Source organism: Telmatherina bonti (assembly GCF_933228915.1).
Source record: "Telmatherina bonti genome assembly, chromosome: 18".
NCBI classification, from domain to species: domain Eukaryota; kingdom Metazoa; phylum Chordata; class Actinopteri; order Atheriniformes; family Telmatherinidae; genus Telmatherina; species Telmatherina bonti.
In genome coordinates this window covers 14,103,350-14,175,438 of record NC_136616.1, presented here as the reverse complement: position 1 = coordinate 14,175,438, position 72,089 = coordinate 14,103,350, and the positions used below count along the sequence as shown (strand labels likewise).

At 39.8% G+C, this 72,089-nt stretch overlaps 4 protein-coding genes across 4 annotated transcripts in view; 3 read left to right on the top strand and 1 right to left on the bottom strand.

Annotated features, from left to right (window-relative positions):
- Positions 1 to 15,561: 15,561 nt before the first annotated feature.
- LOC306769028 (uncharacterized protein) lies at positions 15,562 to 22,505 on the top strand (the record flags this gene model as incomplete). The annotated part of the gene is made up of 7 exons (XM_079257528.1): positions 15,562 to 16,131; positions 18,048 to 18,143; positions 18,502 to 18,735; positions 18,962 to 19,109; positions 19,419 to 19,445; positions 20,146 to 20,321; positions 22,128 to 22,505. 7 exons carry the CDS (start codon positions 15,562 to 15,564, stop codon positions 22,503 to 22,505), a joined length of 1,629 nt encoding a protein of 542 aa, XP_079113654.1.
- Positions 22,506 to 29,566: 7,061 nt separating this feature from the next.
- Positions 29,567 to 39,192, top strand: vbp1 (von Hippel-Lindau binding protein 1). Its single transcript, XM_079257428.1, has 6 exons — positions 29,567 to 29,678; positions 31,779 to 31,903; positions 33,299 to 33,365; positions 33,652 to 33,750; positions 36,745 to 36,883; positions 38,381 to 39,192. Exons 1-6 carry the CDS (start codon positions 29,598 to 29,600, stop codon positions 38,455 to 38,457), a joined length of 588 nt encoding a protein of 195 aa, XP_079113554.1. The 5' UTR covers positions 29,567 to 29,597; the 3' UTR covers positions 38,458 to 39,192.
- A 14,090-nt stretch (positions 39,193 to 53,282) lies between these two features.
- rab39bb (RAB39B, member RAS oncogene family b) lies at positions 53,283 to 57,460 on the bottom strand (the record flags this gene model as incomplete). Its single annotated transcript, XM_079257968.1, has 3 exons — positions 53,283 to 53,528; positions 54,615 to 54,795; positions 57,246 to 57,460. 3 exons carry the CDS (start codon positions 57,458 to 57,460, stop codon positions 53,283 to 53,285), a joined length of 642 nt encoding a protein of 213 aa, XP_079114094.1.
- Positions 57,461 to 66,333: 8,873 nt separating this feature from the next.
- LOC306769027 (ras-related protein Rab-38) overlaps positions 66,334 to 72,089 on the top strand; it is a gene marked incomplete at its 3' end in the record, with an annotated part of 19,069 nt that continues 13,313 nt past the window's right edge. The window contains exon 1 of the mRNA XM_079257527.1: positions 66,334 to 66,565. Coding sequence (XP_079113653.1) covers positions 66,373 to 66,565 — 193 coding nt within the window. The 5' untranslated portion in view covers positions 66,334 to 66,372. The remainder of the gene's footprint in view (positions 66,566 to 72,089) is intronic.

The window sequence follows — 72,089 nt, the reverse complement described above, 5'->3', positions numbered from 1 at the left end:
GCTAAACTGAAGCTCATTGGGCGTTTCCGACTGTCGCCATCTTGACAGCGTCACGTGTCATATTTCCCGGAAAATATAAAAATGGGCAAAGAGGTAGAGCTGAGAGGGGGGCTGTGAGTGTGGAGGTGGATGATTTACATCTAGTGAACTCCAACCTGCCTGTAGCTAAAAGCTATCCAAGCAAACCCGGAGCTAACAGGAGCTAAAGCGGGCTAAAGCTAAGTCACGTTGTTAACCGGCTAAAAACCGTTGCTGTTCTACGTTCTTCTTACTTGAAGTGGGATATCGGGTACCTGCCAATCAAAAGGACACGCCCCTAAGTATGCCAAATTTAGAAATTAAATTACTTCTAAACGGGTGAGTTAGAAAAAAATTCACTCCCCCACAGTTGTCATGAAGGTAAACCTGACCTATTAAACCTAAAATGGATTTTTGTACCAGGCAATAAACATGTTTATATCTGCTGTGATGGTGGTCTTTTTAACATGGGAGTCTATGGGGATTTGCTCTGTTTTCAGCCCCTAGTGGATGAAGGCAGAACTGCAGTTTTTAGCACTTCTGCATATGCTTCACTTTTCAATGCCAGAAGTTGCTGCTTGCTTAAGACAACTGAGTAGAACACAGGTGTCAAACTCCAGTCCTTGAGGGCCAGTACCCCACAGGTTTTCATTGTCTCCATGCTCCAACACACTTGACCAAATTTAATACACAGGCACAAGAAGCGGCTGCATCCATTTCATTTGAATCAGGTGTGTTGGTAGAGGGAAACAACAAAAGTCTACTGGATTCTGGCCCTTGAGGACTGGACTTTGACATGCCTGGAGCAGAAAGACAGGCATAGTGATTAGTAATGAGCTGCCAGTACGGCCAGTAAAAGTTACAGGACTGAATGAAAGGAATTGGCTATATGCAAAGTTATGAACTAATATGGCCATAATAATGAACACTTTTAAACAAAATCAGACACTATGAAAAGAAAAACAACAACAAAAGACTTCTGTCTGAGTCTGGCTGTAGAGCAAACGTCACACGGACATATAAATATTCTTAAATCGTTTCTGCTGATCGGTTTCTAACAGTTTTATAAAAGAGAGCAGCACCTACAATGACCACAACACCGGCAACAACTCTCAGAGAGTTTTTTGAGAGAAATGTCACGACACACTTGAAGATGTTGAGGATGGATTGTTGTCTCTCCCAGTTTTCCAGCATCTTCATGGTGTAGCAGCCTCCTCTCTGATCCACCACCATCTTCTCTATCATATCCAGTAACTTTGACACCTGGATGTGGTTGTTCCTGTTTTCATTCTGCTGGCTGTGATTCCAGTATTTATTGTCAAAAACGAGACAGCGGCCGCTGCAACTCTCCACCAGAGCTTTCAGCTGCTTATTTTGCTTGACAAAAGCCTCAATTTCCATTTCTTCAGATAACTGGCTGCCGAATGTGAAAACTATTGTGGAATATTTTAAAGCCTCTTCTGAGAAATATTCTTGCATTTGTTTGATTACTTGTGACTCCTGTTCGGTGAATTTTTCCACTTTAAGCACAATGAGAAAAGCATGAGGCCCAGGAGCGACCATGGAGATGCTCTTCACTATCTCTCGCTTCAGCTCCGGCTCAGATACTCCCGGATAAAAGAAACCAGGAGTGTCGACCAGAGTTAGATGTTTTCCATGAACATTTCCAGACTCTGCCTGACAAAAACTTGGTTCCGAGCTGGAAAAATGTTTGACTCTGAAAATATCCTTTCCAAGTATGGTGTTTGCCAAGCTGCTCTTCCCAGATCCAGTTTTCCCCAACAGGACAAGCTTCAGTCTGTTTGGCACTAAGAGAAGGAAGAGGAGAAAATATTTAGTATGCAAAGTAGATTCATTCAGTATTTACAAGATTATTTTTTTCCAACAATCTATTGTAGCCGGATGGAGAAGCAGTTTTACATTTCAGCCACCAGGTGGCTCCGTAAATCGCCCCGTGCCCAGATAGTGACTCGGCGGAAATGACATTGGAAAAACCGAAACGGAAAGCATTCTTTTGGGATTCAACGTTAAGATGTCGAGTTTCCGCCGTGTGTTGGAGTCCATGGGGATTTGCTCTGTTTTGGCACCCCAACTGGATGAGAAGTGAACTCATCCACTAGAATGAGTTCCTATGCGGAAGTGCCAAAATTGTGGCATATATACATGTTACCACAATTATAAAAGAAATACATTTAAAAAATGAAAACTTGATTTGAAACAAATATCTCTTCCCGGAAGGTGAAGCACCATAATACCCCCCATCACAGTATCCTGTCTGGCACTAAAGCAAGTATGGCATCTGTCAACATTATTATGTTTCAATTAATTGATTAAAGGGACCGATATCTTACTAGTGAACTGCTGAAAAATGCATATATTTTAGTCTTTTATGAAGCTACATTGGCTAGAATTCCTTTCTTATTGCTTTGTAGTAAAGTTACATATTTATTCAATGAAGGATGAAATGCCTGAAATTACATGTTATGTTATTATGACACAATTATATTGCATTTTATGCGAAGGACGATGCTGTTAGAAATATGGCTGAAAAGTAATTATAAAAAGGTAACACTTTGATTAACTCAGTTAACACCTAGCTGATTAGAAACTGTGATCACCTGACTGAACCATTAGGAGAAGTTAAGATGGCTGCCATGCAACAGGCTTAAATAAACATGAACTTCCACTAAATGGGTTGAACAGCATGCTAAACCGTTAAAAAAATAATTCCACAGTATTAAAAGTTTTCAAAAGTTTAATTTAGACAGTTCACCTCTGAATTACTCTTTAATGAACTTTTGTTTCTGAGACACATTTCCACATTCTTTGATCAGATAAGAGTAAATTACTGTTTTAAGCTTGAAGTTTAGTATAATATATAAAGAAAGAAAATGTAACTTACCATCCATAATGAAGAGAAAAAAATGAAGATTGTTCGGGTATTATCTGCTACTGTATCCTCAGTCTGTTTCCCCTGCTGCAGTATGACTACACTGGTCTCACATTTTAGTTTCACTTTCATCTTGACTGCACTCCAAGTACATTTCCACCAATAGGAACAGGAAGCAGACAGGGTGTGTTTAAATGCTGCTTGTTGCCAGGCAGCAAGAACAAAATTCAGATAATCTTATACGTTCCAAGGAGAAAATAATAGTCTGAAATAAGAGATTTTCTTTGAATAGTCTAAAAAAGAAAGATTTAAATTGTGTTGTTTTATGTAACTGTGAAAGCCTCATAATTGGTTAAAGGGTACATTTTCCTCATCTTTTAAGAACAGTCTAAATCAATATAATGCGAGAGATTACAATGAAGACTGAGTGTAATTAGTGTTTAAAAAGCAAGAGTCCTGTTCAGCTGTGGGAGGGAAGGAGTTGACAGAACACCCTGAAAGTAGCGATAAAAAATTTCCCTTAATGGTCCCATTTATGCTCTGAAGACAGACAAATAGCAACTGGGCAACCGGCAGCCATCCCCCAAGCGCAAACCCAACCGCCCCACCCCGGAGCCAGCCATGCACCCACCCAGGAGGTGGCAGGAGGGGGGGTCGCACCCAGAGTCCCCCACTATCAAGGGGAACAGGCCCCAGTGGGGCCTATACCAGCAAGGGCCAGCCCCACAGGGCAGCAGTCACCCTGGGCAGACAGAGGCCCCACGGCCCCAAAAGCCCGAAGGCAACCCCCCACCCCAGCAGGCAGAGGGCTCAGCCCACGCCAACGGAGGGCCAGAATCCCCAGACCGCCGCAAAGCGGCAGCCAGGCCGCGCCCCAGTACACCAGCCGGCTCCCTGAGCACCACGACCCCCCCTAAACACACACACACACACATACTCACACACACACACACACACACTCCCTCCTTAAACACACCCTACCCACCCAATCTCACACTCGCTCCAACTCACACTCCCCTACCCTCATGCCCCCACTCACATACATACCACATTACACCCCCCCGACACATGCAAGCTCCCCCTAAATACACCTCAACATGCACCCCCCCTACTAAACCCCCATTCACACACTCCCTTCTTTATACACACACACACCCCATCACACACACATCCTCACTCCCTCTCATTCACCCACTCTTCCCTACAGACATACCCCAACCCATCCCTCCATCTCCACTCATACACTGCCTCCTATACGTGTTCACACCTCCCACCCAATCCCTCCACCTCTACCCACTCACACACACTCCATCAAACAACCCCCTGACACACCCCAACTAATATACTCCCCCTTTATTCACGCACACGCCCCATCACACACTCCCCCATCCCACCTCCTCTTTACACACACACACACACACACACACACACACACACACACACACACACACACACACACACCTCCCTACACCCCTTCCATCCACATTCACACTTCTCCTTATACACAAGCACACTCCAACATACCCACACCCACCCCATCACGCCCCCCTACTACCAAGATACCCCCCACATACACACCCCCACCCATCTGCATACACCCCTCCTCTGATCTGATGCAGCTCCACATTTAGCTATAACGCATCATCATCTGAAGTCATTCTGCATTATTCCCCTTGTTGATTCCCAAACTATGGGTAGGGACCACCATTGGACCCAATGTAATTTCAACATCATTTCAAAATGTCCCAATAATTACAGGACTTAAAATTTGTATATATATGTATGGATTTGTATATAATGTCTTTTAGCTGGACATCATATTCTTGTCCTTCAGCTCCATCTTGAGGTGAAAGCGATAAGTCAACACTGGTTTATAAGTCAGTTTACTTATCCTATGGCTATGACTGAAGGCGATTAACTAATATGGTCCTGAGAGGTGATAAAGCAAAATCCAGCAAGAACTAAACAATTGTCAAATTGTTTGTCATAACCTTTACTTCATAATAAAATCCACACAAACAACTTATTGAATTCCAGTTCAGCACTCAAAAGTCCTAAACTGGAAATAATTTATTTAATTACCTGCATCCTGTTCAGTATCTACCAGGTCAGGGAGAAGTTTCAAGGAAATTGGTAAAATATTTTAGAGAAGCAGCCAAACTGCTTTCTTACATTGTTTTGTGACAAATGTTTTGATGTTTTTGTTTGTCTGTATGAGAAATCAGAATAAAGGTGAAAAAAAAAACAAAAAACAAAAAACACCTTGAAGAACACTGGAGCCAATTTAAATACATAAATATATCAATTAAAATAAATTATAATAATGATAAATTAAAATTTAAACACACAAATATATAAAATAAAATAAAAATAAAATTAATTAAAATAATACTAATAAAAAATTAAAATAAAATTAAAATACATGAAATACATGAATACATAAAATAAAATAATATACAAGTAAATTGTATTATTAAAAAGTACAGTGGCTCTGAGGCGTGATGCAACTAAAACTGAGGGAGGACTTGACGGCTGTGAACCCAGAGCCTATTAAACATCTGCATAATAGGGGCTGGGACTCAGTCTCCTTCCTTTTGTCAGTACCTGCCTCAGTTGGGACTTCTTGGGGATGATTATGTGAGAATATATTAGCTCTTTACAAGTCAATCTATGTTCCTAAACAGATCCTACATACATGAGAGCTAATTAATGAATCAATACTGTGTGCTCAGAGAGACAACTCAGTCCTCATTTTCTAATTTTATGTACTTAACATTTTGTCTGTCCTGACGCAGATGTGGTGGATACTGGTGTATCTTTACTGTCTCACAATTAGTTGTACCAATAAGTCCGCTCAAGTGCTCTCCATCCTATAAATATTCAATTGCTATGCTTATTTTCCATGAAGAGGGAAACCCTCCTGAGCTATAGCCCATGGACTCTACCTAGAAACAAGCCAGATAGTCAAGAGATGTAATGAACTCTGATTTAATGAAGGCAGTTGTGCAACATTGGCATTAGTTTAAAAACAATCATGAGGCTGATGCATGTGTCTTCAGTTTGTTTAAATTCGGAGTGGACTCTTTGAGGGTCTCATCAAAAAGGGTCACATTGAAAAAAAAAAAATTACATAGCTGGAGCAGAAGAAACTGGAAGATAACAAGAAGTTAATTCAGTGATTATGGCTTATTTCTCTTTAGGCACGATGAAACGTTTAGGTGTGTAGACGGTTTAGGAGGTCAAACTGAAGCACTTTTCAGATCTTCACAGCACAAGATTAAAATGCAAACATTTTTATTGATTTAAAGTGTTTGAATGAAGGTAAAAGGTGTGCTTTTTCTCAGGAACAGGAGAAAAGAAACTGAAGTGGTATCTGAAACAGTAACTCAGCCAAATATAATACAAAACAGAAAGACTTTGCTGTTTGACCCTATGAGAGCTGCAAGCCAGCAGATTCCAACATACCTGACTCTGACTCGTCACAATGAGTCATTCTGCAGGATTTAATAGGCTGTCTGGTCCTTTTAATAGAATTCAGGTGTGTCCAAGCAGGACTACGCTCACAAACCTACCCTGTTGTGCCTCTCATGGCCAAACTAAGTAACTCTGCTGCAGGGTAATTAAGGGTAATTATAGTCCACAACATCATGCAGAGGTGTGCCACACACAAAGGCTTCTTTCTTTCTGCATGGCAATGTACAAAACATGAAAAGGTAATTTTGCATGCCTTATTGGTCACACTGAGCCCCCTGACGCAGATGAACCTGACTTTAATGTTCCCAAATGTTTTACAGGGTGTTCTGGGATGGGCAGGACATTTCCAAATACCTTAAAACTTAAATTTTCTCTCCTCCGAAGCAAAGCAATGTTTCACATTTGCTCTACACAAAAGTGCAAGCAAATACTTCCCACCAGCAATAAAATGGCTCATGACAGAATTATCTGTCACGTGATTTTTGAACTAAAACTGACCTGCACAATACAGCTGGTTAGCTTTGACATGCTACCTGATCGGCACAATCGGTGCATAACTATATGGCATGATCAATAATATCCACTATGCATGAATGCAGTTTTCCTTTTTGTCAAGCTTTCAAGACTAATGCATTTAACAATGTAATGAACTGCTGCATTGTTTGGGATCGTATGCTGTCTAAAACAGGTACTTCAGGTGTATTGCAAGTGGAAAATATTAACCATTGACCTCAAATACCACTCCCATGAGGCAAACACACTCCCTTCCTGTGTGAGGGCTATCGTAAAGTATTTCCATGATCACATATACATGCACACAAATGCGTACAAAGTTTGTGCCACAGCATGCAAGCTCAGTAATCTCACTGCAGTAACTAATGGTGGTTTGTGCTGAGAATACTGTTATTTTAAGATTAGTTGGTTTCAGCAAAGCAGACAGAGAAACCAGTATAAGTGGCATAGGAAAGGGAGGGTTGGGTTTATGAATAACTGTGTTGACGTTACACTTCCCTGTGTGACAGCTAGACCTGTCATGTATTCATACTAATCCATACAGCAGAAATCACCTGCTCTGCCATCAGACAGGACTCCACTTCAACTGAGAGATGTAAGTATGATCAATATGCAGGATAAACCAAAAAAATATATTATTTATATCATAGTTTTGGCATTGTTCGTGATTTACTCTAGCACCACATGGCAGCACCTGTAACTGGACTGGTAATGATGTCTCCTACTGTTTGCTTGTGTTGTTCTCATTCTCAGATGTTAGTCGGTTTGGGGAAAAGCATCTGCTAAACGACTGTAGTAGTAGTATAGTAGTTAAGTGAAATGAATTAGTTTGGGTAGGTCTGACACAGATAGCTAAAAAGAGAAATATTAGCACAATCAATCATTTCTGCAGATCGTAAAAACATTCAACATTAAAGGTTCTCTTTATTTCAATAGGCTTATTTTATGCTACTTTGAATTAATAAAGATGAGCCTATTCCCCTTGATTGTGGTTGTGATGTGTGTAAAAGTTAAATTTGCTTGCTTTCAAAAAGGAAGACTGACACAGTTCTCAAATCTGCACCATGATAAAGCTATAAGTTAGCTGAAAGTCTTTATTCAGAAAAGTCTGCTTACTCAGCAGTAATCTTGGAGTCAGCTTTGGGCATCTACATAATTTTCATGCACAATGGCTTCATAAAACTCATTTATGGCTAAACTTAGTGACTTAAAAACTTTATAAGTAAACAATTTTATAAAGTGTTCCACCTGACAAATCTCGCAGATTTCTTGGTTGTCCTGTGATACTTTTTTTTTGTTTTATGCTAATTCCAAGCAGCAGAATCTGCCCAGTCACTAAGCTAGCTAAGTGGTCTCCTACCTACAAACAGCTTATACAGCTGAAGGCTAAAATAATTTCCTGGTTTATAAAGAACATTTAAGTTATTCTTACACCTTGGTTCATGGTACAGATTTAAGAACTAAGATAAAATGTTTAAGAATTACTTTTAGAGAGAATTAGACCAGCTCTTATCCCCTAATTTCTGTAGCTAAAATAAGCTAAGCTACGCTAGTTAGCTTAACAAAACAATGCTGTAAACTTACAAACTTATAGTTAATAGTTTTTGCTCGCACCAAATAGAAGTTTACATGGAAAATTTTCAATTGGATCTTTTAAAGAAACTATATTTTGCTTTATAATCACACAATACCTGTTGTGATCCTGTTCCTTGGTGGGCGTGCCTGGCATCCTAAACACCTGATCCTCATTCTGGCAATCAGCTGCAGCACTATTTAGGATCCGCCCGGCCTGCTGTTCATCGCCAGATTGTTGAACGTTCCGCGGTACAACTCTCGGCCTGAAAGATTCTTTCCTGTGTGTAGTCCTGATCAATGACCCGTGTGTTTTTTCCCGTCAGAGATCCTGCCTGTTTGCCCGATTGTTGTCCTGCCTGCCTGCCTGCCTGCCTGCCTGCCTGCCTGCCTGCCTGCCTGCCTGCCTGCCTGCCCGCCTCTCTATCCGCTAGGTTTTCCTCCCCGCTTGTCTGCCTGCCGACTAAGCCTGGTTTCCGCATCCACCTGGGAAAGAATCAAGAATCTGAAAGAAGCAAATAAATTATTATCGAAACTCCAAGCCGAGTCCGCATGTGAATTCTCCGAACCTGACGTCAACATAACAGAACAATCTGGCCATAAATGGATTCAGCGGACGCAAACCCGGAAATCGCCTCGGACCCACTGCAACAAACCCTCTCAGGTCAGAATGCTCGCCTCGCTCAACATGAGCGGATGATGTTGACTCTGGAACAGAATTATCACACCATTCTCTCTCAGCTGGCTCAACTAACCGTGCATATCGCTATATTAACCCCTCCTGCTCCTCTCCAGCATCCGGTTCCCGACGCACCCGCACCTCAGCACGGTCCCGCAGTCACAGTAAGAGAGACACACATCCCAGATCCTAAGCCCTACGCAGGGAATTTGGGAGAATGTAGAGGATTCCTCCTTCAATGCTCCCTTGTCTTTGACCAGAAACCACTCACCTATGCTAATGATAGATCCAGGGTTTCTTATGTTATTGGGCTTCTGGAAGGTAAGGCACTGGCATGGGCGGAGGCAGCATATGAACAGCAGGGTTTCAGATACTCCTCGTATTCCTCGTTTGTCGAGGAGATGAGGAGGGTTTTTGACCACCCAGTTAGGGGAGGTGAAGCAGTCAAACGGCTACTTAATCTCCGTCAGGGAGATCGGAGTGTTGCTGACTTTTCCATTGATTTTAGGATAGCAGCTGCGGATACAGGCTGGAACAACGAAGCACTCCGGGACATCTTCGCTAACGGGTTAAGTAGTCGGATGAAAGACGAGCTGGCCACCCGAGACACACCTGGCTCTCTGGATGAGTTGATTTATCTCGCCATACGACTCGACAACCGGCTACGGGAAAGGGACAGAGAACGGCGGTCTAGCCAATATCTTGAGGTTCCCTCTGAAGCAACTACTTTCCCTCTGCCTCCCACAAACAGATCTACGGAGGAACCCATGCAGCTGGGCATGGCTCACCTTTCCTCAGAGGAACGGCAGAGGAGAAGAGAATCTGGTGATTGCTATTACTGTGGGAGATCAGGACACAGGATATCTCTCTGCCCTAACCGGGTAAAAGACCAGGGTCGTCAGTAGCAGCGGGAGTACTGGCGACCACATCCCCCAAGGAGGTCCCGCACACAAGGACACTTATCCCGGTAACCCTGTTCACAGACCAGACCCCTCATTCTGTTGAGGCTTTAATTGATTCCGGAGCTGAGGCCAATTTCGTGGATAGGACCTTGGCCACCACCCTGGGAATAGGTGCAGAGACTCTTTCTTCTCCCATGTCTGTACAAGCTCTAGATGGGAGCCACCTCTACTCCATAACCCAACAGTCCATCCCCGTTAGATTGATAGTCTCTGGCAACCACCAAGAATACATCCCCTTCTTCATAATTGACTCACCTAAATCTCCGCTAGTGTTGGGTCACCCCTGGCTGTCACAACATAACCCGCACCTGGATTGGCAGACCGGGAGAATAATTAATTGGAGCACTTTCTGTCATGCCACTTGTCTTCAGTCGGCTGTTCCCTCCACTTCATCCGTTTCTGGTCTACTCCCCGTTACCCCGGATCTATCCGCAGTCCCTACGGCTTATCACGACCTAACGGAGGTTTTCAGCAAGGATAAAGCCCTAGCGCTGCCACCCCATCGGCCTTATGATTGCTCCATTGAATTACTCCCAGGTGCTCCGTTACCAACCTGCCGACTTTACAATATTTCTCGACCTGAGATGGAGGCCTTGGAGGGATACATCTCAGATTCCCTGGCAGCTGGATTGATCAGGACCTCATCATCACCCGTCGGAGCAGGATTCTTCTTTGTCTCTAAGAAGGATGGCTCCCTTAGGCCCTGCATTGATTACCGGGGCTTAAATGCAATCACCGTGAAGAACAAGTACCCTCTACCACTACTGGAGTCAGTTTTCAATTCCCTTCATGGTTCCACGATCTACACTAAGCTCGACCTCCGTAATGCTTACCACTTGGTCAGAATGAGAGAAGGAGATGAATGGAAGACCGCATTTCGAACTCCCCTGGGCCATTTTGAATACCTGGTAATGCCGTTCGGTCTTTGCAATGCTCCTGCTGTGTTTCAGGCCCTGGTAAACGATGTATTACGTGACTTCCTTAACCGCTTCGTCTTCGTCTATCTAGACGACATCCTCATCTTCTCCCGGACCCAGTCGGAGCACGTGCAACATGTCCGACTTGTCTTACAGAGACTTTTGGAAAACCGCTTGTTCGTCAAGGCTGAGAAGTGCGAGTTCCATGCTAATACAGTAACCTTCCTTGGATACATTTTTGAGACCGGGCAGGTCCGTGCAGACCCGGAGAAGATCAAGGCGGTTGTAAATTGGCCCACTCCCACCTCTGTAAAGGACCTGCAACGCTTCCTGGGATTTGCCAATTTCTACCGTCGCTTCATCCGTAACTATAGTCAGATTGCAGCCCCTCTTACTCGCCTTACCTCACCTTCGGGTCCCTTTACCTGGTCTGGACCTGCAGATCAGGCCTTCCTTAGACTGAAGGAACTTTTCACCACAGCACCAGTTCTCCTCCACCCTGATCTCAGTAGTCAATTTGTGGTTGAGGTCGATGCCTCGGACAAGGGGGTTGGAGCCGTGCTGTCTCAACGATCTACCAGGACTCAGAAACTCCATCCCTGCACTTATTTTTCTCGACGTCTCACCCCGGCCGAACAGAATTACCACGTCGGTGATCGTGAGCTACTAGCCATTAAATTGGCGCTCGAACAGTGGCGTCACTGGCTGGAAGGTTCTAGGCTGCCATTCCTCATTTGGACAGATCATAAAAACTTGGAGTATCTGCAGTCCGCGAAACAGTTGAATCCCCGTCAAGCCCGTTGGTCCCTTTTCTTTAACCGTTTCAATTTCACTCTGTCGTACCGACCCGGTTCCAAGAACCAGAAGCCAGACTCCCTTTCCCGCCAGTTCACATCAGGTTCCACTCCCTCCACGGACACAATCCTGCCTGCCACCTGCATTGCTGCTGCAGTTACCTGGGACGTGGAGGATAAGGTCCTCGCGGCCCAGCGATGGCAACCTGACCCAGGCACAGGTCCGCCTAACCGTTTGTTTGTTCCAGATACCGCCCGTTCCTTGGTCCTCCAGTGGGGTCATTCTTCTCGCCTGGCCTGCCACCCTGGATCCACGCGCTCCCTATCCCTCATCAAGCGTAGGTTTTGGTGGCCCACGATGGATAAGGATACTCGGGAGTTTGTAGCTGCCTGCACTACCTGTGCCCGGAGTAAGGCCTCACATAGACCACCGGCGGGTCTCCTACGACCCTTACCTGTTCCCAGCCGGCCCTGGTCCCACATTGCCCTGGACTTCGTCACCGGCTTGCCCGTCTCCAGAGGTAAAGACACTATCCTAACCATTGTTGACCGTTTTTCCAAGGCCGTGCATTTTGTTGCTCTCCCCAAGCTCCCCTCGGCCAAGGAGACGGCTGATCTAATGGTTCACCACGTGTTTCGGCTCCACGGGCTACCCGCGGACATCGTGTCTGACAGAGGGCCCCAATTCACGTCTCAGGTATGGCGGGCTTTCTGTCAGTCTATTGGTGCCACTCTGAGTCTGTCGTCTGGTTTTCACCCTCAAACCAATGGTCAAGCTGAAAGGACCAACCAGGACTTGGAGACTGCCCTCCGGTGTGTGTCAGAGGCTAACCCGTCCTCTTGGAGCGAACATCTGGACTGGGTGGAGTATGCTCACAATTCTCTCACCTCCTCAGCCTCTGGATTGTCCCCTTTTGAGTGCTCCCTAGGGTACCAGCCACCACTGTTCCCCGCCCAGGAGGGTGAGGTTTCGGTGCCGTCCGTCCAGCTTCACATCCGCCGCTGCCGACGGGTCTGGCAGAAGGCTCGGGCTGCGCTTCTCCGAACTGGGGAACGGAATCAGCGCCAGGCGGATCGTCACCGGACCCCTGCGCCCGATTATTCCCCCGGTCAGAAGGTTTGGCTTTCATCCAGGAACATTCCCTTACGAACCGATGCCCGGAAACTAGCCCCTCGTTACTTGGGCCCCTTTGAAGTTCAACGGGTCATCAACCCTACGGTGGTCCAACTCAAACTCCCCAGTTCCATGCGGGTTCATCCCTCATTCCACGTCTCCCAACTTAAGCCTGTTTCGTCCTGTCCTCTGGTCCCTCCTTCCAGGCCCCCTCCTCCCGCCCGGCTTGTGGCTGGTCGCCCGGCTTACACGGTCCGCCGTCTCCTTGATGTGCGCCGTCGTGGTCGGGGTTTTCAATACCTGGTGGACTGGGAGGGGTATGGTCCTGAGGAGCGTGCCTGGGTCCCCCGCTCTTTCATTTTGGATGCCTCCCTAGTTCGTGACTTTCGCCGGGCTCATCCTGACCGTTTTCGGTCGCCTGGTGGCTCCCGTTGAGGGGGGGGTACTGTTGTGATCCTGTTCCTTGGTGGGCGTGCCTGGCATCCTAAACACCTGATCCTCATTCTGGCAATCAGCTGCAGCACTATTTAGGATCCGCCCGGCCTGCTGTTCATCGCCAGATTGTTGAACGTTCCGCGGTACAACTCTCGGCCTGAAAGATTCTTTCCTGTGTGTAGTCCTGATCAATGACCCGTGTGTTTTTTCCCGTCAGAGATCCTGCCTGTTTGCCCGATTGTTGTCCTGCCTGCCTGCCTGCCTGCCTGCCTGCCTGCCTGCCTGCCCGCCTGCCTGCCCGCTTCTCTATCCGCTAGGTTTTCCTCCCCGCTTGTCTGCCTGCCGACTAAGCCTGGTTTCCGCATCCACCTGGGAAAGAATCAAGAATCTGAAAGAAGCAAATAAATTATTATCGAAACTCCAAGCCGAGTCCGCATGTGAATTCTCCGAACCTGACGTCAACATAACAATACCAAAAGAAGGTGTGGCTAATGCTTATTGACAGACTAGCTAAATATACACTTCAGTCATTTACACAGAGGGAATGAAGTGTTTAAAAAATGGATCATATCATATATAACCCATTAACATAGTGTGAAATTTAAAGATTTAGGTGACATTTTATCAAAGTTAAACCAAAGTTATAACACCAAAATAACAGAAATTAGCAAAGATCTAAAAAAAAAAATAGCTTGGTCAGCACAAAAATGAGTGTTGTTGCTTAAGAAGACTGTGTTATAGCTTGTGTCACAATTCCATTTTAAGACTTTAGATTATATAATATATCAGCTTTTTACATGTCAACTAATGAGATAAAGAAAAGTCATTTACTTGTTAAGGAAAATCATTCAGTGTTTGTGAATTGCAAAAGTATGAATTTCAGGATTAAAATAAGATGAAGGTGAAAATAGTCAGATGTTTTTAATCATTGAAGTGAGAGTTAGAAGTCTCATTTCAGAAGAAATGGAAAAAGAAAATTTTGTGATTTAAACTGAATAGATTTGAAAGAAGTAATCAAACTTTACCTAGTGAGCCTGATTTCTATTGGCTAATGTTGATTTTAATGAGTCCACTACTGGGAGACTGGCAAACATTGGCAACTCGGAAAACAGAAGAAATCTTGATGTCCAAAAAGGAAACAAAAAACACTTTATCATAGTAAAAGACCAGCTACAAAACAGGGGTGGCAGTACTACCATAGTGTGGACCTTGCCTGCTGTTTTTATACCAACATAACTTATTAATAAAGTAGGCTTTATTTATTAAAGGTTTAATTTATTTATCTGAGACAGACCGATTTTGTAAGATTTTGTTCTTTCTGCTCCGTCTAATTCAAGTGTTTGAAATTAATGTTTGTGTTGGTTGATTGGGTTTGGACGTAATTAAATAAATCATCTTAATAAAAATAAATAAAATTATCATTGCTGTTGGAACAATGTATTTATACCAGCAAAGTCTTAGGCCGAATATGTTTGAACAGAAAGCAATTGTTCATCTTGCAACAGGAGAACAATCCTTAGCAAAGTGTCATATTTAGGTTTTGTAGTCTTCATTGTGATTTACTGTCTTATTTTGTCTTATTTGGTTAAGCTTCCTTCCTGGTTTTAGTTTTCAGTGCTGGTTTGTTGAGTGTGTTTGTTTAGTTCATAAAAATATCCTCTGCCTTCCTGGCTCTCCATTTTGCGATTGGGTCCACATTTCCACAGCTTCGTACCAGTTTTATGGAATGTTAGGATTTTTTGCTCACATTAATGTGTGACTTCTTTTCTCTGCAAACAAAGCATGTTTTTGTTAGGCTGAGAAGTGTGTTAATATTCGGGTGTTATGATGAAACGCTGTTGAGTTGATCTTAGCTAAGAGCGGGTGTGTCTGGAGAGTATTATTAGTGGAGTGTCACAACCAAACCAAACTAAACTGAGTGGATGAATGCTGAATTTCAGGAAAACCTACAATTCTTCAATATTTACTCAGTTACAGATGAATAGAAGCCTTTCTGGTTTTAGTTTTAAGCTTTTGTAAATAGTTGGATTTTTTTTCCATTTACAGTATTTTAGCAGATCTCTTTTTACATGAGTCTGTGGCTTTTGATGATGTAACTTGTCTTTTTATTGTTCTTCTATTAAAGTTGTTCCTCCCATTGATCACCTAACTTCCTCATTTCCTGTCCTACAGACAATGGTCTTCCCTGATAACATGTTACCAGAGAAGCAGTTCCAGTGCCGCATCTGTCAGCATGTGCTTACAGACCCAGTGACCATCCCTTGCGGACACAACTTCTGCCAAGCTTGCATCCAGAGTGTGTGGGGCAGCAGCGATGTCTGCCAGTGTCCCACCTGTAGCAAGTCATTCACCTCCCAGCCTGAAATAAGCATCAACACTGCCTTCAAAGAGCTGGCTGACACATTTAAACAAATGATAGTCTGCTCATCAGCTTCACTGCTGTCTGCAGTCAAGCCAGGAGAGGTGGTGTGTGACGTCTGTGCTGCCACGTCTCGACAGGTGAAGGCCCTGAAGTCCTGTCTGGTGTGTTTGACGTCGTACTGTGAAGCCCACCTGGAGCCACACCAGAGGGTTGCCACCCTGAAGCTGCACAAACTGATGGAGCCGGTGAAGAACCTGCAGGACCGGATGTGTAAGAAGCACGAGAGGCTGCTGGAGATGTTCTGCAGAGATGAACAGATGTGTGTGTGTCAGTTCTGTACTGAGACCGAGCACAAAGACCACCAGGCTGTTACAATGGAAGAAGAGAGCAGAGAGCGGAAAGTATGTAGAAGATACTCTTTTTCATACAGTACAAGTCTGTAACATGGATTTTATGAAAGCAGTAAAATACTCTGATATGTGGATCTAGTTTCATGGGTGGCAGTAACTAAAGAAGATATTTCTTTGCACTTAGGTTCAATCCCAGCGCATCTATTTGGCACCATTACTTGCCAGTGTCATGTTACAGAAACAAGGTGCTCCGTTTTCCTCTAGGCGTGAAGGAAAAGTGGATATCTAACTGTTTAAATGGCCTCCGGAGCCTTGACTGAATGGCCAAATGATACTTACGCTGTAATCCTGAAAATAAAAAGGCCATTGTGCCTTTGTAAAATGGGGGGAGTTGCTGGAGTAAAAGAGAGGATTTGTAACGTTAAAAAAAACCTAATCCACACTAAGTATATCCCATGATTCAGCAGTTTGTAGAACCACCTTTAGCTGTAGTAACTGTGATTATTACCCCATGGCCCTTTTTCCGCCCATTTCCTTGCCTGTGTTAGTGCATTTCCACTGGTTAAAACTGGAAAGGATGCCAGAATATATGATCAAACCCAACTTACTTTTTTGTGAATCTTCCTTCGGGGGTCCCATTCTTACCGATCTGACCCTTTGGCACCATTTGGAGTTTGGCTCACTGTAGTCAGTAGACTGGCAGAAAGAGTCATCACTTCCGGTGTGACTAAGCACTAAGAACAAAGCAGCAACGGCACCACATATAGATTCATTGTAGATCTTTAGTGATTTAAAGCCATATGCAAAGAAGACAAACAAACTGCTGGATGCTATGGCATAATGCAATTATGTAGGTGATGAATATATTGCCATTTTGCTGATATGCCACCAACTGGGTAGAACTACGATTGGCAGTGGAAACAAAATAGATCAGCTTCTACTAAACCAAATTATCCCGTATCAACCCAGACCAATAGGTGGAAATGGATCTCATCAGTCTCTCACATTGTCATTAGGGGATTTCACCCACTGTACATTATAAATTTCTTTAATTTCCTTGAGCTTTCATTGTAGTTGCTCATGCACAGCTCTCTCAAGGTCCCAACCCCTGCATTTCAATCATTGAGAGGTCTTTACTTACACAGTTTCAGCCAAATTTAAGCTACTTTGCTGAGCTATATGGCTCAATGACTGCATGTCTGTGGCTGTAAAACAAGCCCAAATCATCATCCCTCCACCACTGTGCTTTACACTTGATGTGATATGCTGGTGACATGAAGTTGATAGATTTAAAGCAAACATCAGTTTTAGGGAACTTGTATAAATTTATATAATGCAAGCATAACTGTCATGAAATTATTTGACTGTAATGAGATGGATTTAATCAAATTGCATCTAGTTGAACATATAGCTTTCTTTAAAGCGTCTCTGCATGACTTTAGATTCAAATTAGTGTTGTATGAATATTAAAAAATTAAATTAAATCAAAAATCCATCCATCTTCTGCTGCTTATCCGGGGTCGGGTCGCGGGGGCAGCAGCCTAAGCAGGGAAGCCCAGACTTCCCTCTCCCCAGCCACATTTGCCAACTCTGTAGGGGGGGGGGTTCCAAGACATTCCCAGGCTAGCCGGGAGATATAATCCCTCCAGCATGTCCTGGGTCTTCCCCGGGGTCTCCTCCCAGAGGGACGTGCCTGGAACACCTCACCAAGGAGAAGTCCAGGAGGCATCCTGACCAGATGCCCGAGCCACCTCAACTGGTGGTCAAAAATAAAAACTGAATATGCTGACTTAGTTTAACATTGAATATGCTAGCTGAGGCCTGCAGAGTCTGAGATTCTTGACATTGTTGCAGATTCTCTGAGCAATAAATGGTCTTTCTGGGAAATCTACTTTCTTGGAACTCTACTCCTGGCAGGATTAGAAACTGTATTGAAAACAGAATTCAATTTCCTTTTACCTGTTTAGGTCCAGATGAAGCAGACTGAGGCAGATTTTCAGCAAATGATCAAGGAACGACAGAAGAAAGTGGACGAGATCATAGACTGTCTGAAGCTGAGCACAGTAAGACTTGGTCCAGACTTTCATACATCCTATGTCTATATCAAGTTGCCTGACATTTAGCCAGGCCACTATTTTGACTCAACTTTCCTGAAAAGGCTTTCTCTCTACCTTGGCTGTCATCTTGCTGAATGTGCAAATTCCTCAGGGTTGATTTATGTTTAAGCCATGAGAAATAGGATTAAAAACTTGGCTTTTAGAAGATCATTGTGGCACCATGGTTCTTTCTGCACAAGCTGTAAATGACAACTGAAATGAAAATAATGAATTAAAAGAAGTTTATCAGAGTTAATACACTTAATATCACAAGCATACAAGGCCCACTGCCGTATTTTACACACACGTTTACCTTTCTTTTCAGTTAAGTGCTGAGAAGGAGATGGCAGATAGCGACCGCCTCTTTTCATCTGTAATCCGTTCCACGGAGGAGAGACGCACCGAAGTCAACAAAGACATCACTGAGAAGCAGAAAGCTGCAGAGAGGAGAGCAGAGGAGCTCATCAAAGAGCTGCAGCAAGAAATCACTGAGCTGCAGAGGAGGAACACTGAGCTGGAGGAGCTGGAGAAGAGTGACGACCATCTACACCTCCTACAGGTTTGCATCAACTTCAGGCTGCTGTCAATATGGGAGTCTGATTTACAAAGGATTTTTTCTTTTTTTCATTTTACTGACAAGGAAAAGAGCTATTTAAACTAGTCTAACTATTACTTACCAAGACAAATTTGTAGATTAATATCAGCAGAAAGTCGTTCCTTTTGGGTGTTTTTTGAGCAACAAAGACATCATTGTTCATACAAATAGTATTTTCCGCCTGTGATAGAGCCTACCCTCTCTTGTGTCGCCTCCACCAACCAAAGAGTGGACAGAAATCAGCTTCTATCCTGAACTCTGTGTAGGGACGGTAAGGACAGCCCTGTCCAAACTGGATGCCACTCTCAGAAGTGAACTGGACACTTTGAAGAAACAAGGTGAAATAAAATAGTTAAATATCACTAAGATGTTGCTTGTAAGGACTATGCCTATGTAGCTAATGGTATTTTTCCATTAAAACCTCTAATCAGATATTTCTCATGCGGTTTAATGAAACACTGGCTGTTATAGATGCTAAAAACATTCCTACATATTTGCTGATGTCAGTAATGAGCTACAAGTGATGTGATTTTAACCTAACACTAACTGTTTGTTCTATAGACAATGGAGGAATATCAGCATCAGAATGAAAGTACATACAGTTAACATACAAGTAAAAGTACTTTTTTATTTGTTTTCTTGTACAGAGATGAAGAGGATGCAGAAATATGCAGGTATGAACACTTAACCTCTTGCACTCCAAGGGTCTTTTCCGGGTTTTGGTCTGGAAATAGCAAACACAAATAACATTGCATATTTTCTCTGTAATTCTTTTTATTTTTTATTTTATTTTTAGTCACCAGAGGGTTATAAATAAATGATACACAAAATGTCATACATCTTCACTCCTCCAGTCAAACAAATTATATAAAATAAAAGAAACAGAAACAGACAAAAACATCACATTACACACAAGTCTTAGTATTAACACCATGCCTTAGATTGGCTTTAGAAAATTCTTAAAATGAAATTCTATGTGAGATTGCCAAATTTTAAAAAGCTCTGAGGATCTGCCTTTATTCTTATAATAATCTTTCTCCGTAATTCTAAGCTCTACCTAAACCATCATGGTATCAAATCAAAGCTAAGACTTGTGGAATTTTATTTGAAGTAAAATCATCACCACAGATGCTACAACTTTAATGTTTTGGTTGAATTCACTGTTTCATTTTTTTATTTTTTTTTGTCATAATTGCTTCAGGAAGCTACATTTCCACCATGCTTTCCCATAAACTAGAGCCAGATTAAAACCAGTGACCTGTGATGTGAGTGGTTTCAGGCAGGTTGATCAGTCCATATAAAAGCTTGACAGGAAGTGGAAAAAATGGACCGCATGTGTGAGAGTATTGCTTGACCTGTCCTTTTTTTTTGCAGTTGATGTGGTTTTGGATCCAAACACTGCCCATCCAAACATCATTCTATCAGCTGACGGGAAGCAGGCAGGCCGAGGCGAACTGCTCCACATCGTTCCAGACAACCCCCAACGCTTCGACCCAGTCATCTGCGTTCTGGCCAAGAAAGGCTTCCTGTCTGGGAGGTTCTACTTCCAGGTGGATTCTATTTATCCTAATGTCAATGTTAGATTTATTTATATGGAACGTTTAAAAACCAACAACAGCTGAACAAAGTGCTTCACAGTTACACCAGCAGTCATAAAATAGCAAATAAAATTATAAAGACAATAAATAAGGCAAGGCAGGTTTATTTGTACGGCACATTTCATGCAAGACAATTCAAAGTGCTTCACATGAAACCATTAAAGCATTGCAGTGAGATGCAGAGAGCATTAAAAACAAACAAACAAGTGAAGTTTTAGAAGAAAAAGCAAGTGATTAAAAAAGAGGGCATAAAAATGCTTTGAATGAAAATGACATTGTGGGGAATTACAGTTACTTTGATTAAAGGCGACAAATAAAGACATTTTTTTAAAAATCTTGATTTAAAGCAGTTGAGAGTTTCAGCATAGAAACTGAACTGAATGTTTGGTTTTTACTCTGAGAATTGAAAGTAGACCAGAGATATATATATATATATGATCCTGAATGTATTTCAGTCCAAAACCATTTGGTGCTTTATAAACTAACAGCAGCATTTTGAAGTCAATTCTTTGACAGACAGGGAGTCAGTGTAAATATCTGAGGACTGGAGTTATATGGTCCACTGTCTTGGTCTTAGTGAGGACTCAACCAGCAGTGTTCTGGACTATCTGCAGCTGTCTGATGGACTTATTATGGAGATCTGTGAGGACAGTGGTACATAGTCTAGTCTCCTGAAGTTAAATACATGGACAAGTTTTTCTAAATCCTCCTGAGAAATCAGTCCTTTAATTACGGTATTTGATGTCTCACATTAAGCTCAGTCGCTTCCACATTTTAACTTTTGATATTTTAAGTGATTAAAGGCGACTTCACAACTGTCTTAATGTGACTGCTCCAGTCCATCACTACACCGAGATTTCTGGCTTTGTCATTAGTTTTTAACTTAGCTGTCTGAAGCTCACTTTTAGTCTTTCTTCTTTGGAAAGGAAAGACACAGATTCAAATCAAATCAAACTGTATTTACTGATTTCAAAATTAAACTTTATTTCTATTTTCATAGCCCTTTTTGTCCCAAAGGCAAGCCAAAGTACTTTAACATGCTAAAACACAAGCAGATAAAAGTAAAGCAAAACTATGATTATGTAATATTTTTAAAAAATCAGAAACAGTCTCATCTTTTCTTTCACGCAGACAAACACACACAACGTACTGAGTATATCAGTCACACTGAGGTAGTCAGTGATCAGATTTTATAAACCAGAAGACCTCAGTATTTTTGTCTTCTTCTTGTTAAGGTTGAGATATTCAACCTCATCCAGGTTTTTCATTTGGGCCACACAGTTAAATCAAAGTGTCAGCAGTGTATCCCTGCTGCTTAGCATAACTGGCTCACAGACCTAAATGTCGTCAACAGCGAAACAATGAAAAGGTTTGTTGTTCCTCCTAAAAATAGCACCCGGTAGCATCATATACAGAATAAGCAACAAAAGCCCCAATGTAGACCCCTGGGGAACCCCGAAGTGAGAAGGGGCTGCTGAAGAGTACTGAACCCCAATTATTTAAACCTGGACAGAGATTTACCTTTAATGCCAACCAGAATAACAGAATATGGAGGCCTATGGTGTCAAAGGCTGCTTACAAGTCCAGAAACAATAAAACAAAAGAATTTCCTGCATCTACGGTTAAAAGAGATAGTTTGTCTGAATTTTTAAAAACTTTTAAAAAGGCTGAAATTATCCTAATTTTCATCACCATAAAGCTACGTAAATGCTGAAGACGTCACTAATTCTCATCATAATTTCCTCAACTGTCAATTAGGTTGCCGTTGGAAACAAGACCTTCTGGGACCTGGGTGTGGTCAAAGACTCTGTCAACAGGAAGGGTATGATTACTTCCATGCCTGAGAACGGCTACTGGACAGTACGATGTAGGAATGGCAGTGAATATCGAGCTCTGGATTCCCCTTCTGTACTTCTTCCTTTGTGTCAAAAGCCAGCGATCGTTGGAGTATTTACAGATTATGAGGAGGGAACGGTGTCTTTCTTTGATGTGGAGACGAGATCTCACATGTACACCTTCAGTGGGTGTTTGTTCTCAGAGAGGATTTTTCCCTTCTTCAGTCCAGGTGTGTTTGATGATGGGAAGAACGCCGAGCCACTGATTATCATGGCTTGCAATCATGAACCATCAACCTGAGAATGAGCCTTGATGGATCATGAAGTTGGGAGGGCTATTTATGCAGAGCTCATTCAGTATCTAAAAATGAAGTCTTGTTTCCATGCTTTGTGGGTTGTAATATGTTCAGATCTAATAGGTGGTAATTATATGTTAAAGTGGAACTATTATTTGCATTTCAGGCTAATTTATTATTATTTCTGAGACCAGAAGGGCTGGGATTGATCAAGTTATTGTCACAAATCGCTTTATTTACTTCAGACCGACCCTCTCCGTAGGCTGTCAGATCAGCCTGTGGGCAAAACGAGTGGATTGAGACTCTTCCGCATTAAGCCCCGCCTCCCGCCACTGCACTACATCAGGAGCGCGCACCGCAACTTCTTTCGCCGTCATTGTAACATCTCATAAACAGAAGGATTAGGCTCATATGAACTCAATAAAAAAACAAAATACCATGTCAACACATAGCATACAGCCCTACATGTTGGAACCTGAATCAGAGCCTGAAAACGAAGTGGAAAACAGCAACCCACAGCAACGAATGCAGCAGGATGTCTCTCTTTGGTAAACTCACCAGCCATCGTTGGAAATAACTTTATCCCACGTTTTCCACCCGCCTGATGTATTTGTACATGTCCTTGTTAACCAGTAGAAGGTAACCAATCACCGAACCTTATCCCCCGGGACGTCACAAGGATTTCCAAGTAGAAAAAACTCTCTAAAACGATGTGTTTTTCGTCGCCATGGAAACCAAACGGAGAGAGTGCTGGAACTCAAACTCAAGCTCAAACATGTGTTTAGGTGATAAAAAAAATAGTGCCGTTCACATGTCTGATGAGGATTCAACACTGTAACACTGTAGAAAGCTCAGAAAACTTGAAATACCATCATAGCACCCCTTTAAACACAGACTATATACAAGATGGATAAAGTCACTGATTGATGTGAAACTTATCAAAAAATAACTTGAAGAGAAGTTCCATTGCTAGCCACTAGGTGGTGTTTCTGAAATGTCTCACATTCAAAACTTTGGTTTTTTGGTGTTATTAGGTAGGTTTTGTCCTTCTGACCAGTGTGCTGTTAGTAATTTAATTATTATATAGATATTAACTCATAAAACTGTATTTTTATTCAAGCTTTCTGGTTTTCTTCTCAGATGCCATCCTCTTGTCTGTATATAGTCAATTCTGGCTTTGAACAAGACCAAGATGGTGATATAAGATATCTCACAATGCTAGTTACAATCTAAAACTGATGTTATAGTGGCCCCACCCTTTTTGTTCGGTGTCTAACTGTAAAGATGTCTAATGAGAGTGGTGAATGCTTAAAAACATGTATATACTTAAAATAAAACTCAATTGTTTCTCAGTTCCAAAGGATTTTCTCCAATAAGATGCAAAGACTTGACTGGAAGATTGTCTGTTGTTGTTTGGATGACCAGCACTCACCCAAGGTAGTATAAAAATTATAGTGGATGAGATTATAATATCCTTTTTGTGCAGCATAGACTAGACAAAAGCATAGACAAAAACATCATTCACACCACTAACATTCGCTAGCTTTTCTCATTCAAGGGAAAGTCTTCAGTTTTGTAGAATCCTTTTGGAAAACCTTGGCATTACCTTTGATAGAGTTGTTTTTATCCTCTTCGGTTTAAAGAATCTTCACTATTTCTTCTAGACATTAGAAGAATTAGGGGATTAAATAGGGGATTAAAAATGATTAAATGACAAAATGCAGCTAAGTGGCCACTATGAAAAGCCCATGCAGGCTTCATAAAGCACCACCGCCATCGATCGGCCTTTGAGATGGAGGATGTTTTGTGTATCTCTCAGCTACGCAACACAGGTGGTCCTGAACTGGATCAGTTTGAGCCATTGGTGCTATTGTGCTGGCAGAAACTCCAGCAGGCTCTGGCAGGTTAACGCAGGGCCGGAGATACCACTGCAATCTGCCGCTCCAACGATTTGAGCTTGTTCTGTCTCAAGATGAAGATCAGCAGATAAAGGATGAAGTCCTGTGTTAAGTTTACACTCCTCAAAAACATAAATTTGTCTGTCAAAATCTGAAACTACCGAATCTACGTCAGACAAATACATCAGAGGGCACGATTTATACACAACATTTTTTCCATCTGGTGAAGAGGGCTGTGAGTTTTTCAAAATCAAGTTTTCCTCTATATCACAAAATCTGGTTTTAAGCTGATGAGGGCATTTTGAATCATTTCTGATTCATAAAAAACTGATTTCTGAAGAAAAAAAGCATATTTATAACAGGTTATTTATCACTATTAAGTCATACTGTGTTGTTTGTAGCTTAAAAAGCAAATTTAGGGTACACTACTCCTTGAATAAACCAGTGTTTAACATCATGGTGACCATTTCCACTGTATACATATCCGCTTGTATACAGTCTAGCAGATCACATCAGGTCAACCACACTATTAGTGTATCATTGAGAGTCTGTACTAATTATACCAATATATAATTTATACCATAAAATATTCACCATTAATCTGCTACTGTATCTTTTGATCTGTTCGTAGATCTATCAGACACCAAATCAATAAATATCCGTTCTATATGGTCTCTGTTTCTTTCTTAACTTAATACTGGATGTTAAAAAGCACTAGATATTCCACATTATACAGGACAGTGAGTTCAAATTCCAAATACAACTCCTGAATCATAAGGGTTTTACCAGTTTAGTTGGACTGTGGGATTCACAGTTATCATATTAAACTACTATACAGATTTCATAACACTGATTCACCACCTGTAGCTGATGTAAAGACAATACATTAAAACTATCCGCTGTCATTAAAGTTGGGCTTCAAAAGAGAAACTTGGGCGACATCTGCCATCCTTCAATATAAATCTTATACCGTTGATACCAAGATGTCAGAAAATGCAAGTCACCTCTACTAAACTGCAGGAATTAATAAGAAGTCCTTTTCTTCTTAGAAAAAAGCTTGTGTGCAGTGACCAAACCAGCTGCTACGCACTTTTCGCACCCTGGGCTCTCGCTGCTTGAACTATTACCTTTAGGTAGAAGGTATAGATCATTCAAGACAAACAGATTTAAGAACAGTTTTTACCCAACGGCATTCATCATTTTAAATACTGCCAATCATAGATGATTGAGCTGAGGCAGCAGACAGTACACTGTTGTGTTGTTTGTGTATTTTATTTATCTTTATCTTTATCTTATTATATTATGTTTTATTTGATGAATGAGGCATCAACTGAAATGGCTCTTTAAATTTCATTGTACTTGTTGCAATGACAATAAAGTTTATTCTATTCTGTTACATTCTATACAGTCACAATAGCCTGTCAATGATTTAACAAGAATACTACTTACAGTGGGACTCCAAAGTTTGGGCACCCCTGGTAAAAATTTATTTTAATGTGCCAAAAAGAAGCTATCAAAAGATGAAACATCTCCAAAAGGCGTCAAATTACAGATTAGACATTCTCATAACATGTCAAAAGAAGTTCAATCTTATTTCCATCATTTTGACTTTTAAAATAACAGAAAACAAAAAATGGCCTCTGCAAAAGTTTGGGCACCCTGCATAGTTAGTACCTTCTATTCCCCCGTTTGGCAAGTATGACAGCTTGTAAACACTTTTCATAGCCAGCCAAAAGTCTTTCAAATCTTGTTTAAGGTATCTTCGCCCATTCTTCCTTGCAAAAGTCTTCCAGATCTTTGATATTTTGGGCCGTCTGTGACGCACTGCTCTTTTAAGGTCTATCCATAGACTTTCAATTATGTTGAGGTCAGGAGATTGTGAAGGCCATGGCAAAACCTTCAGTTCATGCCTCTTGATGTAATCCACCCTGGATTTTGAGGTGTTTTTAGGATCACTATCCATTTGTAGAAACCATCCTCTCTTTAACTGCAGCTTTTCCACAGATGGCATTAGGTTAGCATCCAAAATTTGCTCAAATCCCATTGAATCCATTTTTCCTTCTACTCGTGACATGTTCCCTGTGCCACTGGCTACAATACAACCCCAAAGCATGATTGATCCACCCCCATGCTTAACAGTTGGATAGAGGTTCTTTTCATTAAATTATGTGCCCTTTCTTCTCCAAACGTACCTGTGCTCATTCCAGCCAAAAAGTTCAATCTTAACCTCATCAATCCACAGAACTTGTTTCCAGAATACATCAGGCTTGTCTATATGTTCCTTTGCAAACTTCAAATGCAGATTTTTGTGGTAAGGACGTGAAAGAAGTTTCCTTCTGATGACTCTTCCATGAAGGCCATATTTGTACCTCTTTATAGTGGAAAGGTGCACCACAATTCCAGTATCAGCCAGATCTTCCTGGAGGGATCGTGCAGTCAAACTTGGGTTTTGACTTGCTTTTCTTACAATCTTGCGAGCTGTTCCGTCTGATATTTTTCTTGGTCTTCCAGATCTTGCTTTAACTTCCTCTGTTCCCAATGACTGCCATTTCTTGATTACATTCGAAACAAAGGATATTAGCATCTGAAAACGCTTTGCTATTTTCTTACACCCTTCTCCTGCTTTGTGAGCATCAACTATTTTCAGTTTAAATGTTCTTGACAGCTGCTTAGAGGAACCCATGGTGCCGATTGTTGAGGCGAGGTCAGATGAGTCTGGGCATTTAAAACCTTTGAGACTGACATCACCTGGTCTTTCCAGACACTAACTGTAAACAATCCAGGACACTGTCAGGTTTCAGTTGTCAAATTGGGGGCGTACAAGGTACTAACTCTGCAGGGTGCCCAAACTTTTACAGACGCCATATTTTGTTTTCTGTTATTTTGAAGGTTTAAATGATGGAAATAGGATGTAACTTTTTTTTGACATGTTATAAGAATGTCTAAACTGTACTTTGATGCCTTTTTGAGATTTTCCATCTTTTTCAAGCTCCTTATTTGCACATTAAAATAAATTTTTACCAGGGGTGCCCAAACTTTGGAGCCCCACTGTATCTTTAGCTTCATGTTTATCCTTATCATTTCATATTATGTTTTATTTAATGAATAAGGCATCAACTGAAATGGCATTTTACATTTTGTTGTACTTGTTGAAATGAAAATAAAGTTTATTCTATTCTATTCTATTCTATTCTATTCTATTCTATTCTATACAATCACAATAGCCAGTCAAAGGTTTCACAAGAATGATGCCTTCACAAACACCTTTTGATCAGCATCTCAGTGTTTTTTGTTTGTTTGTTTTTAATAAAGAGAGATTCACTATTTTCCTTTGGCCCTGAAAAAAATTTTGTTGTGAAAGACTTGGCTTTTGGGTTCATAAGACAGTGTTTCCATTCAATTCGATTCAATTCAACTTTATTTATGTTGGCAATGCCATTTCAAGATGCTTTACAGACAGGAAAAACCATAATGAAAGCCGATTCTCCAACTCAATCTCCCATCCACGTTCTTGCATTGAAAATGGATTGTTTTTCAGACATCTATTAAATATTTTATTAATAATAAAGACTACTGAATATCAATTTTGTGTGATTTAAAGTAAAAAATAATAGTGGGCGTTGTTGCAACATGTGACCACTAGAGGCAGTGCCTCAGACGTCTTGTACGCAGGCTTGAACATAGACATAGACGCTGCATAGTATCACGCTTCCTATACGAGCTGACGTCTCATCGCGCCGCCATCTTGGATGGGTCTCCCATGCGCCTCCAATGCATTTATTTGTAAAGTGTAGGTCCAACAATAATTTCACGAATTTTTACCTGATTTTTCTCACAGTTTGGTTTTTACAAAGGGCAGAGATATTATTATGATACAGATCACTGTAAAACATAAAAAAAACAACGTGTTTTATGCTAAAATATTTTTACATTGCTATTCAACTAAGAAATAAGGTAGCTACAATATAAATACATGTACAAATGAATTTGATACTAACATATTTGATTGTTTATTGATGCATTTGGATTTATCTATCTATTTTTATCTGGTTAAATAAATTATTATTCAACCTTGTTGAATGTATTTTCACATGATCTGCTTTCAGTATTATTGTGTATGTGTATTGTTATTGCAAACCATACACTAAACAAAATACGGGAATAGTTGTTGGCTTTCTCTTGACTACGGTTGACTCTTTCTTTTATTTACATTTATTAGTTTATCAAAAAAGAGATACAGTTGTACAAAGTCTGAAAATAAAGTATTGTATCAAAACTTTGCAATTCAGAAGTTACCCAGAAAATCACTCAGAGAGCGCAAACCTCCGCCAAGGCCTTTAAAAAGATCCTGAAACCAAACAGTGATCTTGATCACCACCAAAAATAAACCAGTTCTTTCTTTCACATTTCCAATAAGTCCTGAAAATTTCACGAAAACCCGTCCTTAACTTTAGTTGTCTTATACACAAACAGACAAACAAATAAAGCTGGTAAAAACACAACCTCCTTGGCGGAGGTAATTATGCTACCATGTAAAACTCTGGTTGTGAAACAATAATGTCATATTTTTCCATAAACGCCTCATTGGAGTAAAATGTATCATTTGCATTTTGTATATTATTCACTGTGTTAACATTATTTATCAACCAATTATGTTTAAAAAGTGTTTTGTTTGTGAGTTATATACAGTGTGGGATTTATGAAAAAACCCGAGGAGGGGGGGACATTTTAAAACATTTTTTATTTATAAAATTACTGGCAACACGTTCTTTCACGCAGGTTTCCTGATTCCAAACTGGAAGAAAAATCTGGAAAATAAAAATGAAAGTCAGTATAATGTTGCCAAAATTTTGGCCTATTTAAAAGATTCTTAATTTTTTTTAATGCCCTTACCAATAAACTTAGCAGAACAGTCTAGTATGGGGAGGGATCTCAGCTTTGTTTGACCTTTTCCCCGTGTACATAGCTTTTTATATAGTTTTTTGACTGCCTTGACCAAAGACTGGAACATTAGTCTATCTACTCGTCCTATCTACGCGTGGTTCCACAGAAAAGAGTTTTGTGGGGAAACTACGTTGATTCTGCACCAAGACTCGAAAGCAGAGACCCATCCAATATGGCGCTCAATGAGGCGTCTACGTATATATGATGTCTGTGGGTTTGAACGTCAGGAAGGAAGGAGCAGCCTCTCTCTTCAACATGGCGGTGACCATAGACAACAGCAATGCCTTACAGGCGACAAAGAAGAAGCACCTCGGGATCCCAGAAGCAGTGTTTGTGGTGCGTAAAGCCTGGCTTTTCCAACAGTATGGCTTATTTACAGTAGAATCACGCTGTTTTAGCTGTAGCCGATGCTAAAGCACGCCACAGTTAATCCTGCTGTGTGCGCGTGTTGGGCGGCTGCTCGTGTCCATCTATGGGCTTTACTGTCTGGTTAGATTTTATTTTTAATGCCGGTTCTTCCTCTTCAGGCTTGCAGATTGTATAACTAGTTAGTATAACTAGCAGCTGATTTGGTTACGTTAGCATTAGCTTCAAACAGTTCAACATATATATATTAACAGAATATTACAAATACAATGACTATAGTCACATATGGAGTATTAATGACTGCAGCATGACATCTACAGGTACTGTCATGTTTCCTTGGATGATAATGGAAATTTACTCAATTATAATCAGTTCTGCACAAAACATAACTTTAACCCCCCATTTTTGGACTTCATATGTTTACAAAATGCTCTCCCAAAAGAATTCATTTTTCTCTCTAAAAACTTTTTATCCAACCAAACTATAATTCCACAATTACCTACCACATCAATATAAGGAACTTCAATTACAAACAGAAAATGTACAAATTATTATATTATATTAGATGTTTAACCAACCATTTGTTCCCTTGCTTGCAAAATAAAAATAATATTGCTCATAAATTTGACAAAAAGGAGATAACAAAGCTTAGAACAATGTGCCTGTCTTTTCCTGTCGCTTCTAAAGTAAAGGAGACACATTACAAAACACTGAACGATATTTATCCGTCCAAACTACTTCAGCAACGATTTAAAATACAAGAAAATGTCTGTACATTTTGTGGAAAAGATATTGATATCATCTACTTTTCTTTTGTGCTGTAATACAATCTTTCTGGTCCAAATTACAAAATTGGTTAAATCGTTTTTTTCCATTGTCTCCAATATCTATAAATGGAGATGCCATTATATTTGGTATTCTGATAAAATTCAAGAAAGACGAACTCTGTATAAATCTCTTTTTATGTTTAGCTAAACTTTTTATTCACAAATGTAAAGTTCAGAAATGTTCCCCTAATTTGATCTTTTTTAAAAATGAGCTGAAACTATATGTAAACTCTTTGAATTGTATGGAAAACCCCATATCTTAAACAATGTATTCCTATTTACATGGTATTCCCTTGGACTCAGTTGTTTCAGTCTGAAGTCTTGTTACCTTTTGCAATGTTTTGCCTCATTTTTGCATTTTTGGTTTTTTTTTTTTAATCTATTGCTTGAACTCTTCACAATTGTTCTCTTATTTCAAAATGTTACAGTTGCAAAAGCACAGCCGTGTTTGTTATATTGCATATATTCACTCGTATGTGAGTTATCAAATAAAATTAAAAAAATATATATATATCATGTTTCTTGTCACGTGACAGCTGTACGAATACTAAAATATCTGGTAAATACATAAAAATTAAGGGTGGATTTGGGATTGAATGAGTTGCAGCTCAAGTTGCAGCCCACAAAGCATACATGCAGTATTTACAGTGATAAACAGCCGTGTAGCAAGAAAAGAGAAGAACTGAAACTGTCAACAAAAACATCATGTTGAGGATTTTTCCCCTTTAAGTTATAAAGTTTCACTTCACAGCCGCAGGATTTGATTTTTGCTCCATTTTATGTGTAAAAATTCAACCAAAATGAAAATAATTAGATGCTACTTTGATGTATTAGTATGTTTTTATTGAGTATTCTGTTTACCATGAAACGTATCCAGAAGACAACAAGTATAATAAATTGTAATGGTTATTTGACCTCTCAACCAGTGTGTTTATGTATGTGTGGTAATAATTTTGCAAACTAAAATCCTTTTTTCTTAAAATCCATCAGTAATGTTAAATGCAAGTCATTTAAATGGCTGACATAGAATATAAAAGCCGTGGTTTGCTGAATGTTATCTGTAGGCGAATTCAGAAACGGCCTCATTGCTGGCGAACCTGTCCACCACAGAGCACTGCGGATGTCAGACCCACTTGTTACCAAACATTTTAGGCTGGTTGCAGCAGTTTAAAATGCCACAACAAACTGATCTGTTATATTTTTTAGCCATTCACTTCGTTTCTCTTATCTCTGGATTTTCCAGGAGGATGTGGACTCGTTTATGAAACAGCCCGGCAACGAGACGGCAGACTCAGTGCTCAGGAAGCTGGATGAACAGTACCAGAAATATAAATATATGGAGCTTAATCTGTCACAGAAGAAGCTCAGGTAACGCAAACTTAATCTCTAACTTCACTTCTCAAGGACTAACAAAACAAAACATTTTCCACTTGTAGCAATATAGATAGAAACTTTGTACTTTTTCCATCTTGACTGATTTTCTGAGGCTATTTTGGAAATAAACAGACAACCTAAGGGAATATTTAACAGTCCTTCCATATTAAATGAAAATTAATAAAAGCTTTTTTTTTTTTTAAATGATTTGTTTAAAATAAAATCAAATTCATACACACAAAACCTCTATAAATGCATAAAGCTACTGATTTTATTTAGTCTAATAAAACAGTAGTTTGCCTTTTATACATCTTCAATGCCTGCATTACAGTGATAGACAAGAAACTATCAGATCTATGATAGTTAGCACATTGTTGGGTTTGTTTACTGACACAAACACTTCACAAACTGCTACGGAGATAATAAATGAGTATTTCTGTCTTCATAGTGATATAAAGAAACAGTAAAATAATGTTTTACATCATAATTAGTTTGTTTTGACTCATCGGTCGGAGTTTTTATCCATGTTAGAATATTTATTTTCAACAAAGAGCAGAACTCTGTAGCTGCAACACGTAGACTCCCCATTACAACATCACATTGTCAGTATGGTACAAAGTAATACACATATGAAAAGTGTTGCAGATACTCTCAGCTGTGAAGGTACGCTGCATTTTCAGATCATCATAGATTAATTTTACATCAACAACTGAAATGATGTGAATAGAAACAACCAAAAATCCCAACTTTGGAAATGTCCTGTTGATGTAAATAAAGACTTTTACTTACAAGAGTTGCTTTAGATATTAAGAATTTCATCTCAGATAACAAATTCACATGAATAAAACTTAAATACCTTATAAGAAAACTAAATAAATAAAATGACATGTCAGCTGGACTCTCCGATCAGATTGATTTCAACCAGCAGAAATATGTGGCCATGAGCAGTTTAGCCTAAATATGACCTTTGAAGTTAAGTTAGTTAGTTAGTTATGAAGCAGGAATGCATATATCCTGGCATAACGAGAAGTTTAGGACTGAGTCTGATTTGAAAAATGAAGTGAAGTTACAGCTCGGACTACAAGCTTCATGCTAGCAACAGCCCCACTTTGTCTCTCAGACTTCTGTCTCGTTCTGTCCTGCTATGTCAATAAAGTTTTTTTGTTTTTTTTGTTTGTTTTTTTTTAAAGTAAAACCAATTTCTCAGTAAAAGGTTGTTTTTTTGAGCTGTGTTACTTAAAAAAAATAGGATATATTAACCAGTTTTTGTAAAACAACCATGTCTCAGCATGTAATAGTTAATACACCCATACTGCATTTGTGTATATACGGTAATGTAATAATCTACCTGTTTTTTATTAAGTAGAACTATTTTTCTCTTTGATTTAGGTTGAAAAGTCAGATTCCACAAATTACACAAACGCTAGAAATCCTACGACACATGCAGAAGAAGAAGGTAACTTTGTTTTTAAGTGAATTAAAGTGTTTGATTGAAATTTTGCATTGAACAGACTGAAGGAGCTGTTAGAGCAGTGATTACGTGCTGCAGATGAAGTCAAAGAATATGTCACTGAAAGAGCAGTATGTATTTATATTTGGAGCATGTGTCGCCTCTGCTAAAATGATCATACAGACCTGTCCTTCACTGTTTTTTCATAAGCTTGTTGACAAACAGATGACGGCTACAAACGAACTGAACCAGCCACATAACCTCGTGCTAAATTAGCCTTTTGTTCACACAGGAAACTACAGAGCCCATGGAAACACACTTCCTGTTGGCTGACAACGTTTACTGCAAGGCCTCTGTGCCGCCCACCGACAAAGTCTGCCTATGGTTAGGGGTAAGTATTGCTCAGGATAGCACGATATACAAGTATACAGCCGTTGTTTGCAATTACGATGAGCTGATTCGACTCAGAGCCAAATGTTACCTTTTAAAGACAAAAACTGCATGGATCTTTAATGAAAAAAAGACGTGTCAGACATCAGCTTGTGGTTTAACTCTGCCATTAAAATCCAGTTGAGTAAGGTTTTTGCTGTAGAATAAAATGCAAACGTGAGCATGCACTGCTGCTACTTTGGCACAAGCTGATTGAGCGAATGCTCATTTATTAAAGAAGGCGAGGTAAAGAACACGTTGACACAAAATATAACATGTCTGTAAGGGTTTACAGTGCATCGGTAAGGCTGTCATCCTGAAACTAATTTTAGTTTTTTGAGAACAAAGTAACATTAGACAAAAGTCTTTTGAGCTTTGATAAGTTCTTAAACTTTTAGCAATCAAATGCTAACAACTGTAACGTGTAGGAGCACAAGAAAGATGCTCATATTAGACTTTAAAATCAAAACTTAGACACAGATCAATGATCTAATCTAGACTGAATTATTCAATAAATGTGATTTTACAGCAGTGTTTCTTGGTCCAGGTCCTCAAGGCCCACAGCCCAGCATGTTTTAGATGTGTTCCTCCTCCAACACACCTGATTAAGACGAATAACCTTCCTTCTGTTAAAGAGACCTTTTATTTAATTCAGGTGTGTTGAGGCACATTCACATCAGCCTATTTTATTAGAATCAGTCTGTTTGCTCAGAAAGTCCGCTTTCTTTGGGGAAATGTGAATGCACCAAACAAATTCTGATTCGGATCAAAGAAGCGGACTCGATTGGGTCTCGGTCCGTTTCTAGCAGACCAAATACAGGAAGCGGACTTTACTCTAATTTTTACTCTCACCGTGAGTAAATAAGCAAAACTTAGGCATGTGGGATACTAGACGGCTCTTGATGGTAGAAGTGACTCGCGTGGAAAACGTGGAAGAACTTTGTCAAAGTTCTGATAGAAATCTGATCAACCAGGACACAATCTGATCCTTCTCTACTGGAGAAGGAAGCACTTTTTTAAATTTATTATTATTTTGTTGTTAAAGGTTCTGATTTGTTTGAGAAGTGCAGCAGGAACACAGTCGTGGTCCGTAACACTCACCCATGGTAGTATAAAATGATGGTGGATGAAGCCATCTATTGATTATAATATACTTTTTGTGCAGCATAGACTGTCTATGAAAATGGTTTCAGCCACTGGCTTTGTGGTGTGAAACCAGTAATGTTACATTTATGCTCACTATTGGTAGTTCCTTAGGGTGCATTCACATCAGGATAGTCCACTAGACTGGGACCAATTGGGGACTTTTGGCTCAGTTGTAGGTGGGTGTATCCAAACGAACCAACATCATGTTCATGCTGTATTTTGGTATATAATATATCCCCAATTTCACCAAAGGTGGCGCTCTACTGGTATTTAGTAAAAGAGAGGACAAGACCAGCTTGGAAAAAAAAACTGTTTCCTCCACTTGCACGTTAAACATGGAGACAAAACTTTAACTTTTTTAAACTAACTTTTTTTTTTTTTTGTAGTTCACTTCCTGTATTTGGTCTACTTTAGTCCTGTGTTTGTAGGTGGACTGAGTCCACTTCTTTAATCGGAATCAGAACTCGTTTGGCGTGTTCACATTTCACCAAACAAAGCGGACTTTCCGAGCAAACAGACTCGGATTTGGATCAAAAAGGCTGATGTGAATGTTCCTGAAGTCTAGCAGACCATGCTGACGTGAAGACACCCTTAAAGTAGGGTCACCTCTAAGACATGCAGGACTGTGGGTCTCGAGGAGATGGATTGCGAAACACTGTTTTACAGCGTTGTTAAGATGGTTTTGGTGACATGAAGCTGTGTGTACATCACAGCTTAGAAAACATCCCAACTAAACACGACCTTACCGAAACAAAACCAGACATTTTCTCCTGTATTTATAAAGTGAAACTGCTGTTGGAAGTTTCCCATTGAAGTGTTTCCAGTGCTGGTCCTAGAAGCAGTTTTAAGCTGGGTCTAGCTGAGAACTGGTTTGGTTTTCCACAGACATGATTACCACAGAGCCACATGATTTCATCACATAAACGTATCTTTCAGATGGCTTGACACTTCAGCATGTTATGAAATTCTGTAAATGATCACAGTGCAGGTTCAGTTTCACAGATCACATCATTGTCTAGTTTTCTCTGAAGCTGATTTATTATCATCTAGTTCTAAAACACTGTTTTTAACAACAGTCTGTGTTTGCGAACGCTCAGCGTTTCCAAATACTAACCAGTATTTATGTACACCATGATTACTACAAGCTGCTTCAAGGGAGGTGTAGACACACCATCTGACTCTGTAAAAACACCAAACAGTGTTGTAAATGTAGCAGCAGACTGTTCAAACATTCATCTGCAAATGGTGATTGTGAACGTTGCGATATGTGGCGCATTGAGGCACATTTACAGGTGATAAAACACTGAACGGTAGGAACTAACCTCATGTTCTTCCACTTCACATCCATGTTTATGCTCAATTTTTATGACTCTAAAGGGATTATACACCCGACTGACTTTAGATATTTACATATGGTGGTCTTACCATTTAGCTGGTCTGGTTGGTCTCTGTAATGACAATATTTAATATCAATCATTTTATGTGCTGGAGGCCGAACCAGCTGAAACAGAAAAACCTTCTCTATATCAGGCTCTGGCTCCAAAACACACTAGAAGCACTTTGGTGGAAAAATCTTAACTCATATGTTGGTGTACACATAAAATCATGTTTTTAAAGTACAGATACACCTCCATGCTAGTGACTCACCACAATACAAATCACCTTGACACCATTTAAAGTATTAAAAGTGTTATAAAGTTGTTTTTGGTCCTTTAAATGCCTCTGAGAACTGTATATTTAATAAACTCTCATAACCATTAACCTCTTTCTATCATTCACCCCCAAACCCACCAAACATTTCCCCTCAAAGGCTAACGTCATGTTAGAGTACGACATCGACGAAGCCCAGGCTCTCCTAGAGAAGAACCTATCTACAGCATCTCGCAACCTTGAGACACTCGAGGAGGATCTAGACTTCCTGCGAGACCAGTTCACCACCACCGAAGTCAGTATCCTTTCACAAAGTGGTCCACCAAGACCGAGCTTACTGCCGTTGCAGCTGATACTTGGGATAGTTCCTGTTTTCCACAGTGCCAAGGGAAGAAAAAGCTTTCCCATGCTACGTATCCTGCTACGTTGCCAAACCAGTAACATTCAGTTTTTTAGCAAGGAATGGTTATCCTAAATATAGCACGGAGTAATGGCATTCTAATACAACCGTATATGGTGAAAATACAATAATGCGTCCAATATGTTGGTGTTTCTTTTACTAAATATATACGGAGCAGCTCTTTGGCGGAGTTCGGTGCAGCTGAAATTAACCAAGACTGGCAACTCGGACAGGGTCAGTTAGGGCCGTTACGACAGCAAGGTTTTTGCAAGCAGCCTGCAGCTCTTGTTTGTGGAGAGAACTGCACCGTTGAGGATCACTATGACTTGTTTAGAGAGCATTTTCAGAAAGCCAGGCGTAATGAGGAACACTGATCTAAACGTTAGGCTGGAAAACAGTCCGAATCTTCATCAGTAAGGAGGATAAAGTTGTCTTTAGTGGGTTTGTTTCACCACTGTAAGGAAGCACCTTCATGCCCAAAATAAGGTTCCTTCACTGTGATGTCAGATTCGGATTTTTAATGTGAAAGATTAATAATTTTGTTCAATAGAATTAGATAAATAAGTTTTTGTAAAGCAGAAAATAGTATTAATTTTAAAAGGGTAAAACTAATAAAAATTGTGATTATTGCTTAAATTTAAGCTGTGATTTGGCTTAAATTTACTTTGACAAGAGGAGCTTTACAAATAAGGCCTCTCAAAAAAAATCTTTTGCACTATTATGATTTATTTATCAAATGATTGTATTGCTGAATATACATATGAATGCTGGAAAAGAGGGTTGGAGGACAAAGAAAGAACGCTATGTAATTAAACATAGTGTTTGAAATGACACAAGGACACTGAGACACACCCTCAGTTTGTAGCTGATTGCATGAAGTTTCTTCCTCCAGCTGCTGGTGAAAAGCTTCTAGTGACAACAGTGTGTTGTGACGACGGTTTGGACTTTGTCAAATTTGTCTTTAAATTCTCAGAAGGACATCTTGAGCTCAGAGCTCATCTGGTCCGCTTGGAGAGCTATGAGGTCGCTGGTGTCAGACTTCTTGATTTTTAAAGGCTTAAAAAAATTAAACCAAACAAGAAATTTGAAAAAAAAAAAAAAAATGGAAAAAGACCATTTCTGTCAGGAAGAAAAAACTTGGTAGATAACCAGTGGATAAATCAGTATAATAGAATAAGCAATTTGGTTGGGAAAAATGTAACCATTCCCTCTTTTCCAAGACACTCATTTGTTCACGTCTTAGCTTTCAGCTCGGTTTTTTCTAAGAATAAAAGCTACAATAAGCCGAGCTGAAAGCTAACATTGCTAAGTTAACAAGTTGTGGCTGGTTTTCCATTGTTTACTACAGAAAAAACCCTTTTATCCCCATTTCGTCTTAACTCATCGCTCCTCTCAGACATGGCACGAGTCTACAACTGGGACGTGAAGAGAAGGAGCAAAGAAAACCTCCTGAAGTCATCTGACAAGTCTTAATACCGATGGGACGGCGTCCACATCCCCTTCTGCTAACTGTGCTCCTCCCCCCCACTCATTAAACAGAATAAATCCCATCCCCAGAAGTTGTGTGTGTTTCCCCTCAGAGCTCGGCACGTAGAGGACATATCTGAAACACTGTGCTTGACTCGAACTCATGGAAGTGATTTGGATTTGCAGGTTCCATCTGTAAGGCTGCAGGAAGCCGAGCATAACGATTCAGTCCATCGATGTCCTCCTCCTCCAGCCGAGCTCAGGCTTCCACCACTACTGTTTTCTGTTGATTTGTTACTTTTTAAAGTATTTTTTCAAGTAAAAACTAACAAAAACAAAGACAACGAGGCAATTTTGTATTCTTTTTGACGGTTTAAGTATGTTCCTGTTCTGTTCTTATTTTTAAGGCAGATTACAGCTGAAGGTTCTCACATCATCATTTCTTCCCTCCACTGATCTCACAGTTCTACTTTTTCTTACCCAGTAACATCACATCTGCCTTTTTAAGATGCTTTACCCTCGTGGTTTTGGTTTACATCTAATAAAGTACTTCTATAGGGTTCACAGGGGTCAGCCGTAGTCCTACTTCAAACCCACTTCCGCTTCTCCTCCGTCCTTTGACCTTTAACACTCCAGCATCTCCTCCTCGTCTTCCTCTCCTTGCCGCTGTTCTGTCTGTATTTATTTGTCTCTTATTGTACACATTAAACAATGAATGAAGTAAACAAAGAACTTATGGCAAAGAGATAAGACCTTGATGCTCTGTCTTCTTTCCTGAAAACGACAAATGTTAAACTATGAATTTTGCATGAAACAAGTGCAACACATTTAATAGAAACTGAGGTTGATAGATTACCAGAGCCGAGGTTTGACCCTAATTTGGTATTAAAAATAATCTAATAAGTAGAAACATCAGTATGGTGTGAGACTTGATTTCAGCTGAAAGTTGTAACATTTACCACTGCAGAAAAAAATCCATCTTCAGTAAGTTAGCATACATTAAACTTTGTTTTATTTGTCAGAGTATTGCAAGTTAAAGTCCATCTCTTCCCCTGATTCTCATCAACCCTTTTCATACTTTGCCTCCTTCCACTAAATGTGACTTTTTCCTTCTTATGTCCGTCCCTTCAAACAAATACGATCCAAATTCCCAAAAGGTTTGGACCCTGTGTAAAATGCACCGAAAAACACATTCATTCATTATCCAACCCACTTCGTCTGATTAGGGGTCGCGGGGTTGCAGGAACTTTTCCCAGCAGCCTTTGGGCAAGAGGCGGGGTACACCCTGGACAGGTCGCCAGTCCATCGCAGCTTAAAACACAATGCATACCTTTTCCCAGTAAAACATAACATGCTAGTTGTTGAGCCGATGTTTTACCTTTTCATAGAAAATATTAACACACTTTTTGAGGTTTTACTGCAGCCTGACGCATTCCTGCCTAGTTGACCGACTTCCCTGTAAGCCAAACTCCCCTTGTAGGCTGTAAAGCTGCGTGTTGCTGTGAGATGACAAACTTCGGCTGGATCTGTGTCGGGTGGGAGACGCTCTTACAGGTTGGTATGAACCTAATCAGAAAAATGTCAACCACTTTCTGTTGTTTCTTCCTCTGATTATTAATTACCAAACAGAGGCGGAGCGTTCATTTCCTTCCCTGTCGTGTTTAGCGTTGAGAGTCTGTTCCAGAAAAGAGGTTCAACTAACTATTAGTCCTAAAAGCAACTAGTTTAACTCACTTCAAGCTGAAACGCCCAAACAGAGGCTGTAAACTGGTTCAATTCACTCCTGACTGGGAAAAGGGAGATGGTGCTCGTGGAAGGGATTGCTTAAGCATGAGGAGAGGACTGTAATTCAAGGAATGGAAAAAAATCCAGAAGATTAAAAGGCCTTTTATTAAAAAAAACCCAACGCGGATCAGCTTATAGGTGACTCTATAGTGATTCTTAACTCTGAATTGGGAACCAGAGCAAAAAGCGTCACAAATATAAGGATTCACCATGGCAACTGCAGAAGAAATGCTAAATATTTTGCCAGTAAATGCAGCAAGAGGTTCTTATTGAAGCATTCAAGACTTATTTAATAAATAAGGTGACATTGCTGACTCGCCGTGGAAGTTTGAATCCACTTTTCCAATGGCTGAATATGAAACTTTAATAAAACAGTAGCATTTTAGTGAAGGGATTGGTGGATAGATGAAAATATTATCTTTATGTAGGTTCAACCCACCTGGGAATCTCACAGGAAGGAGACTGGAATTTAGACACCTTTAATCTACTTTACAAGACTGTGATTCTATATTTGTAAATGTAGTCTGTTTCACACTCTGTACATAAAATAAATATTCAGAGTATTTAAGCGTAAAGTTTTTAAACCAAACAAATCCAGTTTTAGCTCAGTGTCCTCTCACCAAAAGAGACACCGTCTGCTGAGAACCAGAGGTCGATACCTGCCACATACTTATGGAATTAATATTTCTGTTACGGCCCCAGGCCTCAGCTTATGTATTTCAAGAAGACTCCTACAAGCAGCTATCACACCTCTGCAATTGGCTGCCTCTGCAGGACACACCCGGCTGTGCCATCCCCTGCCTGTGATTGGCCCCTTCCTTGGCTGGAGCTTCCCTATTTAAGCCAGCTTCTGATGAACATTCAGGGCAGCTGTTGTTCTGGTGTGGAACAGCTTGCCACTTTGGAAATCTTGAGATTGCTAGGCTTTGTTGTGACTGCCTTTGTCGGCCTTTGGATGTGTGACTTTCTTTGGTTATTGTATCGTTTTGTGGTGTGAATCAGCAAGGTTGTTTTGTGACCAAAGTATTGGTGAAAAATTGAATCCTTTGTTTCCCCCAATTTATCTTATGTCTTTAATGTTGCTGCCCCTCCTCCCCAAGCAGAACCAGGCGTTTTTAACATTAAAGACGTGTGAGGACTTTCCTCATGACTCAGCGCATTTTTCTCTATAAAATGTTTGTGTCATTGGCAATAAAGAGATGTTACATTAAAATAAATAAAAAAGTGTCATCATGGTGTTTCAGGTTGGACATGTACGGCCACAGAGTATCCAAATAACTGCAAAATGGTACCATTTGATGAGATGTTGATGAGTGAATGATGCCACGTCTGTTTGAGTTGTGGAAAGTCTTTTACCTGAAAAACAATGTGAATTGATTCAGCTTCTGTCTGGATTCATGTTTATACAGACAACACGCCTGACAGCAGCTTCAGGTGGGAGGAGACTGGTGGAAACTCCGGGTTTCTTTATGGTGAACCTGCTGGTAAAGATGTTGGCTTTATGAGTAAGTTACCATGGTAACAGACAGAATTATCCCTCAACTCAGGGTTCGCATCTTCTGAGTCTCAACGTAACGTGCTGTGCCTTGCCTATGCAAGCCAACACACTCCAACAGGCTCTTTTATATGTAGATATATATACAAACAGCTGGTCCAAATATATTGCTGCCAAATAAATATTAAAAACTGACACACAGTTGTTTTTTTTTTTTTTTAAATTTGGAAAATATGGCTCGTGATATCGTCTGTAAACTTGGTGACCATGCAACTTTTTCACATGGTCTGCTATTTAAAAAACAGACTAAAAATCGACAATATTGAGGAGTCGCTTTAAATCAAATCGGCACCTAAATAATAGGTAAAACTGAAACGAGAGAAAGCATGTCATCCCAGCCCTACTGTTTATTATTTGTATAAATAGCAGCAGGAGTTTAATCCATATTCTGTAGACTTACTTGTACAGGGCTGGAACTGAGTTTAGGAAGTTTACAACTTGCTTCATAGACATATAATCATTTGGGAAGTTTAATGGAAAATATGAGGCAGGGAAGTGAAAGAAATAAACCAGATGTCTTTATTCTTTTCTGGATTAAGTAGGTTAACATTCATAAAAGCAATCTTTGTGCCGTGTAGGCAACCTGAAGAGAAATGTCCTCAGAACCGCGTCTTTGCTGGAAATCCTCTGAGGTTTTCAAAGAGCCAAAGCCAATTAATTCTTCAGAGAAATGCCGGCTCGGCTGTCTCTTCAGTGATGCATGTGAAGCGCAAACTGTAGCGCAATATTAACTGCAGTTATGATAACCTATTGTCATTCCCAGGGCACAAAATATTACCATTCAATCAAAGCCCATAGCATCTCTGAGAAGCAGTCGGTGTCCTTTGCTGACAGTACTGCTTTATAACTCTGCATTAAACACGAGTCTGGACTATTTACTGTCGAGCGAGAAGCAAAGCTCTAACTGGGAGGAAAAGTAACAAACCATTATGACTTTATTTGGGGAAAAAAGCCTTTTTAAAGCATAATATTCTTTCTTAAACTATTTTACTTGTCACTTTATTTGCTCAACACTTCTCCAAAACATTTTGGTTCAGAAAAAGATAATAATTGAATAGTTATACAATCTAAATTCCTCCTAAATGTCGGCACACATTTTAAAACGTAAACACAGAGTGCATAAACTCATAGTTTATTCCCAGTAGAGCACAAACAACATATCACACGTTGAAACTGAGATATTTTACTATTTCATGCCAAGTATTGCCTTTAAAAAAAATAAATAAATAAAAAAAGTATTTTCATGCATTAATATAAAAAAAAGAAATTTATTACCTTCACAGACATATGCAATGATACTTTAGTTTATTAGTGATATTTTACTTTAAATCTAGTTGAGTTGTATTCTATAAAAGAGTTTATAATACATACTAAAAGATATATAATCAGAATTATATTATCTAAATATTCTGTATTTAGCCCATACAATTCCACTATTTATAGATGCAGTTTGTCGCAGATGGGTGAACCAAACTTTACGCCTGAGAGTCTCTGCCTCTCTGAAATGCTCCTTTCCCAGCCTCATTACTGACCTGTTGCCAGTTAACCTAATAAGTTGTAAAACGATCCTCTAGTTGTGGGTTGTTTTTTTATGTGTTTGACAAGAGGCTGGAAAAGTGAGCTAGTATTTTCCATTAACCGTCAAGCCCTTTGGCTTTATAGGCCTCTGCTTGAAATTGCCTTTTAATCAAATTATATTATATGAACATTATTATTTCAAAGGCCAACAAAGTAAAGCAGAGCAAACTCGAGAGGTTGTAGTAAATAAGAGTTACAAATTACTTTGGCCATCTGATCCCAAAGTCCCATAGTTAAAGAACGTGAGTTATAGATTAAATGGTAAAATGTCTCATTTTAAACATCTTACATTTGATTTATGTTGTATTTAGGGGGTAAATATGGTTTTATGAGATATGCAAAAAATAAATAAATAAAATAAAAGTGTTTTACACTTAACCCCAAATTTTCTTTTTTACCTCCGCCAAGAAGGTTATGTTTGTAATAGCATTTATCTGTTTGTCTGTTTGTGTTCAAGATAACTGAAAAAGTTATGGACAGATTCTCATTAAATTGTCAGGAGTTGTTGGAAATGTGAAAAGAAAGAACTGGTTTAATTTTGGTGGTGATCTGGATCACCGTTTGGATCCAGGAACTTTTCAATGGATTCTTTAACATTGTGAGATTGGGCCATTTTCAACACTTGTGCACGTAACTCCAACCAAAATGGTCGGAGCACTTAGGAAAAAAAATGTATCGTAATATTTCGTCTATGATGGAGAACGTGTAGTAAGAAACAAATGGAACAGGATAAACAAAAAAAAAAGCAGGCAATTTTCGATACAACAAATGTAGGGCCAATATTTATGATGCATGTCACAATATGGAGAGAACTGTGGCCCTTTGCAGAGGGTTGCACTATCCGAGTGCTTTTCAATTTTTTAAATCTTTTTTAATGCAGTACTTTATTTACCTTGTGTGTAGAAGTGTAGAAACAGAGAAATACCATCCAAAAGTGACTAAATCTGCCTCCCAGCATCTCAAAGAGGGATGTTAAACCATGCTCACCTGCAAGCCCATGAGATTGTGGCAGAGTTTTGTGACTTCATGTCACCATACAAGGCAACGCTTTTAGCGTCAAATGGGGGTGGAATGTTTTACATTTGTGGATTTAAGTGATACACCTGCTGCATTAATAATGAATTGTGAATATTTTGGAATAGAGCTGATTTAACAAGAATTAATACACCACATCATGAGATTGGATTTGAAGGACGAGTTTAAACCATAGACTGTACATAAAAAGATGAACAGAGCCTCCGTGACGTCACCCGTAGGTTTCTGAAGAGCTGAATTGAAGCTCGGTGGGCGGTTCCTACCATCACCATCTTGGTAGGGGCATGCGTCTCGTCTCAACCGGCAAATATAAATATGGGCAAAGAGGTGGAGCTGAGAGGGAGGCTGTGAGCGTCATGGTGGATGATTGACATGAAGTGAACTCCGAGCTTTATGCTTGTTTAGCTCTTAGCAAACCCGGAGATAACAGGAGCTAACCAGCTAACAGAGGTAAGCAGGCTAAAGCTAAGTTACGTTGTTTATTGGCTAAAAACCGCGGTTGTTCTACGTTCTTCTTACTTGAAGCGGGAGGTCAGGTACCTGTCAATCAAAAGGACACGCCCCCAAATATGCCGAACTTCGAGAATTACTTTTAAACGGGCTAGTTAGAAAAAAATTCACTCCCCGCCACAGTTGTCATGAAGGTAAACCTGACCTATTAAACCGAAAATTGATTTTTGAACCAGGCTGTAAACATGTTTATTTCTGCTGTGAAGTTGGCTTTGTTAACACAGGAGTCTATGGGGATTTGCTCTGTTTTGCAGCCCCTAGTGGATTAAGGGGGAACTGCAGTTTTATGCACTTCCGCATAAGCTTCACTTTTAACCACCAAAGGCTCCGTCCATCTTTCATATATGGTCTATGGTTTTAACTCAAACATGAGTCCAAATTTGACACTTCATTCCCCACCACTTTTTATTTTTATTTCCTCGCCTCTGACTGACATTTCTCACTTGTTAGGTATTAATATATTGAAGTTCGGTAATATAAACACTTGGTTAATAAGAGAACAACATCCTGCTTGAAAGTTAACAAAGGAAAATATATACATTTCAGTGCTAAAGCTGTGGGAGAGTGCTCCGTGTTGCCATGGCAACTGTCACATTACCTGTCTGCGAACCCAACACATGCAGAAGTGACTCTTTGTGTGTGCGCTCTGCTTCTAAAAAGGATTGAGCAAAATCCCGATCAGCTGGAAATGAGAACAGGATGTATCATCATGGATTTTCCACATATGCTGTGTGAGAATGCTGACGCTAAGTTCTGGCTTCCTGCTTGAGGTAAACCTGGACCGATACATTTATCCAGAGCATTTTGCTCACCTCTGAAAGCATGAGAGTCCGGCTGCTTTGGGACCCTTTTAATCATTGCATTTTTAAAGATTGTATGGATGCCTCTGCACAAACTTCCATTTATCCCCAACGCACCTTTTAAACACAAGATGGCAACAAATAAGCAATAAGACTTTACACTGAAGGCTTTTTCAGCCTCTGCAAAGTAACTGTTGTGCTAATAGCAACCACTTTACTGGCAGCTGAAAAGAGCCCAATGCTGTTTGGTATTCTGTGCGTGTGGGGTCAGCTTTGGTGAAACCTAACCCTGTCTCAGGATCCTGACAGTTCCAGTAAATCAGCCTGAATGTCTCCTCTGGAAACTCTCCATCAAAGAAGTGTTTTCTTTCAAAGTGACTTTCCTTAATCACTTCATACATCAAGAAGAAAATCTGAGTCTTTGTATGATTTATTTGCAACCAGATGATGGTCAAATCAAACTAATTGGACTTTTGAGCTATGGATTTCAGGAAATGCAGACTGATGCAGCTAACTGAAAACTATTAGCGTTTGGGAATTGGTTTTATTCTATCTATTAAAAAAGAACACAGCTATTTGAAAAAAACACAGGTCTTTTCAAATTATTTCATGCATACGTATTATTTGCAGGCTGCTAAAAGAATGACTGCATGAAGCGTCTTAAATCTGATCATATAAAACTGCATTTTATACCTGAAGTGGGAACGATTTCATGTTAACTATAGGCCGATGTGCCGAACGGACGGCTGTTAGTTACGACGCATCTGGCCTTGGTGCATCCAGCTACAAAAGCCTCGTCTTCCTCTCCTCCTGCTTGCAGACTGGTTTGTTCACCTCAGACTTGCAGCCACTTTGCACCACTGCACTGCACACACCTTCCTACAAACAGAGCGCTGTTTTTCTAAGTAAAATATATTCAGGCAGTATTTTTGGATGTTTTCTCCTCTTTTTCTAACAACCCACCTTGTGGGTCTTTACATTATAAACTATGCTTACTGTAGTGGTAACCAGTAACCCCACAGTCACTCTAAATATCTCAACAGAATAGTTTTAGTCACTTTTATCATTGTGTAATTCAATTAAAACCACGAGGTTTTAGAAAATCCTCTTATGATTTTCTACTCACTTGATGACTTCAACTGTTTTTTTCATTATTAAAGGCTGCTTTCTGGATTACAGCCTGTGGTTTAAAGCCCTTTTTTATATCAGGCATCTGACTGTTCTGTAAGACCCTCCGCAGAACAAGCCCAGACTTTTTGGGGCGACAAAAACATTTTGTACATTTATTGTTTTGTGACACAGCTTTCCTACCGACCCTGAATCAGACTGAACGGTCTGGAAAATTAATGAATGTTTAGTGAAACAACAAGATTTCTGTCATCATTTTATTAAAAGTTACTTAAAATCTTGTCCTTGCAGACAGAGATCCGTCATTCACCTGCAACCCCATGAAAATGAAATGTTTTGTGTTAAAGCTCTCTACAGGCACATGTAGTTCTAATGTTTTAGTATTTTGTAGTTTTTCCTGTTTAGTCCCCTTGTGTCTTGTCTCCTGGTTAGCCTTATAGTCCATGAGTTTCACCTGTGTTCAGTTAGTTCATCTGTGTCACCTGGGTCTCGTATTGTTCAGGGTATTTATATCCCTCACTTGCAGTTTTACTTTGCTGGTCCATTGTGGGTTTTTTTCCCTCCTGTGTTCCTTCTGGTCATTAAAGCAGTCTTCGTTCTGTATTCCTGCCTCTTGACTCTGCATTTGGGTCCTCATTTCCGCCGCATCCTGACAAGTCATATCACAATGCAGTATGTCATGTGGTTTGGTGATTATTTATTCTTATACCCTGACATGTACGATCATAGAAATGCATCTTTTTCCATGACTTCTAAGGCTGCAGCTTAAAGACAAAATAATGAATCCTTTTCAGCTTTGTGGGCTTCAAGTGAAGATGATGATTCTTGAATGAAGGCTTTCTGCTTTCACACACTGAAATTTATAGTGCTAGATTTAGCTGACAATTGTTCAAGCATCCAAAGATCAGACCCAACGTGGTGCCCGTACAGATGGCATCTTCTGCTATGTTTCAGCCCAAACTAAATCAGTGTGTCATTGTCAGATTTACAAGGCCGCCAAGCTGCCAAAATTAGCTTTTACTGGTCTACAGAGACGGATTTATCAATACCAAACCAACGTCCACTCATGCAAATCCGGGCACTGTTCCCCCCAATGAAAACAAACCACAGGTTTGGTGGAAACTAATCAATAATTAGTTGACAACAAGAATAAATATTGAAATGGGAAAGCTTAAGGTATCAAAGATCATGTCCAATCTCATCATATACTTAATATTTACATATAAAAATGACCAGTTGCTTGAAGTGGTCCTGTGCAAGTTACCTCCACTCTTACCTACTCAGATCTTATTGTAACCAGGGGCAGACTTACCATTAGGCAAAACTAGGCCATTGACCAGGACCATTATTATACTATGTGTGTCTCGGGCCCCCTCCTTCAGGTATATAGGGCCTAACGTGATCTTTGTGTGTGATGCGGTCTGTGAGTTGATCTGTAACTTAAAGAATGACTCGTCACAATAAATTATCAGTTCGTACCATCAAGTGAACCAACCCTTCTCTGTCAATACACACCGTCCTCTCAGTCAGCAAAGAGACTTTTACAACTGGCTGTTTGTTAGCAACGCAAATAATATACAGTAGTGGAGTAGAACGGGAAATATTTACCATAGGGCCCCATGCCTGCCTTTGCCTGGGGCCCCAAATCTCTTAAATCCGCCACTACTTGTAACCAGTGTCACCCTGAGGTGTAGAAAGTGGAAGTCCTGTCTGGTGGCTCTGTCCAACCAGTCAGTAAACCAGGTGAATTTAATTAGCTCAGCTCCACTGCAGGTAGATGAGCCTGTCAGTGAAAATACCTGTTCTGAATGCATTAGCAGATCCAAAAATATGGCAGGACATCTACTTTATTTTTAGTTCTACTTGTACTTTATACACCTCTGGTGACACCTGGTGGTTGGAGGCTGCCTCTGTGTTTTTAAAAGGCAGGAAGTGTAAGGAGGTGCCAGGTATTTTTGAGGCTGGAGATCAAGTTAGCCTCGTGTTGAGTGAGCTTGCGTGGCCACACAAGTTTTTAAGGGAAGTGTATCAACGTGTTTATGGTTTCTGTAAGTGGGGGTTGCCAGCGTGGCAGTCGCTGGATGATCTTCGTGACCAATTGCTGCTGTCAACTTGGATTTAGGTTTTAGTTTTGTTTGTAGTAGTTAGTCTGCCTGGCCTTGAAGGGCATGTAGGGCACCTGAAATATCAGCTGTAGTGTGGACTTACTGTTTTTGTTGGTTTTTTTTGGTCTTTTGACTTCCCCTTCGAATTTACCCGACAGTCATGTAGACTTTAATTTCCTGGGCTCCTAAACTCTGACTTTTGGAGGCTGGTCTTTATGAGGGAGATTTGCAGCGATATCTTATTGGTGTGATTTGATGTGCCACTTTTGGGTTGTTCTTCAGGTGTTCTGGGTATGCTGGGGTTATTTGGGATTGTATGACTGGTCTGGGATGAGGAAATGTACTGGAGTCTGTGTTAATAAATTTCTCTTCTGATCAAATATTGAGTTATTTGTTTATTAATAGAGTCCCATATGTCCCATTCTGAACTGCAGACTGGCATCCAGCTGGGAACAGGAAGTAGTCCTTATCATGGCACAGCAAAGCATATGTAGAGGAAAGTATAAACCCTTGTTGTCAAGTTTGAAAAATGAGCATCTTTAAGAGCTTAGACTTACATTTCTTCTCGTTATTATTATTTTTATTTTTATATTATGTTTTCTTTCTGGTAACAGCATTTCAGTCACTAAGGAATGATAAGTACAATATGTGGAAATAGACTGTTCTTTACTATCAAGGCGATCTGAAAAGTGTTTTACTTTGTAAGTATGTCTCATTCGTATAAATGACATCTAAACTAAATGATAAAATTAAAACCTCCATTGATGCATTATTGCAAAAAAGAAAATTATATGAACACAACTGTTTGGAGTTATGTAAAAAGATGCTGTATAGTTTGATAAAATGATACAGGATCATCACTATTATCGAAGAGCAACCGGTGTTGTAAACATAGCAGGATCGTAGAGTATCTTATTAGTCAATCTGAGAAAGAAGCAACAATATTTTCCCCAGTCAGGCATATAATAATTTCATATTCATATTGATGGAGGGAGTGAACATATTCTACTTGGAATTTCTGCAAATAATGTATTAAAATCAACAACAAATGATCCAACTGTCCAAGACTGTACATTTAGTTGCTAACAATGCTTCAAGTCTGCTGTTTTATCAGATCTTTGAATGGTTTATTGACGTGTAGCAAATGCAACCAATTTGTCTGTAAGGATAAACATACTCTTACATTTGGTCCAGAATTGGTACTTTATTACAGGTGTTAAACAAACAAGAGGTCAAGTTACCTGTTGAGTTCAGATGTTTCTTGATCATTTGTTATCTTTTTTTTAATAGTTTTTATTTTATTTTCAAATCATAACAAATTTAAAGTTGCGATGTGGATGTTACAACACAAAATAAAACTATAACTCAAACAGTAAAACACTTTTGGGAAATCATTTGGGCTCATTCAGATTCAAAAAGGCTAACGTAGCAAATATTAGCTTAGCTTGTTCTAGCTTAGCACAAAGACTGGAATGAAGAGAAGTAAACCAGCTCTGATTGAAAATAACAAACTTTGACACATTATAACTGCTTTATCACTTTAAATTAAATATGTGATTATTTCCTAGCTGACACTTTATGATGCAATGGCTTGAAATAAAAAAAAAGAATTAAAAAGCTAAACGGACCTGCAGTCTTGGTGCTAAGCTAACGGTCCCCAAGCAGGAGCTTCATATTCAAGGCCAGTTCATGCTTTCTGCATCCACAAGAGTACATTGATGTCTCATTATATTTATATAAAGAGTACATTGATGTGTCATTATATTTATATATATTCTTCTTTTGATATCTGAATGTTGTCCATACTTTTAACAGTATGTGTACACAGAAAGGAAGGAAGGCTTCTTAGTTTGAGGAGGTTCTGGATGAGAAGATGGTTTAGAGATAATAGCCTATTGTTATTTATTAAAAGGGTACAAGGACACAAGGATGGCACAAAAGTTGTGACAACAAACTACTGAATTATCCAGAATGGTGCTAAATCTCTGTGTGTTGGGAAAGGATGGCTAGAACTTCCATCTCCAGAATTTCCCATATCGCTTCTCGTACTGTAGGAATTAAGCACACGGTCCAGTTAATAACTACATTTTGTTTGAAAAAGATGCAGAGTTAAGCCAACCTTAACTCACAGAAAACATGGTTGTTGTTTTCTTTTTCAGTGTTGTTAGTGTTTGAAACCCACCCAGTAACACCATAAAGACCATTTTATGTCACTTTCTATTTGACTGAGCTGAAGAAAAAAAGGTAAAAAAAAAAAAAACAAACAAACAGAAGGATTAGCTCAGTGTGTCTAAGCTAGGTAGACTTAAAAAGACAAACTTATAGAAGTGCAAATAAATATTTTATAACTGCTGTCATTTTTCTTGCTTATATTTCCTATTAAAAGGGCAGCTGGGTGGTTTTGTGATTGGAACTGGTTAGGTTTCTCTTTTTGAGCCGGAAATCCAACTTTGGTTGAAACAGGGATCCAGTTGATTATTACAACTATGAAATTCAGACTTCCATGTTGAACTGGAAGTCGTTACTGCAGGTAAGAAAATGCTTCAAGGCTTTTTGTGTTTGTTAAAATAGCTAGCGGGACATGCTAACGTGTGCAGCTTAACGTATTGCAGAGCTGACCAAGGCTTACCCTTTGCTTTCTAAAAGTCTGCAGACATGGAAAACATGAATTGGCCATTAATATATATTAACATATACAGGTATAAAAGAAGTACCATCTTCTCACTTACCTGCCAAACAGAAAGTGAATAAATACATCCTACTGAATGCATTCTTTTAAATAAAACATAAGGCAGCAAACTAGGGTTTGTTCTATGAAATCCTCCAACACAGTGATTTTGGATGAAGGTGAAAACTGTTAAAAGTGGGCTAAATGTGGTTGAAAACTGATAAATGTTTCATGCATCTACTTTCAGTTTCAACAGCTTTATGATTGATTTTAATGTCAGGTTTTTGAGCTATAACCAAAAATATACAAGCAAAACCATTGAAATCTCAGATTTCCAAACCACATTTAAACCATTTTAACCAGTATTTCTTTTCTTATGCTTGTTTCATATTGTAAATCTCATACCCAAACCCAAGTTAACATGGTGGTAACATTGACCTGTAGCACTGGCGTGTGCAAGCCATAAATAAAATGTTTATTACTACACGCATAAAAAAACAGAACAATGCAAAGTCTTTCATTGAACAGAATATAAAGTTGTAGTGTGCCTATATTTGTGGTGGATGGATTGGTTTGCCAATTGGACATTTTTTTTTTTATTTGGTTACATTTCTAACTGTCCTAAACGTGCATTGTGGGTAACGTGGTTCTTCTGTAAAGTCCATCAAGTATCCTTCTGCCTGGTCTGGACCTTCTCTGTTGGGTTTTGCTTTCAAGAAATAAAACATCCCAAGTTTGCTTTTTTATTCTCTTAAACGTTCCATATGAGGCTCTTCAGTTCAGACAGACTTGGTTAAGGTGCTTTCTGACTCCAATCCTCCCAATTACTCCACCTGAAGTGTCCAGTAAAAGTCAGGCCATGAGGAGTCATCATTGTCCACGAATCCACCTTGTTCACTCAAGCTGTACACATCTCTTCCTGTTGCAACAGCCTGTCATGAATCGGCTGGGTGAAGCTTTTAAGTTACACTGTGATATTTAAGAGAGCGATACTGTAGTCAATGTCATTCAGCTCACCAGAGGCCTAAAGTGGTGACGAATTCACAGGTCCAAGAAGGAAATAGTTCCTCCCTCATCATATTTAGGACCTCCAGGACTTCTCCATTGACTTTTGGAATGTGGAGCGAGATGTCGGCTCAAGAAAGATGCAGCTATATCAAGGAGGGTTTCATTTAAGCGTGCCAAATATAAGCGTTTAAATGAGAATGCAAAAAAACGTAAGTGTTCCCTTAAGTGATCATGTAATTGCATATTGAAAGGCGTTTTAATGTGGAGGAGAAATGATGGGGAAAAAGTAAGAGACGAACCGGAACGGATCCTCTTCCTAAGGCCTTTGCAAGACTTTCAAGCTGGGATTTGTCAGGTAAGAAGCCAAACACAAACTTACTTAAATTCGATCGTGGAAGTCCTCAAACAAGCTTATTCCCTTCTGAGAAATAAAACGATGAAGCAGGACCAACCTCTTGAGTCATCCACGAACGTTCAAGGTGTTTTGTCAACACCATGTACCAGAACCTTCATTAAAAATCCTCAAACTTCCCATTTTGCAACCAGTCTAAAGGAATAAAGACAGAGGGGCTTCTGACAGTTTCATTCAGCTGGCTGACGCCTCAGTCCATCAGCCGCTCCCCTCTAAAATCCCCGCATCATTCAATACTTCTCGCAGATCAACAGAGACAGCGGCGGTCGCTCTTGGTCACCTCCTCTGACGAATGAACCACGTTGGGTACAAATCCGCTTTTCACGCCCTCCCAGCCCTCTTGAATTGTGATGTCGCCAGACCGAACCAAGGCAAAGATGTCTCTGGTCAGCTCAGTGAAGGCATGCTCTACGTTGATGGCGTCACGGGCAGATGTTTCGATGTAGCGCATCCCGTACGCTCCCGCTAGCTTCTCTGCTTCTTGCCGAGTCACCTGCAGGTTTGAATACATACCTGTGAATGTCTCATGGTTTATTTATTATGAATTTAGCGCAACCGTGCAACCTGAACAGAAACTATTACAGTATAAGTTGCATATGAGAAATCATGTCTTTTTTTAGTTCATATTAACAAAAATCTGGCAAAATTTTAGGGGTGGGGAAATCGAATCGAAAAATTGAGTATTGGGATTTTCCACAATTTTAAAATAAATTTTTTTGTTAAAAGAATTATTTATTTATTTTTCAAATAAATAAAAATAATCCATGATATAATTTTTGTCATTTTCATTGTTTTTATTGATCTTTTTACTTGTCTTCTTGAGCATTATAGCAGCAGAATGATGATCTGGCTACTTTGTTGTTTTTCAAACTGAAATCAAGAAAAATGACAAGCAAAAAAAGTTTTGTACATGTTTTTTTTTGTTTTTAGTCTACAAAAATCAACCATATCGAAGAATCATGAGAATCACAATTTAAATCAAATCGGCACCCAAAGAATTCAGAATCTAATCGAATCGAGGCGAAAGCATATCGTCACAGCCCTACTAAATTTAATGGTATATCAGATCAGAATACAGCAGGGGTGTCCAAAGTCGGTCCACGAGGGCCAATGTCCCACACGTTTTCCATGTATCCTGTTTCAGACACACCTGGCTCACATAAATCTGATCCAAAAGTCTGATTGATTCATTTTAATCAGGTGTGTTGGAGCAGGGACACATGGAAAACTTGCAGGATTGTGGCTCTCAAGGACTGGAGCTGGACACCGCTGGAATACAGTAACATGAGTCTATAGACACTGATTTAGAGAAATAGCACTGTCATCCTGCAATGCCTTATTTTTTACTTATGATGATTCTGCTTTCCGTTTCCCAGCTGCCCCGTGAGAAAAAAAAGAAACACTGACAACTCGTCTCGGAGCCAAATGTTTTCAGAACAAAAGCTTATTTTTAAAACAGCCGGCTTTGATGATGTTCGACAGAGACACTTTCCCCTCCAGCACATCACTTTCACACAAAACAACTTAATGACAAATTTATTTGGCTTTCCATTTTTGTCCACTTCAATGCCGTACACACCTGACGCTGAGCCTCCAGGTCACACTTGTGGCCCACCAATAGGAAGACGATGCTGTGCGGCTGGACGTGGCTGCGAGCTTCCTCCAGCCAATCATGGACGTTCTGGAAGGAGCGGCGATTGGTGATGTCAAACAGAAGCAGCCCACCCACGGAGTTACGGTAGTAAGCCCTGGTAATGGACCTACGCAGCATGTGAAATACACGGTAATATTAAAGTATCTGGATGCCACAAGATGCATTAAAAAAATGCACTTTGTAGCTGCAGTTGTCTCCTTTCAGTTGAAAACTTGCAGTCTGTGACATTGACTTTCCTTGTCCTCTCAGAGCCACAATATTATCAGCAAGAGAGCTGTTAATTCTCTGACTGAAAGATAACTTTACTGCCATATGCTCTAAAGATTGTAACCTTGCCCTTTCATCTCTGTTGCATGAATAAAAGTGTCAGTCAAAAATCTTGGGAGGAGTACTTGCCTCCCAAGGTTTATGTAATAGTGATGTTCATTCCACTTCACTAAAGATAAACAGAAATCAAAACAAGAACTAAAGCAGAAACCAAGAAACCACAACAAGCAGGTGTCCTGGCTTTAAATGACTTCAAACATCCTGTATCAATGAGTCCAATACTTGCCTGTGCCCTTTAGTTTTATTACATTTAGGGAAAATACTGCTAAGACGTTAGATAATAAACAGGAGCGGTCCAAGCACAGAACCTTGGGGTACACCAGAAGAGAGGGGAAACCCAAGGTTCGGTGCCTGGACCAGTTGGGATGTAAATGATTTGAGATGGGCTAGCTAAACATGGCCAGAGAGATGATTTAAACAAATCCAGATGTGTGTCAATTAATTAATTAATTCATTTTCCAAACCGCTTTGTCCGATTAAGGGTTGCAGAGAAGCTGGAACCTATCCTAGCAATCATTGAGCGAGAGGTTGGGTACACCTTGGACAGGTCACGAGTCCATCCCATTGTCAATTACTTCAGCGTTGCTAATCTTTGAATAGCCATGCAATGGGTGTACCCCGCCTTTTGCCCAAAGACTGCTGGGATAGGCTCCAGCTTCCCCCCGGGCGGTCCTTAATCAGACTAAGCGGTTAGGACAGTGAATGAATTAATAATCTTTTAATAAGGATGGTATAGCAGGTTGTATTAAATTTGAAGAATGAGCTTTGTGCTCATTTGTATTATTTAAGATAATTAGCAGGACATGCTAAGATTTGTAGCTTAGCCGATACTGCAAGGCTATAAAAACATTTAATAGCTTGATCTAAACATTTTCCCTCTTAGGTTTCTGTTTTGGAAAGAGAACGGGTGCTAAAAGATGAAATTAAAAAAAAAAAAAAACAGGCTTAATTTAAAACTGAGAAAATTATCAAATAAATCCAACAGAGCTGTGAAAGGAGGAAAATAAATTAATTAATTGCCTGGAAAAGAGGAAGAGTTCAGTTGCCTAATGCAGAGGTAACTTTAATTTAATATCAATATCAGCCTTTAAGAAGCTGTATCAGCTGAGATTTTGGACTTACAAGAATCATGGCGTTACATGACTACTTTTTTCACTGTAGACCAACAAGGAAAATGAACTTTCCATGCATTAAAGAGCCAAATTCTCCACATTGCATCTTTTTCATGCAGCATAACTATAAAGAGATGGACAACAACAATCTTAAGGTGGAGATGGATTTAGAGGTGTCATTCAAGATGTGGAGGAAAGCATTAGTCAGCAGAAAAGATGCAGTAAGAGAGTAGATCAACTGCTTGCATGATTCATTTGATTTGACGCACTTTTTCTTTATACATATACAGGTACTGCAGAACTTTTTGTTATTAGCTACGATGAAACATCACTCTGGATGATTGTTTAAGTTTATCATTTAAAGCAAATGATAAACCTCATATCCTGATTTTCCTCTCTACAAAGGATGCAGGGAATAACTGATCTTTATTCTGCTGCTGCATTTCTAAGATATAAGGTTTCTTCTTGAATTTTGAGTTTTTTCTTATCTATTTGCTGCACCTGTTCCGGGACTGATAAGTTCATGGATAGATAGATAATCTACTCTCTTTCTACAGTCTCCTGTACAATTTTGAATCTGCTGTATTGTAATATTTCATTGTTTTGTTTCTTAAAAAATATGCAGATTATCCATATAATTTAGGCAGTAATGAATTCAGAGAAATGTTGCAGCCTCATTACTCTGATTTTCACCTACTTTTTTTTACTTTCTGATTATGTCAAAACATGTAAAAGGTCAATTAAACAAAAACAGAACACATCCATCATTTTGCTTCACAAAATGAAACACTAAACAATGGATTCATTTTAAATAGATCATGTGAGCTCCTATTTACTTCATGGTGCTTCTGTTTTTTATCTGAAAATGCAGAAGTGTTCAGATGTGGGGTATTTTTTTTACAGCCATGAACAGAAAAGATGAGAATATGTTCACTTGTTCTCAAGACAAAAACGCTGCTAATTACTGTTTTAATTGACTAAAAAACCTTACAAGCCAGTTCAATACAACTTTAATTAGTTTAAATGAAACAAATGTTATGTGTCAAATTAATAAATGATGCAGGAGAAAGAAAAGATCACGATAGGCTGTATTTGTCTACACACACATGCAGCTCACCTGAAGCGCTCCTGACCCGCCGTGTCCCAGATCTGCAGCTTGATCCTCTTGCCGGGCTCAATCTCCACCAGCCGGGAGAAAAAGTCCACGCCCACAGTGGGGTCGGACACCTGGGCGAAGCGGCCCTCCGTGAACCGCCGGATCAGACACGACTTGCCCACCGTGGAGTCCCCAATGACGATCAGCCGGAACTGATACAGCCATATCGCCTCCATGACCTGGCTTTCTCTGTGTGCGTTCCTCGCGTGCGTGTCGGTGCGCTGCGGCTGGAGGCGCGCGTGCGTCGCAGAGGAGCAGGGGAGAGGAATTAACACCATTAGAATAATTGAATCATGAGCTTTTCTATCTTTGTTGATTCAAACGTGAAATGAAATTAACTAACACCATGACGGAGGAAGGACCCCCACGCGCCGCCCCCCCCCCCCCCCCCCCCCCCCCCCCCCCCCCCCATACCCATACCCATACAAGCATAACAAATGCATGTAATGTTACTGTATACATTTCCTCCAAATTTGCAGTAATTTTCTTTGGACCTGTTTTCTCTTTTCAAACTCTATTGATGAAAAATCCTGATTATTGTCTGTTAAAGTAGCCTTGCTTACCCTTAACCTCGACAATGTACGCAAACCCATGCCTTTCAAACAAATACACAACTCTTGATATTTTTTCTTTTCTAAATCTCAGCTTTTAATTTCATGGCCTCAGTTTGAGTTTTACTCTACGTGGGTTATACTTAGTTATTAAGCAGATTTATTGACGTTTGGCAGATTTCTCACTTTGGAAGCCTCTAATGATGGCTAAAGAAACAACCGTTGTGTCCTGTTTCTTCTCTGAGCTCTCTTCAGTCAGTAAAAGTTAGTCTGATGTTGACTCTCAGCTCTGTCACTTTCTTGCTAGCATGTGATGCCGAGGCAAGGCCGGATTATCCAATGGGCCTTATGGGCATAGGCCCAGGGGCCCACGCCCGCTTGGGGCCCACTTGGGGCCCATGTGGGGCAAACACCAGCATTTTGGACATGAAACAAAATGTACATAAAAGCCAGATAGTTATACCACAGTGTCTAGTTATTGGTACCATTGGCTGGGAAATGTTAGAAATGTTGTTTTATAGTGTATCATTCACAATTTTCAAAATGTTGTGGTGGGGAAGGGGGCCCCTGGAACACTCTGGGCCCACGGACCTGTGCACTTTTAATCAGGCCCTGCTCAGACCACCGGCACCACCACCGATCCTCACACTGCTGGTCTGTATAGTTCATTATATCAATTACAACCATTTTAAAAGGCTGCTATGTGACTAAAGTTGCAGGTTTAACATCAATATGTTGCTGCTTTATGTTTTCTTCCAGCTTTTAACGCCTTTTTTGTCCTTTTTTTTCATTTTTAAGGGCTTGAAAAGGTTGTGAAGGTGGAGAAAAGGGCATGATCTGTCGAATAAAGTTTTCAGTCTTTATGAATAAGTTTTCCATTAGATTATTTAACTATTTAAATTCTAATTTGGTCATAAATGTGGACCTTTATAGGAATAAGTAGCAATATTTTTGTTTGCATTTTTAATTTAAAGGATTACATTAGTTGTTCTTGTATGCTTTTACAATAAAGCCTGATTTAATACACTTTGTATCAGAAGTCATGTCTACATTAATATGCAGAATGAAGTCAACTTTACTACCATGTCACAGCGGGATTTTCTTTAAAACTGGCGAGACAGGAGCTAAATGTGTTGTACATTAATGTGAAGTAATGTTTTTGTGCTTTCTAACAACACATATGTAGTTTTCACCTGACGATTTTCAGTGATTTTGTGTTTAAAAGTGTAAGTGCTTGATATACAAACTTCATAGTTAAAAATTCTGCAAAAAATGAATAAATAAATAACAGATTTTTAAATATTATTATCTATTAAAAAAGAACACAGCTATTTGAAAAAAACACAGGTCTTTTCAAATTATTTCATGCATACGTATTATTTGCAGGCTGCTAAAAGAATGACTGCATGAAGCGTCTTAAATCTGATCATATAAAACTGCATTTTATACCTGAAGTGGGAACGATTTCATGTTAACTATAGGCCGATGTGCCGAACGGACGGCTGTTAGTTACGACGCATCTGGCCTTGGTGCATCCAGCTACAAAAGCCTCGTCTTCCTCTCCTCCTGCTTGCAGACTGGTTTGTTCACCTCAGACTTGCAGCCACTTTGCACCACTGCACTGCACACACCTTCCTACAAACAGAGCGCTGTTTTTCTAAGTAAAATATATTCAGGCAGTATTTTTGGATGTTTTCTCCTCTTTTTCTAACAACCCACCTTGTGGGTCTTTACATTATAAACTATGCTTACTGTAGTGGTAACCAGTAACCCCACAGTCACTCTAAATATCTCAACAGAATAGTTTTAGTCACTTTTATCATTGTGTAATTCAATTAAAACCACGAGGTTTTAGAAAATCCTCTTATGATTTTCTACTCACTTGATGACTTCAACTGTTTTTTTCATTATTAAAGGCTGCTTTCTGGATTACAGCCTGTGGTTTAAAGCCCTTTTTTATATCAGGCATCTGACTGTTCTGTAAGACCCTCCGCAGAACAAGCCCAGACTTTTTGGGGCGACAAAAACATTTTGTACATTTATTGTTTTGTGACACAGCTTTCCTACCGACCCTGAATCAGACTGAACGGTCTGGAAAATTAATGAATGTTTAGTGAAACAACAAGATTTCTGTCATCATTTTATTAAAAGTTACTTAAAATCTTGTCCTTGCAGACAGAGATCCGTCATTCACCTGCAACCCCATGAAAATGAAATGTTTTGTGTTAAAGCTCTCTACAGGCACATGTAGTTCTAATGTTTTAGTATTTTGTAGTTTTTCCTGTTTAGTCCCCTTGTGTCTTGTCTCCTGGTTAGCCTTATAGTCCATGAGTTTCACCTGTGTTCAGTTAGTTCATCTGTGTCACCTGGGTCTCGTATTGTTCAGGGTATTTATATCCCTCACTTGCAGTTTTACTTTGCTGGTCCATTGTGGGGTTTTTTTTCCCTCCTGTGTTCCTTCTGGTCATTAAAGCAGTCTTCGTTCTGTATTCCTGCCTCTTGACTCTGCATTTGGGTCCTCATTTCCGCCGCATCCTGACAAGTCATATCACAATGCAGTATGTCATGTGGTTTGGTGATTATTTATTCTTATACCCTGACATGTACGATCATAGAAATGCATCTTTTTCCATGACTTGTTGTGTTTTTACAGACATCTGTTTTCATTCGTTACTCAGGATGTTTGTGACACATCGCGGTGGATCAATACTTTATGACTTCCAATCTGATGGAAGCTGGTCATAAACTGGGTTGTGAAATGATGAGATGCTTCAGAAGACTGAGAACGACACATAAGTGAGTTATTATGTCTGTAACTCTGTTGCACTATATTGTTTTTTCTAACTGATTGTTGTTGGTGTTTTATTCCCCACCTTGTAAGGAAATTTAGAACAAATATTATAAATCAGTCAAAAACTTTATTTATAGAGCACTTTCATAAACCACAAGGTATCCAAAATGCTGTACAAGTTAATAAATAAATCAACATTAAAAGCTTGAATAAAAACAGTTAAATATACAATATATAATAGGGTTTAAAGCCCACTTAAAAAGAGGAGTTTTTAAAAGAGACTTAAAACCACTAAGTCTATGGTAATATTATCCTATATTGTGCTGCATATTGCAAACTATTTTCTAGAAACTGATGCAGAATAACTTGTCAAAGCTTACCAAAGTGCTCTGTTAAACCACTGTGGTAAAGTCGATGGAAAGAACCAAGAACAGTCCTTAAAAAGTTGCAGCAACCACAGCTTCTTAACCAAAATGTGCTTCTCTTTGTTGTATTATGACACTTTAGGTCAACTGTGCAGACCTAACCCATGTAAAGAATTGCAAATTTCCCATTTATCCCCTTGTTTCAGGAGTTTAAAACACTCTGAACTCATAATTAATGAAAAAGATTAGCATATTCTGAGAATTGAAGAAGTGAAAGCATGATCTGTTAAAACATCAGACGAGATTGCTCATAGATTGCCCAGGCTACTCCCGGAACTCAACCCTGTACCCACTAAGTAGCCTATATAGAGACTATATTAAGGACTAGGCCATCAGACGGGCGCAGAGCCAGACACACGCAGACTCCCATCATCCCCTGCGCGCTTCTGTTACAGCCGGGTTGCGTAGCTCGGTTGGCATGCAAACATTAACCACCAAATCCCCGGTGAATAGGGGTCTGGTCGGGCCTCTTTCCGGGTTAATAGAGGGGTCTGGTCGGCCCTCTGTCCGGGTTATTAGTTGGAAGAGCAGGACGCAACCGGTCTGACAGCTGACATGGAGAAAACAGCAGCCAGGTCACGTTGGAGAACTGGTTTATACTGACATTGTGCGGTAAAATTAAGCAATCTCACAATATTTCAAGTGTTTTTTATCACAAACATATATATATATATATATATATATATATATATATATATATATATATATATATATATATATATATATATATATATATAACATATTCTATGGTTTCACTAAAAGAGATGCGCGCACGTGCCTGTAAATAGGCCGGCCATGCTGTATGACGCCGCTCTCTGTAACAAAAATGTTGTGTAAGAAAGCAACAGTATGATTAGAAAGCAAAGCAGCCTACTTGTAGGCAGGAGTGAAGTCCGTGTTTGTGGCTCTCAGGCTGCTCAGAAACAGGCTGCTGAGGGCTCCATGGCACCGAGAAGTCTGGCTGGATCGATGATCGGGGCGCAGCTTCCAGAAGAGATGAAAAAACAGCGACAAAGATGGATGTTTTTACCTCAAGTTTGGTTTTACAGGCTGGTGGAGCGACAGTAGGCCCGATGGAGAGCAGAGAGAGGAAAAAACATCCAGAGCCGGTGCAAGAAAAAACCCGGATCTTTGTGCGTCTCCACGCGGAGCCACGAAAAGAAACAAAAAGAAAAGAGAAAAAAGCGTCGGTTCTGTTTCTGCTTTCAGAGGGGGAATCCCGAGGTATCACTTCAGTGTTTGCTGAGTGTTTAGAGATTTTCTCCGCGGATGAAATGGCAGCAGCAGCATCATATCGCCTGACTCATCCCGCATCAGTACCATTACCGTAAAGGAGCGTGCAGCGCCGCAACGCGACCGCACTTGTAACAGCATGAACACGGAAAAGGCTTTTATTTAACAGTAAAATTATCAGTTGTGAAATATATCTAACCTATCTATAATTATATTCTAAAGGAGACAGAAGATGAAAGAAAGAAAAGGGGATTAATATAATGTCCTGTAGACTAAATCTTTAATTTGGGAGACATCTTCATTGTTTTTATGTAACTTCGGGACTTTTACAGAAACAAACAATACCTCACTGTGCCTCCATATTGTTTATATTTTAGCTGTGTTTAATTATTCGTTATTTATTTATTTAATTAAGTTGTTGTGTGTATTTTGCGTGTAAATTTTTGTATCATAAAGACAAACAGCACGTTTGTCGTTCGTCGCTGAGCTCGTACTGCGCTTGCGCAGAACGGAATCATTGCGCAATCGCGACTGGGAATTGTAGTTTTTTTTTTGCCTAAACACGATGAACAACGCCTTTGTGTACACACGGAGTGTACATCTGTCACCTGTTGTGTTTTTGAGAGGCCATACTCTGAAATTATTTGTATATTTAGTGAAAGCTTGACTCACCACAAGAACGGTGGTTATAGACTTGGACAGACTGATTACTCACACACCAGATATAACACGTGTGGTAAAAAAAAAAAAATTAAAAAAAATAAAAAAAGATTAGACACATGTTAAGTGACCACAGACAGCCTAAACAAAAGCAGAGGGAAAAGAGAGATGCAAAGAAATAACAAATAGGGTAAAGTATAAAAATGAAAAGAAAAAAATGCTTAAAATATGAGAGAAAAGTTCTTTTAAAAACTGAGAAAGCAACTAAGAGATAGAAAAACATATATCTAGAAAAATTACCTACATTGAGCAATGAAAAAGAGGAGAAACGTTCAGAATGGAAAGCTTTAAATTTTCAAATAATAGGAAACCAAAATGTACCTTGTCTGGACACAAAATCACCCCAACAAATAACAGCACACATGCACACTAAAACTAGAAAGTGGGAGTTTTGGTTCATTCGCAGTCTAAGTGAGTGACAACATTACTTCAAAGAGATGTAGAAAAACCTAAATTACAGGAAAAGGAGAGAAAAAGAGAGATCCATTAGATTAGTTTAAAAACTGGAAATTTTTATTTCCACGCATTTCTATTTGCCTAATTTGTGGCTTTTTTATTTCTTGGATTGCTTAATATGCCATACATTTAGACAAATGTTAAGGTGTAAAGCAATAGAAAAGGAGTCCAGGCCAACATAACTGTCTGAAGTGTCAAAATTCAGCAGTTTGTATACTATTTACATACTAGAGGATGAATTATATTTACATAGATGTGTTAAAATCCCTCTTTGGAATCAATAGATTTTATCTTTTTAAAAGGTTTCAAAGACTAATAAGGCAATTCAAGTTTATTTGCATAACACCTTTCATGTAAAAGACCATACAAAATGCTTCATATAAAACATTAAAAGCATTACAGATGGTGTAAAGAAACATCAAAGAGATAAAATACACAAATGATCAAGTCTTGAACCATCCTTGAGTGGATGGGTAGTGGATTGTTATTGCCAAGAAAACAGGAAATAAATACAATAGTTTTTCTTTAAAACATGTGGACTTAAGTTGAAATAATGCAACTCTAATGAGCCAACTTAATTTGTTAGCAACGTTTTAACCATCTTAAACAAGCTGTTTGGAAAATTGTGGAAGTAGTTTAGTTTTCCAGGCTTGTAAGAAGGACTTTAATGCTCGCTATGGATGTTGGCTTCGCTTTGTTCTGTTCTCCATCCATTCTCCATCTCCATGTTGGAGAATTCATCTCTCCAGGAGACCCTGCCCCGCAGATTTTCACCCTTTTATCAGGATTTATTGAACAGCAGATGGGTGAGGAAAAAAAAGGGTCCAGACGCCTCTCTCAGGTGTGTTGTGTTGAATTTTTTTCTCCTACATCTCTTGAAGATTTCTTCAAAACTCTCAGATATTTTTCATTTGCTGCAGATGGATTCATAAGTCTGCCATTTCCTCTTTTGTCTGTCACTTAACCAGTTTTCTCTGTTTTAAGAACAAACGTCTCACATTTTCTACTAACAATGTTTATCACCTAGTTGATACCAAACTGATTCATCCTTTAAGTTGGGTAACTTTTTTGTGCTATTTTATCTAGAGCCCAGTGCTGAATGGATTAAAACAACTCCTCAGTCATCTAAAACCGAATCAAAAATGCTTAAACATGAGCCAAATGTCCACAAACTGTCATGGTTGGGACATTTTGTGTCTTAGTTTCTGTCTTATAGTTTTTCCTGTTTAGTATCTTGTTTCTTGTTTAGCTTTTGTTCCTAGTCATTTGATTCACCTGGTCTAGTTAGTTCATTCATCTCACCTATGTCTTGTTTTATCCCTGTTTATTTATACCCTTAGTTTTCTGTTCTTGGTGTGGATTCATTGTGTTTAGTTTCCCCCCCATGGTTCATGGCTCCTGAGTTCCAATGTCTGAAAATAAATCTGCTTGATTCTGCATCCCTGCCTAGTTTTCTGCATGTGGGTCCTCACCTCAGCACCTTTCCATGACACAAACAACAACCTTACCTGGGAGAACTGGTGCTCAAGATCTAAAAGACGACAGAGAAGTCAGGCTGCTTGAAGCAAAGTACAAACTAATGAGAGCTGGATTAAAAATGATCCCATATAAAGCTCTGAACAGTCTCCATTGGATCTTAAAAACCTCATAGTTACTATTTACCCCAGTTTGCTCTCAGACTGTGTTTCTGGTCCCTTTAAGGGAGATTCCTGTGTGGATCCAGCTCTCCGTTTGGGTTTAGGAAGCAGACAGCCTCCCTACCTTCAGGATTAGACTTTGCATTTTGATAAAGCATTAAGGTTTGCTTAGTTAACCATCCTTGCCAGTATAGGATCATGTAAGAGGTGGCAACTCTGGTCCTCGAGCGCCGCAGTCCTGCAAGTGTTCAGAGTTTCTCTGCTGCAACACACCCGCCTCAACACGCAAGTCTGCTGATTAAATCTGACAGGTATCAGAATGTGTTGCAGCAGGGAAACTCCAAACACTTGCAGGACTAATACTGCCATCCTCTGGTTGTGGAGGGATGTCTCACTCTGCACTTATCTCCACTTATCTCTCTTTACTACTGACTTGTGTTTGTCTTTTCACTTCCTCAGCACACATCTCTTGTTTAGAGTTGTCTGGAGCTGGAGGAGGGGAGGGGGAAGTAGAAAGGGTGACATCTGTCTAACACAATTGTCATCGACACATTTTCAAGGGTGTTAATGTTCTGGATGTTTGATTCTTGGAACTGTGCATAGGTCTTACACATTCAAACACAGAAAACGACCTTACACACACACACACACACACACACACACACACACACACACACACACACACACACACGCAGTGACATGATGGGGGCGTGGTAGTCCGGAACAAAGTGCTGACAGTCAGAGCTGTCACCGGGAGCCCTGTGTGTGTGGACGCGGCAGGACCGACAGAAGCGGAAAAAACACACACAACCCGCAGCCATTACAGCGTTTTCCTGCGAGCATCGTGTCTTTTTTCCTTACATGGAGCTGATAAGGACTCGAAAAACACTCCTACTTTGCGCGCAACGCTTTGGGAAATGAGACACTGATCCACAACCTGTGACTTCTTGTTGCTTCGCACACCTTCTTTTATGTGGTGTTAATAGAAACTCTTATGCTTTTATTGGATTTTTTATGGATTTATTTACAAAGTAGCCCACATCTCCACGTTTTATTCAGAGTGTTTGCGCACAGTGTGCGTCCTGCAGATGAAGGGAGAGTTTATCTGTAATTAATATTCCAGATAACAAAATGTTTTGGTATTTTTTAACTGTTTGTTTCCATGCATGACCTCGTACTGCTGGTCAAACCCCTCCGCATATTGCAACTCTTTCTCATGCGGAACCCATAATTGGAGACATCACTGTGCCATCTCTCTCACGCGCACTCGCAGCGATGCAGCACGAGCGCCTGCTTAAAGTTTTGGTCATCGGAGATCTGGGAGTCGGCAAGACGTCCATCATAAAGCGCTACGTCCACCAGGTCTTCTCCCAACACTACCGAGCCACCATCGGGGTGGACTTCGCCCTCAAAGTGCTCAACTGGGACCACAAGACGGTGGTGCGTCTGCAGCTGTGGGACATCGCCGGTAGGTTTGGCTGAGGCTGTACCCAATGCCGGATTATCCAATGGGCATTATGGGCACGGGCCCAGGGGCCCACACCCATTGGGGGCCCGTGTAGGCGATACACCAGCAGTTTGGACATGAAACAAAATGTATATAAAAGCCAGGTAGTTACACCACAGTGTCTGGTGTATTGCTACTGGTACCACTGGCTGAGAGATGTTAGAAATGTCATTTCACAGTGTATCATTTACAGTTTTTACAATGTTATGATGTAGAACCTGTAACACTCTGGGCCCAGGGACCTGTGCACTTTTAATCTGGCCCTCGCTGGCCCTCAGTGATGAGCAAGCATCTGTATTTGAAGAATAGCTGGTAATTACGGCTTAACTTGCTTGACAGGTACTAAAAGTCAGTGGCAGTAAAATAATCAAGTCATAATTAGGAAATATTAACAGATCTCTTGACTTAGAGAAATAAAACTGAGATATGTGGAAAATGATGTGTGAATGAAGTTACATGATACTAAAAACACTGCGATGGAATGGAGCCAAAGCCACTCAGCCTAATAATAAAACAAAATTTAAATTATGTTTAGATAATTAACTCATTTATTTCCATTTTGGATCCTTTTCAAGTGAAGATTTTGGACTTGAATTGGATTAATGCTCAGTTTGATTAACACACATTTGAAAGTTTGAATGCATATTGAGCTAATCATGTTGCCAAAGTGCTGAGCAGTCTGGGAGAGGGCAATCTGTCTTGGTGTGTTTAGATGTTACCAGTAAATCCTTTTGCTGTCTGTGAGATTTTAGGTGGGGTTATCAAATCCCATCAGAGTGATGTCTTTTTAGTTCAAAGTTCAGATGAAAAAAGGATTCATTACAACTTTTATTGGTTTAGATAACAAAAGCACCAAAGATTTAATCTAAACGTACCTTCTTTATATTTTTAGGACCCACATTTCTGCTGATGGGGGCTGCTGCTGTTAGGAAATGCTGTTATTGTTTCCTCAGCCAAACATTGCATCCCAAGATGCTACTTAGCATTAAATGTAAATTACTTTATCTGGAGACGAATAATACTTTTCCGGGCTCATCTTTCCACTCAAAGCACTCTAAAGTAATATGACAGAACTTTGCCAGATTTTATGTCTGGCAACAGCTAATTCAGTGTCCATTTTGCATCCTGTGTCTTCTCTGCGCTTTCTTCAGGATGTCCAATGTTGACGCTTTTCTTATCTCTTGCTCTGATACTTTCTCCTTCATTTCCTTTCCTTTCTCCAGTGATGTCCTCTTGGACTTATTGACTGAGTCAGTCATGATACAGCTTCTAAATGGCCAGTGTCTCCATATCCACTTGCTGTGACGATGTGCCGTAAAGAGAAACCCAGCTGTTGCGTGATGCTCTGGGCTGGAACATGCTGAGAAGTGTTATTGCTCAGCCTTTTGACACTGCAGGGCATTATTGAATGTCAGTGTTAGTGTGCCATCAAAATGAGTCAGAAGCACGTAGTTTTAAGATCAAAAAGCTATTCTTGCTTTGTCTGCGAATGCCACATTTATCCAACCACACACAGTTGGATACTATTTATATGTATGTGTAAGTGCTTCTGCATTGCCTCCCAATGAACACATAAAGAGGCAGTGTTCATTGTCTTGCCCAAGGACACTTGGGGATATAGTCTAGAGAAGCCAGCGATCAATCTACCAATTTTCCCATTAGTAGATGACTGGTTGTCCTAGCTACAGGTGCCCAAACAGCAATAATAAGTATAACTCAGTCATAAATTATGTATTTAGCTTATTTAACATCAAAATGTGCAACTACAGGTTCACTGCGCAAAATCATTCCTCACTAGTTTTCATTCATTCAACTGATTAATTTTATTTCAATTAAAAATAATAAAGCCACATTTTTAAGTAATTGCAGTTGAATTGAAGATGGTCGAATTTACTAACATGATATTGGGCAACTTTTCGTGCAGTAGAAATGTTTCCGCCAGAAAGCAGAAGCACTGAGTTGCATTAAAAGGAAAGCCATGTTGTAGATTTTCATACTTGAGTAAGCATTTAGTTTTATCACCTCTATGCAGGCATAGCACAGTGCATAACAGTATAACAGTCTGAAAGTATGTCCAATCACCACATTAAATGTAGTTTACACAGGCTTTCTCATGGTTATTAACAAACTGTGTATGTTATTTAACTGGTTAGTATTAGCGCTGCTCTGTCTTAGTATAATACAGCAATGGCACAAACTCTCAAGAACACATTGAGTTATGTTTATCTTCACACTTTCGAGCTGAAACTTTCTGACACGTCCAACAATGACGTTGCATGACATGAGATGTAAGCAGAAAATGTGGCAAACCATCTTTGCAGTTTAGCATAAAAAGAAAAGCTCTTTGTATTCAGCTGATGAAACCAGCATGTCTCCTAAAATTGCAGACAAATGGATTTTTGGGCATTTTTTTTCTCCTGGCTCACGCACACTGAAACTCACACAAGTCTGCTCTTGCTGTCCGTGCTCTGTCAGGTGATAGCAGATAGGAGCCATCATTTGCATAAAGAAGTCAGGCTAGGGCTGTGAGCCAGGTAAACTTTTTACCAGTAGTCATGAGCACAAAAAGCATGCTATTTAGTCTCATGATTATTTGAAAGTGTTATATTTGTGTAGGTTGTGTTTTCTCGGATAGTTTGAAGCCGATGCTTCAAACAAGGTCCTGGAATGATTCACAAGTAGGCTAAATGTTTCGTAGCTAAAACTGGACGATGAAACATAAGTATAAACCTGACCTTCACACAGCCCTTTTTAAAGATTACAGAATGAAAAATTTGCTTGTACAATCAGGTGTTTTTGGGGTCGTGTAAAACTTGTGTCAAGTTTTTGTTTTCCTTCTAGACTAATTTGGTAGCTTTACAATAAGAGTTTTACTATGGATTTATCACAATCCAATCTAAATCTGAACACCCACAGGCAGTTTACCCTCTGTATCTATTCACATATTTTGTTTGATAAAATTTCAGCAATGGTTTATATAATATATATAATATATATATATATATATATATATATATAATTTATATAATGGGCCGCACGGTGGCGCAGTGGTTAGCACTGTGGCCTCACAGCAAGAAGGTCACTGGTTCGATCCTTGGTTGGTTTGGTCAGTGGCCTTTCTGTGTGGAGTTTGCATGTTCTCCCCGTGTATGCGTGGGTTCTCTCCGGGTACTCCGGCTTCCTCCCACCATCCAAAGACATGCATGATAGGTTAATTGGTCACTCTAAATTGCCCCTAGGAGTGAGTGTGAGTGTGGTTGTTCGTCTCTCTGTGTGTGGCCCTGCGATGGACTGGCGAGCTGTCCAGGGTGTACCCTGCCTGTCGCCCAAAGCCAGCTGGGATAGGCTCCAGCTTCCCCGCGACCCTGAATTGGAATAAGCGGTTCAGAAAATGAATGAATGAATGAATGATCAGAAAAAATGGTTTATATAATTCAAGGCATAAAATATATGGTAGTCTTTTAGCCATCACTTCAATGAAGAAATTGAAATATAAAAGTTTCTGCTAGCTTGTCAACAAGGAGCAAGTTTTTGTAAGCTAGGAGTTACGAGCTACGAGTTTCTACTAGCTCATTAGCAAGTTTATGCTAGCTTTCTGACAAGCGACAAGTTACTACTAGCTAATTGACAAGTGTAAATTACCTCTAGCTCGTTAACAAGTACCATGTTTCTGCTTACTTGTCAACAAGGAACAGGTTTTGTAAGCTAGCTAATGAGTGAAAAGTTTCTACAAGCTCATTAACAAGTTTATGCTAGCTTGTTGACAAGCGAAGATACTACTAGCCTTTTGACAAGTGTCAAATTATTTCGAGCTAGTTAAAAAATTAGATGTTTCTACTGGTTTGTCAACAAGTGACAAGTTTTTGTGAGCTAGCTGATGATTGATGAGTTTCTACTAGTTCATTAGCAAGTTTATGGTAGTTTGTTAACATGCAACAAGTTAATACTAGCTTATATACAAGTGTCAAATTACTTCTAGCTAGTTAGCAATGTTTCTGCTAGCTTGTTAACAAGGGACAGGTTTTTGTAAGCTAGCTAATGAGTGACAAGTTTCTACTAGCTCATTAACAAGTTTATGCTAGCTTGTTGACAATCGACAAGTTACTACTAGCTTATTGACAGGAGTCAAATTACTTGACTGAAATGACTGAAAGTTTCATGTGGAAAACGTAGATTCAATAAAATATGTTGGGAGATAAGTGAAAAGTAGGCCCACTTTGAGGTTCTGAAACCGACTCTAAGCAGTCAAACAAAAATTCCTACCAGTCTGCAAGACACTAAGCAGCTGATTTTCAGACTCACTTTGTGGCCTTGTGTAGTAAAGAAGTAAAGAAGTAAAGAAATTTTCAAAAACCTTAAAAATGTAAAAAGGTTGTGATTATTGTCGTCCAAGACAGACAGCAGGATACAGCATCTTTTCATGCTTGCACACTGAGAGACAGTTCCTGGTTTTATCTCCAGTTCTGTCTACAGTGCAGCCACCAGTGCACAGAAAGTAAACATCCTGTTTGCAGTAGAAAATGATCTGATTGGCTTGTTTTAGCAGGTGAACCTACATTTCCATCCAGTGCAAGAATGTTAACTGTATTTAAACCACAGAAAATACTTAGTCTATCAGTTTGAGGAGAGAACACTCAGCTTCTGTGATTATTGATGCTGGATTTAAAATTTCTGTTCAGGAAAAATCAGCATTGATGGATTTCCACAAGTTTTGGTGTCTTTTCGTAAGAGTGAGACTCGTTCAGTTTGTGGTTAAGCTATTACAGAATGACATGATTGTAGGTTCTTCATCGAGGCTCACAAGTCTGCGTCATTCAGAAGTCTGTGTCAACAATTTGTCATGCTGCGTAGGTCACATGCAACGTGTGTGTATCAGATGCTCACATGCCAAATCACCTCTATATTAGGATCATGTGGAGGAAGTTAGCATCCAGGAAAGAGACTTATTCATTCAGTCAGTGCATTTTTCTGTGTTTTAGGCACATGCAATAATATGCATCTTTCTGCACATCTTTCTGAAGGTTTAATGAGATTTTCTTTTTACATTGTCTGATTGTCTGAGTTGAGAACAGGAGTCTGGAAACACCAGCAGTTGCAGTTCTCGCTTCATACATGCTAACAAACACAGTACTCGTGTGTGTTTTATGATCTTGTTGTATATTTGGCTTGTGCCGTATGTCTGCTTTTGACATTGCAACTCATGTGTTTCATTCTTCAGTTCGTCATCACGCTGCTTCATTGGCTTTCCTTTCTTTGTTGCCAGTTTGTGTTTGTTGCTAGTTTCCATGTCTTCACGGTTTTTTGTGTTTCATATAGGAATTTTCTGCATCTATTTATGGTTGTACATAACCAAAACCATTTTGTCTCACATTTTTAATCATGTTTGCATATTTGTAGCCGTTCTAAATTCATTTTCAAGTCCTTTGTTTTAAGCTTTTCATCTATGTGTCTTTTGTCTCTTTTTTGGGCAAATGCTTTGTCTTGG

Bases quoted from the DNA above. Each gene is read 5' to 3' on its own strand.
- vbp1 (XM_079257428.1), top strand. From the start codon at position 29,598: ATGGCGGTGACCATAGACAACAGCAATGCCTTACAGGCGACAAAGAAG. The intron at 33,366-33,651 runs GTAACTTTGTTT...TTGTTCACACAG, and splicing joins GACACATGCAGAAGAAGAAG to GAAACTACAGAGCCCATGGA. The intron at 36,884-38,380 runs GTATCCTTTCAC...CGCTCCTCTCAG, and splicing joins GTTCACCACCACCGAAGTCA to ACATGGCACGAGTCTACAAC.